Source organism: Rhipicephalus microplus, chromosome X, assembly GCF_043290135.1.
Source record: "Rhipicephalus microplus isolate Deutch F79 chromosome X, USDA_Rmic, whole genome shotgun sequence".
NCBI classification, from domain to species: Eukaryota; Metazoa; Arthropoda; class Arachnida; order Ixodida; family Ixodidae; genus Rhipicephalus; species Rhipicephalus microplus.
This window is the reverse complement of record NC_134710.1, coordinates 347,042,316-347,112,502: the sequence shown is the minus strand read 5'-3', so window position 1 is coordinate 347,112,502 and position 70,187 is coordinate 347,042,316. Positions and strand designations below refer to the sequence as shown.

Here is a 70,187-nt window from a genome sequence, read left to right as displayed (position 1 = left end):
CTATATAATTATTTCAGGCGCCAACTTGGTCAGACCACGTGCCAGTGAATTTAGTTCAAAAGCCAGCATGTTTATTCCGATTGCCAACGGCTTCAGTTTAGGTGTCCGTCACTTCATTCCATGCAAGAGACACCCATGGTTTGCCATTTTTTACAGTCTAAATATAATAATAAGGTAAGCGTGGAACGACAGGGAGAACTTTTCACTTGTTTTACCTGCAAGCTATCACATTAAAAAAGGAGGAGAATGCTATTTCCCCCTAACTTTTTGGTGACATATCTTCAAATTAAAAAAAAACAGTGCGTATAATTGCTTTCACTGATATTAAATGTATTTGCTCATAGAATTCGTGTTAGTCTATGCTTCATAGCTACTGCGTTATTCCTGCTAATCATCTACACCATCGCTATACAGAAATTCATGTCGTCTGCTCAGCAGACATCAATTGGCTGCTTATTCGCTGAGGCGTTCGCCGTCGTCTGCTCAGCTCGGTTAAAGCCTTGGTGACCAACAGATGATACTCTTCCGTTCTTGATATCAGAAATAACCATTTGAAAAACTGAACTTGCACTTATTTGGTTTCATGAGGGATTAAGTTTTTTTTTTATAAAAGCATCAAAGAGATACCCCTGTTTTATGTAACAGATGACGCTAGTGTTTCTGAAGCGTATTTCCTTGAAACACGTGAGTTTCATCGAATACACATATTTTGTATGAGTAAAAAGAAAACAGCTAATATGAATGTAAAATATCACTTCCGTTGTCCACATCAGGACCATGAGTTTACGTGTTAAGTGCACTGCAGGACGAAAACCTCATCGAATTATCTCTCAGTCACTCTTCCCTGTGAGTGCCTCCTAATTTCTTGAGCATGTACCTGTGTTTGACCTATTGCTGCCCACGGCTAGGTTTTACATTTCTTGCATTCCGGAACTTTGATAATCATATTCTGTCCTTTGCAGTACAAGACCTGCCCCGGTCATGTATATTGCTAAATGAATCCAATGAAGAGCGTTATTGAAGAATACAAATTATTCGTTACCATGTTTTTTCTTTTTATTTCGTTGTCTTTAAAATGACTCCTCCCGGGCCAAGCACTCATCTGCAAACTTGTACATAGAAAAGTACAAACACGACTCAAGCGAACAACGGCAGTATTTCTTTTTCACAAATACTAGCAGCGAATAAAAATAATAAGGATTTGTTCTATTTTGCGTCTACTATTTTACATTATGTAGAATCTGTATTTCAATTGTACATCTGTTTTTATGCCCCATATTCCGTTTTTGTGCATGGATCAAACTGACTGACTCCTGAATTCAAGCCATTGGCAATCGGAATAAAAATGGTGGCGCTTGAACTAAATTCACTTGCACGCCACCTAATTGAGTTCGCACTCGGAATAAATATACTAGTGCTTAGAATAAATGTTTGGCACATGGAGTATATAGCTTGGCGCTCAGAATATTTTAAAGGCGTGCAGATTATTTAACCTGTCACTTGTATTGTGCCTGGCACTTGTAATTGAGCAGGAAAACCTGTAAACCACCTCGAGGGGCAAGTGCAACAAATTAAACAAGGTACTCTTAAAGATCAAACTAGCAAATTTTCTGACTGTTGATGGTCTGTGAATAATATTTTCCACTGCCGTGATGCCTTTGTGTTGTAATGACCGACTACTGTGTACTTCATTGCTTAGCTTCACTGCACTAGTCAGAGAGAAAAGTATTAAAAAATGCTGAAACTTTAACGGCAAAAAGTAATCCTAAGTCAACCTTCCACCACTCATTCTCTAAAGCACGCTTCTGATCGAATATTAGATTTTAGTATGAATTGGAAAGTTTGGTACATGTATCTCTCAAGTGGCCTAATGTGTACAGGGGAGTCACGAAGTGCTTAGGAAGTTCTACGCTCTCTTAAAGAGGTTATTTTTATTTTGTGGAGTTCATTTGGCTCAATATACACTTGACATCTCTAAAATTGCCCTGTGCAAGGATGATGTCAATTTCTCATAGTGCTACCAAAACGGCATATATGTCTGGCTTTACCGGGCGCATGCTGGAGACATTTTTCCACAACGCAAGTATTGTTCAAACAAAATGAATCAGGTGCCCTGAAAATGGCTAAGAAATAGTAGAAAGAAATGGTGACAAAAAGAATCAAAATAGGTAATACAAAAATAAGTGCCCAAAGCTATTCCGAAAGGCGCTGTTTAGAACCATAGCAAACAAAATATTTCAACTGCAAAAGACGTTCTTTTACCGCCGTTGGCTTTCGCTTGAGCTAAGCTGTTCTGAATAGATAGTCACCCACTATAGCAAACGACGTTCTCTTGATGCCCTTGGATTCGCTTGAGTTAAGCATTTCTGAATAGAATGTAACCCACTATAGTAGGATTCAACTTTAGAAGCCTGTGGCATTTCCTCCTCAAAGGTGAACGCACACAAGACTACGCCCACAGGTGTGCACTCCTGAATGACGTCATGAAGTAGTGACCAATAGACAACCGGTGAGCGGGGAACATGGCCGATTAGTATGAGCCTGCCATTTCTTCTTCAGTGGAGGTGGTCTGCTGCAGGGCATTGGTCATCTGCCTTGGGTTTCTCCGGACTAGTTAATAGCATACTGACACAAACTTTAGGCTTAGCCAGGTGTCTTTTCGAACTAGTTATAACTCTACGATCAACTACTTTTTGCACACATTTCCTGGGCGAACCACAAAAAGACAAACTGTTGCACCCATCCGTGTCTGTTCGCCCTTCATCCAGAAAATTCGGGCCAGTACTTTTTGACTTTGAAACACCCCAGAAGGGACATTTTACAGCAAATGCGGTTATGAAATCAAAACTCGGTTAACGCGCTGTCGTAGTTGTCCACCGCCACCGCCGCCACTGGTGTCCGTAACCGCAGCACGCGAAATCAGAAAACAACGCTAGAGACACAGTGGGGCTCGAACCTTAGTTCGCTGGGTGACAGCCCAGTATTCTACCACTAAGCCACGCTGGTGCTTCGGAACTTGTTGCCAAACGTGCCTTAGGCAGGCTTGATTTCAGGAAAACAATCGCGTTAATACGGCTTATAAAGCATTTTAAAACAGCAAAAAAACAACCAGTCATCGCACAATGCGAATAGCGTAACGAGTGGGTCATCCAATGCGCCAACTTATTACAAAAGCTCGTTCTCGCTCAGCTATGAACTGTGGCGCATACCCACTTCAGGCACACCGTGACCATCCACTGCATGAGCAATTGGCGTACAATTCCTTACTAGTGTTCAGCGGACACCACGCTTCGCAGAAAAATGGCGAAAATAGCATAGCAAATGCCAGGCTACTACACAAAAACTTGTATTATTTTTGTAGTAGGTTTCAAGCAAGTGTGCGTGCAGCAGTTATCCAATGAGTGTTACACAAATGCTCTGAAAGGCCGCTGTTCTAGCTGTCGCTGTGACTGTGCTGCACCTTCCGCACAGGCCTGGTGTTTTCTTTCTTCCATGCTGCCCGCTATAAACGCTCTCCACCCTTTGAAACCAGAGAACACGTATAAAATATTTCACTTTGATTTTAAAGTTGTGTCTCCCATCATACCCAAGCTAGTCCCGCCGCAATGGATACTTATCAAGATAAGGCGACTCAGTTCACTCTGTGTAATTTGTGTCCTGAATGTAGCCTAAAATGCAGAAATTCTCGTCAAAGTATTTGAACCACCATCCACTCGTCGTTATTTACGAGAACCTCGGCGATACGATCAAAACTCGTACAAAATTTGATGTGATACGAGTTTTTCTGCTGTAGCGCCGCCAAGCCCAGTTAGCCTGAAATCTAAAGAAAGGTGGCTTTGTTTGCGAACTGATTTTCATCACCCAACACCACCCCTGTGTTGGCTAGCTAACTTGAAAGACCCTTCAGTTACCTCACCCGATGGGGCCTAAGACTTGAAAAATTCAACATTGCCATCGTAAACAAGTCTGGAACGAAACACTTCGACGCCGACTGCCTTTCTCGTGCCCCAGTCGATCCACTACCATAGGACGACCAGGATGATGAGTACTTCTTGGGAATCATAGGTGCCGACGACTTCACCAAGTGACAACGAAGTGACCCGAAACTGAGAGGGCTGGTAGAATACCGCGAGGGCCGAACCAGCGTCGTTCCAAAAGTCTTCAGGCGAAGACTGACGTCTTTAAAAAACAACAACGTCCTCGTGAAGAACTTCTTTCCTGCCCGAGCCAGCTACCTTATCGTCGTGCCTTTTCAATGCGACCGGAAATCATACAGGCCCTGCACGATGACCTAATGGCTGGCCGTCTTGGTTTTTCCCGCACACTCGCGAGAATTTGTCCAAAATTCTACTGGCCACACCTTGCCGCCGATGTCACTCATCACATGAAGACATGCCTGGACTGCCAGCGACGGAAGACACCGCCGATAAGGCCAGCAGGACTTCTGCAGCCCATCGAACCACTTCGTCGTCTGTTCACGCAAATTGGTATGGACTTACTTGGGCCGTTCCTGGCTTTGGCTGTGAGAAACAAATTGATCATCGTAGCTACCGCCTACCTTACCCGCTACACCGAGACAAAAGCCCTGCCGAAAGGTAGCACCACTAAGGCAGCCAAATTCTTCGTCGAAAATATTGTCCTGTGTCACGGCGCCCCGGAGGTCCGTATTACCGACAGAGGCACAACATTTACGGCTGAGCTAACCCAAGCGATTTTGGCATGCAGCCAGACAAGTCACCGCTGTACAACAGTGTCCTACCTAAAGACCAATGGTCTCACCGAGCGCCTAAACAATACCATCGCTGACATGCTGGCCATGTACGTTGACGTCAAACACAAGACGTGGGATATCATCCTTCCATACGTAACCTTCGCATACAACACCGCCGTACAAGAAACGACGCAGATGATGCCGTAGAAGTTGTTCTACGGAAGGAACCCGACCGCGACGCTCGAAGCCATGCTGCCAGGCGTCACTGTTAAAGGAAACCTCCACGTCACCATCTACCTTCAGCGCGCAGAAAAAGCTCTTCAACTCCCCCGCCTGCGCACCAAAAATCAGCAGGCGGCCGACAGCCGCCGTTACCATCTTCGACGAACCTCCGTGGAGTACTAGCCTGGTGACCGTGTCTGGGTATAAACACCAATACGCTGACGTGGACTCAGTGAAAAACAACTACGATGGAACTACAAGGTTGTTCCTGACGGCATTACGAACTCTCAACGGCGCCGTGCTCGACCTGAAGTCGTCCTTGTCGTACGCCTCAAGCCATTTCATGCGCGATTCTGAGGACTGTATTTTGTTGTTGTTACTGTTCTTTATTGCTTGTACTTACTGTTTTTTAAGCGGGGGGGCAATGCCAGGATCCTTCCCTCAAGTATTCTTATCATCCCGTTACACTACATTCAGCGCAAACCATGCCAAACGTACTGATGTTTGAAAAGCCTCGAGGCTGTAGTAGATCATTTTGTTGAGATTACGCACACAGACTATTTTGGAACCTACGTCGCCGATAGCGATAAAGCTAGGACATTCGATGGCAAATGTATAAATGACGACGCTCTTCGCAGCTTCTCAGTTGATCGACGGCCGATGCTCTGCTCATCGCTATCAGTACCAGCGTCTTGCTGTAATCTGCCTTTCCTTTTATGTAGCCACAAGTTGGGCCGAAATAAACAGTTTATTATCCGACCTGCAGTCTGCTCTGTTCGATATATATATATATATATATATATATATATATATATATATATATATATATATATATATATATATATATATATATATATATATATATATATATATATATTCATTAACGAGGGTCTCGTACTGACAGACTTAGTGCCTTTAGGTTGCATACGAGGGACTATTGTTCAGCTGCCCACTCGTAACAGGTTCACGTGCTACGTGACCCCAAACAGACTAAAAAGAGTGTGCCACACTCGCCGTCATGGCTACTGGTGGCGCTGACTGACATTCCCACGTTTAATTCACTTATAAACCCTCTAATGTGGCTGGGGGGATGGCTGTCGTGGTAGCTCAGTGGTAGAGCATCGAACGCGTCATTCGAAGGTTCAGGTTCGGATCCCGCCCACAACAAGTTGTCTTTTCACCCCCTTTTTTTCATATTTACAATACAATTTGGTCTACTGTCTTTCCCTATACTTTCCTTGGCATTATTGTCTGTTAGATCTCATTATATTGTGTAAAAACACAGAAAAAACGAGCTCTTAGGCTTTTTTTCTAATATATATATATATATATATATATATATATATATATATATATATATATATATATATCGAAGAAGTTTTTTCAATGGGTAAAACATACTTGGGAAAAGAAAAGACACAACTTGGTGGTTGTCATAATTTGATTTCCAATGGTTTTGAACGGTAGACCGGTCTTCGTGAGAGTTTGCTAACAAGTGCGACGCCATGCGAACATCCCGCATCGACATGGTGGTTCAACAAAGAAGTTAGAGAGAGCGATAAATTAAAGGTGTTTTACAGTGGTGACATACGCTGTGCCGAACTGTTCTCCTCGTCTCGTTCACTGGAGAAAGCAAAAGGGAAGAGAAAGAGATGATGGTGAGAGAGGCGCCATTTAGAGTGGAGCACTGTTCGTACGTTTGGGCAAAACGTAATTAAATGAGAGAGCAGAGTGCAAATAAACGAAAAAAAATTCAAAAAATTAAAAAAGGGGAGGAAGCAGAAAGAAAGAGCGGAATAGGGTGGTTTACGCGATGCGCCTTTGAAGATGATAGTTATAGCGCGAGAACAAAACGACGACACAGAGACAAGAACGACACGCTAGACACGAGCGCTTGTCTCTGTGTCGTCATTTTGTTCTCGCGCTATAACTATTGTCATGCCATACCAACTAGTCCAAGCTGTCACACTTCTAAGCCACACCTTTGAAGGTTGCGGTGGGAGAATGTTGGCGAGCTTGGGTGGCGCGAAACGAGGGACTCCGGAAAAGAGACCCCCCCACTTCGATCCGCCTCCTGCTGTGGTCTTAGAAAAAAGAAAAAGAGAAACAAATGTTTCGTTTCTGCAGAAGCTACACTGACACGTTCTGTATGTTCTATATGTGGGAGGGGGGGCGATTTTGGGGGAAAGATGGTGAAAGCACCCAAGGCCGTTTTAAAAGTACAGGCTAAATCTTGGGCCAGATGACACGTGTTGTCAATATGGCTGCGTGCATTATCCAGCACTTTTCTACCACCCCCCAAAGTGCCTGCGATTAAAACCGGCTGGTGCTGGTTGGGCTCTCCCACTTTCAAATAATAAGGCAAACATACGTTAAACGGAATGGAAAAAAATTCTAAAGGTGAAATGCAGAAATGGAACAAATAATACCAAACATTATGAAATAGGTGATATTGGGCGACAGATATGTGCACATATAAGGAAACTCGCGGAAATGGAAACAGAGAGAAAGTAACACAAAAATAATATATTAACAATAAAAATAAGAATAAACACAATACCAAACAATAAATAGAATTTCATACAACAAATATACATATAAAACCAAAACATGAAAAAATGTTCGGTTGGTCATTTCCCCCAATAAATATGGAGCCCTTTTTTTACGCATGTCGTGGAATAATAAATAATTATGCCAGACTCAATTCATGTCTCATCTCACCTCTGCACGCCCTAAAAAAACGATAGGTTGATAATGCTTTCATTGATGATGTGTGGTAATGTCTGAAATTTGTGGACGAAGTAAGACTAACTTTGTTCCCGTTCACGATTCTCGCGGGAGAATGGTTGGAGGAGGGTGACTCATCTTTTATTCAATGAGTGCTCCGGCAAACACAGATGCTTGGAAAAAGGTAGATTTGCCAGAGTGCATGCGTGGACTTTGTGGTTATTGAAACGTGGTCCGAACGCCGTACCACTCTGACTGATATATTGCTGGCCACAGACATCGCATCCCCCAGTTAGATGGCATTGACGCAACAGTCGCGGCTTTCAAGAAGGTCAGTATGGCGGTGTGTTTGGATAAGGACACGCTGTCGACTTTACTGCGGTTGTTATTCAGCCAAAATAACTTTGAGGTCCGAAATAAGCACTTTCTCCACGTATCCGGCACAGGTATTGGTAAAAAGATGGCTCCTAATTACACAAATATTTTTATGGCATCCAATGAAGAACCTTTGCTTGCAACCATAGAATTGAAGCCTCTCGCTTGCAAAAGATTCTTGGATGATATATTCATTATTTAGCAGCACAGAGAGGAAAGTCTGCTCAAGTTTATAGATAAATCAGTTCAACTCACTTATCAATTTTGTTTACAGACACCTACTCCAAGTCAACTATAAACGTTATTGTTGTTACTAATCAAATAATGGAAAAGACATTTGCACGAACCTATACAGGAAACCAAAGGATCACCATCTCTATTTTCATTTCAAGAGTAGCAATCCGCATCACTGCAAGACAGCCATCCAATAATCGCAAGCACACCGATACCACAGAGTTTGTTCGGACGTGTCAGATTTCGAAGGTCATGCCAAAGATCTTAAAACGGCCCTTATGAAAAAAGAGTACACAGAGAGAATCAACGATGATGCTATAAGCCAGGCGGATAGTTTAGATAGAAACGAAATCTTATGGGCTCAAAACCACTCCATTCAAAACACCAAACTAACCTTGCCGTCACATACTTGTTATACTACCGCACCTCAACAATATCGTTTCAAAACATTTTAACATTATACATCATAGTGCGTATCTATCCTCAAAATCAGAAATTGTAAAGTCAACAGTTAATAGGTACCACGGCATTGTTTATGAGAAAACGCCAATCTTGTACGTCGAAAAAGACCGTGAGGGCGGTCCGGGCTCAGGGCCGCCTTCATCATGCCTAAGCGATGCAGGCCTGGTGGATGGTCCCGTCGATTCAAGACAGCCTGTCGAGCAGTGAGAACGCGTAAAACGAGTGTGGCGATTGTGTGTGCTAGCACCTCTAGCACCCTTCCGTTCATAACATCAATACTGACTGTCCAATCCCTTTTTAGACGCATGGTTGCGGCTGCAGCTTCGTCAAATTAAAGCTAGTGCGGTAACTAGGGTGCATAAATGTTTTAACATGATATAGTCAAAGCCGCGTTCGAACTGTAGTCACTTGTGTAACAAGTATTGTATCACGTAAGTGCTGGAACGCCTGTTTCCATAGCCAGGGATTATATATGTGAACATTGAGCCTTTCGGTAAAATACGTTTTTAGGACACGTGATCCACCACTCTTTAGGTTCGTTGCGTCCTCCTCGGTACGATTGTTGCCCCGTAGCGTTTCGCGTGCTTGGCCATGCCTGGGCTGGCTGTTCTGCCTTCATGCGCGATGGAGTAGTGGCTAACCTACTCGGCTGCTCACATGCAGTTCACAGGACCAAATTCTAGCTGTGCAGGCTTCATTTTCGATAGGACCAAAAATTTTGTAGGCCCGTGTGCTCGAATTTGGGTCACGTTAAAGAACCTCAGGTGGTCGAAATTTCCGGAGCCCTCCACTACGGCATCTCTCATAATCATATGGTGGTTTTGGGGCGTTAAATCCCAAATATCAATCAATCAGTCAGTCCGGCCTTCATGAAGCAACCTAAAACATCGCTGTACCAGTGAACGAAGACACTAAATTGAGCACCAACTAATAATAGGTCTACAAAGGTATTCAACTGTTTTTAGGAACCATGTATGTGCACGCCAGCAGACACTGAATCCCAAATCAATCAGTGATTTGAAGGTCATGCAGGTCATGCGCTGTGGATAATCGCCATCTTCCGAATTCAATCTTCCTGCCGGGCGTCGCCCTGCAACTGCTCGTCGCGGTGCGTTATCAGACACTAGTCTAGGCTTTTGTTGCACTTCTACGAATATTTCATCATTGTATAGCACGGACACGAGCGCATTGATAATGGTTGCTATAGCCATAGGCGCATAAAACAATTAGCGCCGGCTAAACGACTGCACATACACGTTATTGCACGACTTCCACGACACGCATGAAGGCGTGGAATCTGGAGAGGTCGGAAGAACCGTGAGCGCAAAGTGAGCACCGAAACTGCTTCAGCAAAGATCGCATCAGTAGTCGTCGTAAAATTCACGGGCCCCAAGAACATTTACGCTCCAAACGTTACTAACTTTACGCTAAATGCAAAAATGTCTGAACACGCTGATTACGTTGGTTAAATTTATGCTCACAATCTACACCAACAATCTGTACGTAGAACACAGTTTCAGACACACGCAAGTGTTAAAATCGATCATTTTTAGCCGCTTTTTAGCCACCAGTCACAAATGGTAGCGCTACCGGCACCAGCCGCAAGTGGGCACGAGCCTTCATGGTGAAAGCTTCAAAGAAAACATTTCGCGTTCAAAATTAAATAGAAATCGTTTCTTTTTCACTGAGTTATTTAAAAAACTTTGTTTTACCAGGGTTATATTGAACTTGCCGGCCAAAAACGAACGTTGTCAAGTTGAAAAGAACCCTCAACTCTCTAGGTGCTTGCATGAAATGTGGATTTCCTCTAAATCAACAAGTGTGAAAGATATGGTTTTGTTAGGCTGAGCTTTAGGTTTATCTGAAACCTGCAAATAAACTGCAGGTGTTCTTTGTGTGGATGAGTGATATTAATTGATGTATTGAAAAGTTTGTTTGCGTAATCTTTGTATTATCTGGTCAACCAGTACAGCGAGACTAAGTTTATAGGGTACCATCTAGTGTGACACACATCACTGATGGGTCGATTACCAAGGTGCTTCTGCATTTAAAATGAATTACGGAGGTAAATATTTTAATGAAGGGGCAGAAACTACTATTTCCCACAATTTTATGCATGAGTGTTTTCATTCAATTCATTCATTTAACAACCTTGTGTCGATCAGGTCAGCCCTGCATAATCCCAGTAAACATATCATAAACTGATTTTATTTCAGCAAATGGGCCCTTAGAAGCTGTATGTGAAGGTATGAGGCATGAAAATGTCATTTTAGTTACTATTAGGTTGAGAAACAGTTATATTGTATAGTGGTGAAACATGCAAAAGGTGACTCATACGTGATTTTTACAAGCCGAAAAGAATCTCCTACGGAATTGGGCATTCACCTATTGCACAATGTTCTTTCTTTTTTGCATGGCTTTTGCATCATGGGTACAACGCATTCATATATATGGCTCGGCTACATTCACTTACTTGTAGCTTAGTCTTGTACATTGGAGTTGAGACACTCAGTTTCACTCCTTGTGGATCCGGATTCAAGACAGAGGACTGTCACAAACGACTGCGATTTTCTTTTCGCCCGCGCCAAATCGTCCAAGGAAAGGTGCTTTTTTGTTGACAGGATGACATCTGGCGACCACGTCTTCCCTACATCTGTACCGAAAGGAGAGACATGTGTTCGAGGAGAAAAAAATAACCTCGAGAGGGAACGGCATGTCCCGAAAGAGTTTGGACTGCATTAAAATCGGCAGTCGACGTGCAACGAGCGAGAAGCGCGGTCGCCGGTGTAACGAGGCTCGCGTAGGCGACGAGCGTGGAGTGACCCGCGCAACGTATTGATACGGCTGCAGTACCGGGCATTCTCGTCGTCTACTAAGCTGGCGAGATCTTCAGCGGCACCCGTCAAGTCCTCTACGTGTACCAAGAACTGGCCTGGCCCGTATGGAACCTTTTATTGTTTTTTTTTTCAACCGTTATTTCATTATACCCAGCTTTTAATAATTGTGGTGGTGTGCGCTGTGACGCACGTAGACATTCAGAAGCGCGAGAATAGTTCTCGCTTCGTAATTTTTTTCTTTGTATCTCCTTTAGTTGCATCATGTTCGTTTATTAACATTCCGCGTATTTGTCTTTTGTCTGTATCTGTTGTAGTGTTCTTTTAAAACATACGTTTTTATAGCTGTTTTTCTCCATTGCGATATTTTTTGTTGTTTCCTCTTTGTTATCTCTTAGTGATCTCCTTGTCATTGTCCTGTTTTGATTAAATGTTTGCCTGCTTTTATTCCAATGTCCGTGTCAGCTCCATGAGTGTGTTGGTCGGGCCCATACATCACCACACGTGCAACCCCACACGGCTCAACCAACCTACAAATAAATTTGAAATGTGCCACTTCGAGGCCTTTCAGGCGTCACAGGCCAAAGCGTAAAGTGGAAGCCTGCGAGTTTCCCGCACGTCGATGTTAGATCGGCGGGGCCTCACCCGAAGTGCATGGCAAGGGCAATCAAAATAGTTCATTTATTTCGTTATGGCAATGGTCGTCTTTTGTGACAGAGAGGTGGATGGATGAACAACCTCCTACAGTTGAGTCGGTGCTGACCTGCTTATGCATCAAATAAATTGAGTGCAAGTTTTCACCACGTGCGACGCCGCTGTTCAAAACTTACTCCTTCTTTCTATAGCAACACGACAGAGTTGGAGTTTGTTCAGAAACTTCTGAGCAATAGCATTTTACTCGGTTATCATAACCACAAATTTGAGTGGCCTGGACAAGTGGAGGGGGGATGAGCATCTCGTGGTAAAAAGACTAGAGACGAGCACAGACTTTAACAAGTATGCTTCAGTGCTGGAGTGAACTTTCGGATGCGGGTAAATCAGACCACTTTGGCTCTCAAACTTCTTAATCGGATATGAACTGCAGGTGCAACGGTTATTTCGATGTCGACACGTAGCTATTTTAGTCTACAAGACATGTTACAGAATCATCATCATAGTCGTCGTTGTCGTCACCGTGTTAACGAACGCATCGGGCAACTCTCACAGCTAAAATCTTTTCAGGAGTGTGGCACGCAAAAACCGAAAGGTACAACCGTAGCGTAAACAGTACAGTGTTAGGCCTACTGTCGCAGTGAAAACACCCTAATAGGAAGATTTTGAATAGTTCCTTGGGGGTTCAATGTGCATGTGCTTTGGGTAGGTCAATAAGGAGAAACAGTTTTCGAATAAGGTGTCGCACTCATTGGCGCAAAGTTTTATTGCACATGTATAACTACTAGAGACACGCAACATTCCAGTGTTTACGCCTTTCTTGTGCTTGCAGCGGAAGGACGGCCAGTAAGGCGAAGTAAAATGAATAATGTAATTTCGCGAAGAAACGTATCTTTGCACGTGCACCCCTTAAGATACTAACTTCCAAAGTGCACAGATAATGTATTCGCTGGTATTGTCCATTCATTCTGCAAGTCAACATCCTTGGCGCCATTGGAAGGGCCTGAGCCAGCCCCGAATGCCTCAGAGACAAGACCGAAACGCCGAGCTGCACGGCTTAACTAATCTAAGACTCAGTCATGACTAACCGTCAGCGGCCACTGAGCGCTAGCCACGAGCGTGCCCGAGACTATCTTTCGCTTCTACTATTGGCACGCTCGCAGCCGCCACTCCCATAAAGCTCAATTGTTAATTGTTGCTAGTACATTACATCAGATCAGTTGTAAACACAATATATGTTATTAAAGTGGACAGTAAACAATCCTAAGTTGGTTGAATTCTCGGAACGCCCACATGTATTTTTTATGGTTGGCTATAGTTGATTACATAACGTGTTGATCCAATGAATTACGCGCAATAATTGTAGCGATTTTTCAGGGTGGTATTTCAAGGGATGGGTTTCATATTGATTTTAATTTTCTTACGACGATTAGTTAGGCCCACGGGTGAATCTAAGGGCCCACTGATGTTAAAGAAACTGTACCGTACTTCACTGCTTTACTGCTTTGTGTCGCAATAAGAAGCGTATAATGTGAAGTGTCTAACCTTGCTACACTTTTTTCTGGAAAGTGTTTACAATTTTTTCAAAAAATTATTTTATCGGTCTTCAGGCTCCTTCTATCAGTGGTAGAATTCTCACAGCACCGGTTCGTGGAGGTGATGACACTTATAGTGCCGATGAAAGTTGAAAACTGAAAACGCGTGCGCTTTGTCCAGGCTTCATCAAGTTTTGTTTATTTACAAAACAAATACATTAGTGGTCGTTCAGCGCACGCAAAGACTTTTTTCTTCTTATTATGAGCAGCGGCAAAAGCCGTACTCGCGTTTCTCTACCATTTGTGGGCAGGCATAGATTTTCTCTAAAAATATCTAGATGTAACTTTTGCACTACCTTCAATAAGAATATCATGGAAGCGCAGGGAATGACGGTATATGTGTCTGCGAGGCTTGCGTTGGCTGGTGTTGAGCGAGGCTTCTACTCAAAACTGAATACGACTGTGTACATAACGCTTCTTTAAAACAAAATGTTTATGAGCGGGTCTTATATAGGCGTACTCCATTTTAAAAATAAAGTCCACGCTCCTTGAAGGCACAACAAAACGGCGAAAGAAACAGGCGACATAGAGGGGCAGAGAAAACACTCGCTTTGTGGTCTGCCTGCCAAGCTTAGCGGCCATTGGTTACTTTTTATTCTTCGTAAAATCGTACATCGACGCAGAAGTTTTCAGTGTTAAGAAAACATGTTTCAGTGCAATAGACAAACATAAATAGCGCATTGTGTGCTTTTTAGTAAGAAATCGACTGTTTTAACATAAAGTAATACGCGTATTCGAGTTATATAATTCTGAGTCAAGTTCGAAGATCATATATCCCGTCATTTGCTTACATCCAGCAGCTCACTAGCGCCAGATTTCCTTCTAGGTAATGTCGTGAGAAACTCTATGCAGGCAGGTATGCAGGGAGGATAACACACCGCCGTCAGTGCCACCGGGCGCCTATTTTACCGCGTGGGTAAAAGAAAACAATAAAAAGATCTCTGGCGCAACGTAACACTGCCTCAAGTGCACAAAATACAATTTCTTGTTATACATGCCCGGCGAAGAACGCAAAGGCAAAATACCATCTCAGCTTCGAGAATGTCTTGAAGTTTAGCAGATTCCTCGAAACATGCATCCTCAACATCATGGAGCAAGACGGCTCGCCAGGATCAACATGAACCAGAAAAACCATTGCAATGACCTGCAAGCGCAATACATGGACGCTGCCAAGTATCTGGGACGTAACGCCTTCACGATTACCACCAAAGATTACAAGGGTGCAGCACTGGCATCGCCGACTATCTTCGCCAAACGTGTGGAAAAAGCTGGAGAGGCTGCTATAGCACTGGCCACCCAGAGGAGTGAGGATCCCATCATGGTCTTTACCGACTCACTAACAGTGGCTCAGAACTACCTAAAAGGCAGGGTCTCCATGGTGGCGATTAAGCTACTAAAATGCATGAATAATCCTCCCCCCTACACATGCATCGTGTGGATTCCGGGTCACGAAGGTATCGAGCGAAATGAAGCGGCACACACCGCAGCCCGCGAATGCATCAACTGGGCATTCCCGTACAAGAACCGAGGCACCTCCCACTCAACAGCAGAAGCAGAGGCAAGAGAACCCGTACCGCTAATGTATCATTCATTTTCGCAACATTATCGGCTCGAACGCAGGTCATACCCTCCGTCACATCCAAAACTCACAAGAGACGAAGGCACTGACTACAGGCGCCTTCAAAGCAACACGTTTACCCACGGCGTACTAATGCACCATATGAGGCCGACGTTGCGCAGCTACGTCTGTCCTCACTGCCATGTGGCAGACATTTTGGCGCACCTCCTACTGCAGTGCAAATTAAGCGTCCCAAGGCTACAAACAGCAGCACCAGATGCGGGCCAAGACTTCTTCAGTAAAGGTGGGAGGCTGCACTCTCCCAGCTGGACCTGGTCGAGCAACGTCAACTCGTCGCTCGAGCCAGGCCAGGGGGGCTACCACCTTCACTCACAAGCTTAACTTCATAAATGTTTTTTCTCTCGCTCTCTTAAACATGTTTATTTTTAAGCAAAGTAAGTCTATCGCTATTGGGTGACGCTAGCGGTCAGTTTTTATTGACTTTCAATGTCAAGTTAAATGTATATTTTCTTTTTTATGGGACAAAAGCGTGGTCATCGCTGCCGATGTGATGAAAAATCGTATTTGCGCCACAATCGGAAAATTTTTCAAGAGTGGTAGACATTCCTAAAATAATTAAAACAGTACCTATGGAGTTGTGGGGCATGGTCACATTCATGAGCACTACATTTCAGCGGAGGCAATATGTTTTAACCCCTAGTACTTCAGTTTAAGTCAACGTAAAGAATATCAGATGGTCGTAATTTCCGGAGCCCTCCACTTTGGCATCCTCCATAGTCATATCGTGGTTAGAAGACATAAAACTCAAACAGCCATTATTCTAACTAACATTATGATACTTATTATTGGCATTAAAATAAAATTATTATTATTTGCTCTGTAACATTAACATTTTCTACCGGAATATTCGTGGTCTTCGTATCAAGCCAACCAAGTATTTAGCTATTGTTCTTTCGTCTTCTTTTTTTATTATCACTATTTATGGAACCTGACTGGGCCATAAAATTTCCTCATCTGAAATTTTTCCCACGACCTTCACATCCTTCCCAAGTGACCGAGATTTCACTGCAAGCAAGCAGAAAGGCAGTAGCGTCATCATTGCCTTTTAAAGTTCACTGATACCTGTTAGACTTAATGACAATGAATCTTTCGAAGAATCAATCTGTTGAGTGATCAGCCTAGAGCCCCGAAAAAAATTGTTGATTAGATGTTTTTATTTACCGCCTAGCATTTTTCCTGATTTTTTCATGATGTCTTGACATGTATAGAACACGTAGTTTTGTGTTATAGTGGGCACAGAATTATTGATTTTTTGACTTCAATGTACCTGCAATTACCTGGAGCACACTTTACAATTCTCATTATAATCACTTCATTGAGAAAAAGTGCAGCTTCCTCTTGCATATTCTGGTGTTTACTTCTCTACAATACACAGTCGTCATTTGCAGAGACAACATCTGAGACTTCTGTCTGCTCAACGATCAACCCATTGATGTTTCACGCTTCGAAATCTCTCTTGTTCGTCTTAACAAATTCCCCCCACCACCTAACGTAAAATTATGTGTATGAGCCGAAAGTACAAGCTACAGCAGTCATTTTACCCAATCTCAAACATTCGCTTTCAAGAGAGATGTCACCACGAGCTTTCATCATCATCATCATTATTATCAGCTTGACTGCGTCCACCACAGAACAAAAGCCTCCCTCCCAATCCACTGGTCAGCTCAGCTTTGTGCTTGCTGCTGCCACTTTATACCCGCGAATTCCTAATTTCACCTGCCCACCTAACGTTATGCCTCCCCCTAATTCCGCTTTCGTTCTCTAGGAATCGGTTAAGTTATTCTTAATGACCAGCGGTTATCCTGCCTACGCGCTACATGCCCGCCCATGTCACTTTCTTCTTCTTGATTTCAACTATGATTTTTTTTAACCCCGATTAGTACCCTGATCCACTCTGCTCTGTTCTTTTCTCTCAAAGTTACACTTATCTTTTTCGTTTCCATTGCTCACTGCGTCACCCTCAATTTAAGATGAACCTTTTTGAAGCATCAAGATATCTGCTCTGTAGGTAAGTACCAGAAACATGCAGCTTTAATCATTACTTGACAACCGCTGATTGGATACAGGTTACTACCAAACTAAATGTGGATGAACAAAATGAGAAGTTTACGGAGTTTGTATTAAACAGCATTCGTAAGTTCATACCGCAATATGCACCTAAACATAATAAATATATCCACTGGTTCGCCCTGAACTTATAAATGCACTGAAGCATAAATATTGCGCGCATAAGAAGGCTTAATATTCTATATTCAACAAGTGTAAGGAAAGGCTCAGCTTTTTCTGAGCTCTTTCTAAACGCCTATATAAACAGTAGCGCGTATCATATTTTGCATTATCAGAAAAAATCTTTCTGGTAGGCCAGCTGAGTTTTGAAAGTATGTACGCAAATTGCCTAGCAAAAGCGTGGAGTCCTTCAGACTACTGAACTCGAATGATGCCGACGTGCATGCCCTTGCTTATTGTTTTGCCACGCATTTTTTACCTGTTTATAAGACCTCAGACTGTAACACTCAGATAGGACAACAGCGCAAGGCAGTTATCCCATCTAGTGGTCTGTCGCCGGATGAGAAGCTCATCCGTTTATGCATCAGGCACTTAAACCCGTCCTTTTCATGTAACCAACATGACATTGCTTCCACCATACTAAAAGGTTCTGGTGGTATATTTGAGCCAGTACTGACTGCAATATATTAACTCTCTGAACGCTTTCTCACTTTCCAGCAGGTGGAAAACTGCGCGTGCTTTTGCAGTTTTAGATCGGACTGCCTGACTAATGTTTTTAGTTATTGCCCGATTTCTCTGCGTGCCACATCGAAGATACTTGAGCTGGCTCTCTAAAACATATTTTATGTTACCGTGAATAATTTATTGATTCCAAATCATAACACGTTTCTCTCTGGCCGCTGGACTACCGCAAATCTTGCTAATTTCATGACACAAATCTCCCCATCTATTCCTCAGAGAAGACAGGTTGAAGTAGTCTATTGTGACCTGAGTAAGGCTTTCGACGTAGTCAACCACTCACTGTTTTTGGTTAAACTTGCAAATTTCGATGTTATTTAGTCTGTTGTGAATCTCCCGCACAACTATATGCTTATTAGATCATGTTATGTTGCCATAAATGGCCAATCGTCTTTATTGTACAAGTGACCAGTGGGTATTAGGCCCATTCTTATATTTATTTAGCGTTAACGATGATCTTTGCAATCCATTATTCTTATTTTCTCTCGTATGCCCAAGTCATCGAGATATTGAAGGAAATTCATTCAGTTAACGACTATCGCTTCCTATGGTTAGAGTTTTGTTACTTCTCCGAATGGTGTGACAACAATAACTTTTGTCTAAATACCTCAAAGTCCTAATTCATGAGTAAATCTCACAAAACATTCGTTCTGTCATTTCTGTACTCTGTGAGTTCCTATCAAGTTAGTATGTAAGATTTATGAATTCAGTGACCTTGGCGTTCTTTCTCAAAGCATGCTAAATTTTTCTGTTGATGCTATTTCATTATTTAATTTATTGATTTAATACATAGTGCAGTCCAACATGGACTAAGGAAGGAGTGGCGATAACATCATATGTCAAGCGCAGACAAAACAACAGTTTGGAAAGGCAAAAACAGACCCCAGCAAAGCATTTTGATGGTAGCTATATTTGTACAAATCAGTTCTAGGTTTAAGTGGCAAAAGATTAAAATTATGCGAGGTAAGAGTACACATAGGTTGAGCACATGAAAAGTACTGGTTGAAGTGTGCATACCATGCGAACTCAATGAAAGCACTCATGAACTTTGAGGTTTCGTTGTGGTGACGTTTGCCAGAGTGGTCAGACTGAAATTAGAGAGTTAAGAAGAGGGTGAAAAATGCCTATCGTAGTGAAAGTAGATAAATAAATTGCATTTTTTTAACGAACTCGATCCTGTTAATATCATCTTTTTTATGAAATGGACTCCAAAGAATTGATGCATATTCCAGTACTGTGCAGAATAGTGTTTTGTACGCGAGCAGTTTGGTTTCTTAAGGAGCTACTCGAAGGGTGCGCTGGAGGTAACCCAGTTATTTAATGCTTTATTACATAATATTTCACTATGATTGCTTCAATATAGATTATCAAATAAATAGAAGCCCTAGATACTTGTACTCGAGCACAAGAGTGAAGAATTATTGAAAGAGTAAGAAAAATTCGAGGAAGCTAAACCCCTAGTGAAGGTCATTGAAACAGTTTTATAGAAGTTCATACTCATTTGCCCGTCATTTCATAATAAGCAAAAGCGGGAGAATGCGTCATTAGGAATTGTGTGGTCTTCAGTAGAGTTGATATCACGGTAAAGAATGCAGTCATCGGCATATAAAGTCATCTTAGAGGTTATGTGCTGCGGCAAGTCATTAACCTAAAGTAGAAAGATAACAGGGCCAAGGACTGTACCATATGGCACACCTGAGGATACATTAGCAAGAGGGGAGTCAAAAATATTCCCCTGTACATATTGAGAGTGATCTGACAGAAAACTGGCAATCCAATCAACTAGTTCAGGATTATTAAAAATGAGACTTAGCTTCGATAGTAGTTTTTGATGCACGACTGTGTTGAAAGCTATAAGTGCTGGCACGCGAGGTCTTCGTTCTCTCGGCTGTGTTTGCAGAATCTCTCGAGAATTCGGTACCCCTGCAACCTTCCGCAAATTGTATAGCGCAATATTTCTTCCTCAACTTGAATATGTATATGTTATCTGGAATAACATTGCTAAATCTGGCAGTAACGCAATCGTGCGAGTCGAGAAAAAATTTATAGGCATGTACAATCATCGTTCCGCTAGAAATCACTCTTGATCCTTTTTAAACATTGCCAGTATAATAATGTCGCCAGCACTTCCCTGCTGACTAAATGCCGCCTGTCCTGTTATTTATTTACAAACTAATTCAAGGTGGGAAATTCTGTCCTTAAATTCTCACTTGTGTAAATATTCTCACTTTTAAAATAATTTTTAAGTAAGGCGGCCTCACGTGACCGTCAAGGGGGAGGATGGTGGCACTTGGATTGTTAAAGATATAACACTTTCTAGGGCCAACTGAAGCCCAGGAACTGAAAGAACCCCTGACACACAAATTTGGAAACTTAAGATGATTTTGTTGTTTGATAGTCCTGCATGCAGGGCCTCCTCTACCAATTTGTATAGTGGTGAGCGTAGCCTGAATGATATTTTACTTTGGTTTTCAAATGAGGGCGCATGCTCTTCCGAGTAGCGAGGTGCAAGCGACATTTTCTGTTCTGTTACGTAGACCGGGACGCTACTTGTGACGTTGCAGGGTCTGCATTTGCGGGGTGCGCACAATACCCCAACTGCCACCCGGGGAGGACTATTGTTCATCACCCCTCTCGCCCTGTTGTTGGATTCCTCTCAAGGTGGTTTTAGCTGCTTACGCCAAGAGTGCTTTTCTTTTTTTTCTAAGGGGGTCACGCCAAAGAAGCCACATCACTTCATTCTTCACCGCACGCTGGTCCCCCTGTTTGAAAACAGTCTCAGGTGCTGCTCCGGTGTGGGGCGTTAAAGTCCTATGATTTTTAGGCGTGCATTTTAAACTGGTGCAAAATCATTCTGAATTAGCACCATCCTTAATTATACAATCAGTTGAAGCATGCACACTATAATTTTGACTTTACCAGACACAGAACAACAAATTACTGTAGAAAACTCGAAAACGAAGCTTGCGCTGTCAGGGGTCCTTTAAAATTAAAACTAGAAGCAACACACTCTCTACCCTGGCAGCGGCGGCTTTTCACAGGTATATTGGGCAAAGCACGAAAAAAGGCAAAAGAAGTAAATAGTGGCACATCTCACTAATATTTAGCTATACTTTTGTGAGCACAGGTATATGTCTTGTTGTTCTAGACAATAAATAACCACAACGACCTACGATGCAGCAGCAACCTTGTAATATGCCCCTCAGGTGACTCAAAACCTAAGAAGCAATTACGTTCGTAGTTTGCAGCCATGGCCCTTTTATTTGGCGTCATCGTTAGCTTCACAATCAGCCCGCAAAACTGCTTTATGACTTGAACTGCTCCTCTATTGTGAGGACGAAGAATTTCTCCAGGATCAATGACGCTTCGACGGATGATGAAACTTCTTATCAATTGGGGGCGCGTCCCGAAGCTCGCCCCCCATTCAAACATTATAGCGCCCCATTGTATATATAGCTACAACTCTGACTGCGGGTTATCAAGAGACTCCGAGTGCGACCCAGCGCGTCACGGCAGACGCTAATCAAGAGTAGGCAAGACCGGAGGTGTGGCCGAGGCACGCACGTTCTCTGCTCAGCGGGCAACACATCAATGATTGCAACTGTGATCATCGCCTCTCTAATCCTGGCGTTTCCAGGTGGGAAATTCTTGTGAAAATATTTCTCAAGATTTCATTCCAACAGCCGGACCTGAGGTGTCAATCCGTCGCCTCACTGCAGTTTACGTAACGTATGATAATGCGCAACGTTTACACCATCATACCGCAATGTCCGCTTGATTGTGTACTCGTTTTAGTGCAGTGCATGAACCTCGAAGTCATTAGTACATCATAGCGAATGTATATGTTATTTTTCTGTAGCTCTGTTGAAATTTCGGGGCTTCTTTTTCTACAAGGATATTTGTAGTCTTACATATAATACAGAAAGCATTGTGAACATAGAAGCAATAACGTGTCAGGGGTCGAATATTAATAATATTATTAATATTATTATTATCATCCTTATTTCTCTTTCTTTCATTCTATTTTCCGTGCTCTTGCTCATGGTAGGGATTCTATGCCACGCCGAACAAATCGGCGCTCGCGTTTTGGGAGCGATATAAGTGGGTAAGGAAGAACAACGCGGCGCGTGCATGTTCAAGCTGATAATTTTTATGCACAACCAACCAAGTTTTTCTAAGCAGGGTTGCATTTTGTGGCTACTTTGTGCAAAATTCCCAATTTGCAACCCCATCGGGGAACGAAAATCTTGGGTTGGCTCCATGGCTGTTTTCCAGTGCTTTTGAGCTTCTTTTCTGGCTCATTGGGTAGCCATTTTTTCATTATTGGCAGAGGGAAATGCACTCTTTTGAAGGTTTTCTGTTGTGTCTGCCAATGTGCGTGGCGTCTTTTCATTTACTACTCCAGCAGGCGGTGGGGCATCGAGTCACCCCAAAGTAAATAGCGGCTCGCCTGTGTATATACGATGTGACGAGGTATCGTGCACCTTCGAAAACGCGTGGCTGGCATGCTGCTCATGAAACCTGCCGAATATGGCGATTGTAAGCACCAGTTTCTTATTCTGTTGCGCAGCGTGTATTCCAGAGCAAACTTGAAACAAAAAAAAAACAGCGGTCCGGAACAAAATGATGCAGTGCTCTTCAGCTTCAATGAGTTTTCACTGTATTTGAAGCGGCAGTGGCATTATGTAAACTCGGTTACTAAGAGTCGACCCGTGGCTTCACAGAAAAACTGCCCCAAGGTTTGACCTTCCTACTGGCTTGTTGGCAGGAATGTTCCAATAACACTTTGCACCTGACTTGAGATCTATGTTTTCTCTACAAACTATGTACACGTGAACTGATTTCATTATACCCTAACGGTTTATATGCAGCTTATCTTTAGCTCGAAGGCCAAGCTATAGAAAAAAGACTACGGTCTTTTTTCTATGATCTTGATTTGTCGCAATAGCATTACTTATTGTTCAATAAAACTAAACTGCGTGGCGTTTATATAAATTGCGTGGCTGTATATTTTTGGCAGATTTTAGCTTGAATTTACGCCCGTTTTCATATCAACCTAACGGCAAGCCTGGCTATGCGACCGCTTTGTAGGGACCCTCCATTCTGTAAGACGGAAGCTCCGTTCAGGGTCCACTTTTTTTCCTTTTCCTTGGCCTTACCAGCCACGATTTACCCAACGCCGGCGACAATTACTTTCGACTCTTCATAGAGAACGCTTATCGAAGCACCGCGCTGCTGCTTTGTGGCAAGGAAAGCGTTCCTGAATTATAACACCACAGCTACTTCCAGCCCTTGCACTGAGATGTAGAACTGCAGCAGCTGTTCCTTTGCGAAGAAGGGTGAAGCAAGCAGTGATGACAACTTTGAAAAACAGCTCCAGCTGAAAGTCAACGTATAATAATGTATCCCACAAGCCACAATAGGACTCTCAATCTGCGCGTGAGAGTCCAGCCTTGTCTCCACGACGCCAACCGAAGCAGTTCATGGCACAGTGAACAAAAATTGAGTTATTGTGTTATGGCAGTGAACTTTTGAAGGAAAACAACTCAAAAGTAATTCATAAATTTGCTTTATTGCTCAGTTACGTTTTAGGGGTGTAATTGACCCAGTATTCAGTTACATTTTGAAGTATGTAATCCAAATGGCAATGAGCTGCTTATTTTCTGCAACGTGTAGGAATCTTGTCTGAACATTTTGAATATACATCAAACCATGTCACCATGCAAACCCGAGCTGGGAACTGTCACTCTATGAGCCGTAATTCACCTCGTATTATAAGCGGTTCCGATAGATGGTATAGCGTAAAATTAGGTAACACAAATTTATTAATCATGGTGAACTATAGTTTGTGCCTGCATATATATAGCCTCCTTAAGATACGTTATGCGTTTTTTTCTACCTAGTATGTAAGATATACCCCCAAATTACACGTAAACTGGGAAAAAGTGATAATAAAAAGTAATCCTTGGTTCGTATTAACACAGCAACATAAATAATAAAACCGTTTGAGGTAGCAGTTGGACAATAAATTGTCTGAAGTGTATGATTAACTTTCACACCTAAAGAGCAATGCAATCTAAACTCAATGCCTTTTTGAAAAATGTCACGCGAGGGATTCATAACCACTTACAGCAATCCAAGATGTAGCTTCTTCTTTCTATGTTTTTCTTTCAGAGAAGTGAATTTCAGCCACTTTTACTCCAAAGAGCAGCAGGGAGGTAATTGTGAGAGCACAGTTAATCTACTCTTGCTGAATATTTATGAGTGTTGTCACTAGATACTCCTCAATGAGTTTGAAGAGGACTTTCATATCAAGCCGGATCAATTTGGCTTGCTTTGACGTAACCGCCATCTGCTAGGGGGAACTTTCAGGTTTCTGAATGAGAAGCGCGCGTACAAAATTGACGTTTTGCTATAGCGCTTCAAAATAGCTTCATAGACAGTATCAGTATTAGTGGGTGTGCGGAACTGATGTGGTTTATCCGCCAAGAACAATGTCTTTATGAATAAGTTGGTTGGCACTAATAACTGATTACTAAAGACCACACTGGATCAATTCCACTAAATATCTAGTATTATGTCTCACCTTGTATGGTGTTTTGGTTTCCGTTCTGTGCGTAGTGAGTCAAAATCTTATGTTTTACCCGGACGCAACAGTTTTAAATAATGTGTACCACAACATACCATGATGATGTGTAGCACAACATACCCGCCTACAAAATCACACTACCACTGTTGAATCCCGTAAATAACAAAGTAAAATATGCTGGTGCATAATGCAGGGCTGATCCTAAAGAAATTAGCTTGTGATTACAGATCAAATTCAGACTAGGGCTGCGCAGCATATTCACCAACGGCACTATGCATGCAAACGTGGTATGAACACACTCAATTAAGGCCTAATACTGCTCTGGCCTAGTTCAGTTCATTCGCGCTAATCCATTCAGTAGTCTAAAAACTCACGTGGACGCACGCCTTGAGCTTCGTCACAACCTGCACTATAGCCACTTGTACTATATCCAAGGAATACGCACGTTACTTGTGAGAGTGATGCGAACGAAGCTGTACGCCACACGCTCCTCATGCAGTGAAATGCAGGAGATATCCGGTATATACGGTACATGTACAACGGCGCGACTCAGTATTCTTGTCTTGCCCTCCAAATTTTCTTTTTTCTCGCAGGACACTCGGAATCTCAAGAGCTGGACTGCGACAACGTGGTGAAGTGCTACACGAGGCTGAGACAGAATATCGTCTATCACATGTACATGCTCCTAGGTCCACAACCGACAGAAAAGAATCTTCGAGCATACATGCTTTACTACGAGTAGGTGTTCGTTTCAATACTAGATAGCAAGGTGTCATGGGTCAATTAACAGAAGCAGGCCACCATCCTGTGGTCTACATAGCTTAAGCAGCTCGAATTACTAGAAACCAGCACTTTGATCTGGATTAGTATGTGACCTTCTGGTATACACATTGCGTAAGTACGTCTTCCTGTGTTGACCATAAAAAAGATGAAATTAGTACGTTTTGCCTTGTCTTTGTCTAAAACTAACTAAGATAATACCGTATGGCTCTCCTCTCTTCTCCAATTATCGCTGCATTGCAGACATTGTGAAGCCTACTCATCTGCACCTGTGTGCTCAGGTTAGGTGCATGTCACCCAAACCAAGATGAACTTTAAAAGAGTTGTTTGTTGTGTGAGTTGGTGTCTTCACATACACTCTAAGGCAAAAGGGTGTTAAAGTGGGTGTGGTTCCTCTCTTTGGGTACTAACGAGGCTGCCACAACCATTATTCTTTTTAATGACTAACGGCAGCAGATCTAACAGCGAGTGCCCACAGACCAGCTGAAGAGATTAACATTTAGTCCTCACATTTACATCTTAACGGGAAACCGTTAGTCCCACAATTCACCCCAAAGGACTAACGTTTAGTCCTCACAATTACCCCTTATTGGCCAACCATTAGTCGTCACATATACACCTCACCCAGGAACCGTTTGTCCTCATAGTTGCACCTTACCGGACGAATGGTTAGTCCACTCAATTACTCCCATCGAATGAACTTTTTATCCTTAATTCAAATATTGTTTTTCTATTTACTCTCTACCAGGCCTTATACCTTTTCCAGTTTTTCTGCGCAGCGAGAAACAACTGGCGTAGGAAAGAACATGCCAAAAATTATTTAGCCACCTGTGTGTTGCAACGAAAGACAAAAGTGAGACATTCGAATCTTTTATTGTTCAGTATACACATAACGCTTTTTTTTTCATTCTTTACGAGAATTCATATTGAAAAATACAAGTCCAGCATCATTGTACTTCTTGCACAGTCCTTGTGAAGGTCCTCCGACAAAAGCGATAGACGACAGGCATTTCAAACGCCAGCGCACACAGCCTTCTGCATGTTTTGTGCCCACGGCTGGGCAACAAGATAGTAAAAATAGTCACACGTAACAGAAGATGAGGCTGGACGCATATGACAAGTACGCGCAAGTTAATGAAAAAAAAACATGTGAAATATGACACGCAAAAGATTTACCTTCCCATCTTTTACAGTCCTTCTGAAGCTGCTCCGACTAAAGCGATACATGACAGGCATTTGAGACGCCAGCGCACACAACCACAGCTTTCTGCACGGTGTGTGCCCACGGCTGCATATTAGGATTGTAAAAATGGTTACTCACACGTGACAGAGGATGAATATGCCTGGATATGACAAATACTTGCAAAGTGAGATAAAAACATACGAGTAAAATCGGACATGCAAATACCTTAACTGTGATGTCCCATCGTCAAAGACGCATTTCGATCCCCGTAGAGCAACCGCTTAAGTGCGGTAGCCGCTGTCATAACTCCGAGGCACCGCAAACCACCGTGCCGCCAGGGAGGCGGCGAGTTCTAAGCGAGCGCCGACGTTCAGCTTGAGCAAGTAAACGCGAGACTTAACACTTCGTTGCATGAGGAGCGTCTGCCGCCAGCGAACCTCGAACAGGAAAGTGACCGTACGCTGGGACGCCGCCATGAACAGCGCCGAGTTGGTTTGGAGTGAGCGACTAGAAACCGACGGTAATGCGGCCCTTTTCCACAAACTCGAGCGAATACAGCGAGCAAGCGCGAGTCCGCCGCCAACGGCCGGCACCAAGCTGCATGCGACCGATTGACGGGGTAGCCAACTGTAATGGTGACCAATTTTCACAGATTCGGTTCCGACGCTAGCGAAAGCCCCACCATCCCGTGCTGGTGCAGTTACAGCGCGTGAGATAATACAACAAGGCTCGTTACGAACAACCGCAACGTGTTTTGAACGACTCGCAAAACAGCGAAGAGGTCTCCCCTGAATATCGTCAGCCCGGAGCTCATCGCGGCGCCGAAGACAGGCGAGCACTTATTGAGCGAGCGTCTGGCCGGCTGAGGGTTATGGCGGCCAATTGGCGGGCGGTAAAAAAGCACAGAGGAACTATAGACGCCTATGCCGACATTCGCGGCGTTGCATTTCGTTAGTGTGATATTCAAAACGACCAAGCCCGTTGCCGGCATGCGCGATCCGTATCGCACACCCGACAAGTACGGCAGAATAGAGAATGATCACCTACTTGTGAAAAAATGCAGTGCTGATTTCTGCCGTGAGTCAGACTGAAATATTGCATCCGATAGGCCTGCTGTTTTCTCGGTCACCATGTTGGCCTTCAATCCCAACCGGTGGTGTCGTGAGTTGGTCGTGACCATCTTGACTAAGCCAAAGATATACAGAGCGGCGTGGCGGCGTGTCGACACCTTTTCCAGACTTCATGGGTGTGGCGAAGCGGTGAAAGCAGCAGCGCACGCTGATCCACACGTACGCGCAAAGCGCCGCGGCGCTATTCCTAGATTGTCGAGCTCTCCGAGCATGACGGAAAGTCAACCGTCACCAGCAAAGTAAGGGGGAAGACTGAGCCAGGAGAGAGGAGGACGGCTAGTGCCCTTGACAACAGTATGCGCACGGACCGTCCCTCTCGCGTGGTTCATCCCTTTGAAGACAAAGTGTTTTGCACGCGGTACGCATCTCCCTGCGGTTACTCCTCAACGGTCTATCTGTTTATCGCGGGCGCCCATTGCGCTCCGTTACTTCTTTTTTGGGTAATTTTGCGCTAGAGTGTAGAAACAATCGTGAGTGGCGCATCTAAACATGTAGGACACATAAGAAAAACAGCTGAGAAAGGCGTACTACTCAAGTGTATTTTCTCGTGTGTCCTGTTTATTTGCCGAGACGATTTTTAAGGAAATGAAGCACGGTGACCTTGAAAATGACGCTAAGTCCTAGGTAGGCAGGCAGGTGCCAGAAGCGGTTACGTACATACACAGGGTCACATACAGTCAAGAAAAAGTGTCAGGCGCTAGAAGCGGTTACGTACATACACAGGGTCACATACAGTCAAGAAAAAGTGCCTAGTTCATTCAATGGGCCTTTGGTGTTTTGGCCCTGATGAAGCTAGTTCAGCTGAACCGGTGCACCATATGTGGGGAGCATAAGAGAGGCTCCCTAAACAACCATGAAAAACGTTTCATTAAGAGTGCCAACAACCTCGCGTACGATATTTCCCTGTCCTGCGGCAGTCTACATTTGACAGAACGACTCATTAGACACGACAGAAATCTGCATAATACTGAGAGAAGTCACCTCGTTGTTCACTGCATGACCTGTTTACATTGTCAACCACCATTCTGATTTGCTCAAGTCCTAGGCAGAAGTAGCCAAAAAACGTCTTGCGAAATGCTAGAAGCATTTTTTTTATTATGAAAGCAGATGAGGAGTGCGGAAACCACACTTACGTCGCACTGCATAGTGCTGACATTAAATTTATTTGGCATATTGTTTGAATTTCTACTGCTTGCGGTGACCATGCAAATGCGCAGCTTGTTGGTGTATAAAGGTATGGATCGGCCTGAAATAGAATTAGTTCATAAAAAAAGCGTGCCTATGCTCCTCTGTTATTTATCGTGTGTCTTGTTTAGTTTCGAAACTCACGATCGTTCATGTCAAATCAAATTGGTCAACAACAACCCAGAGACCTTTGGTTACGGCATGCATCATAAATGAATCTTTGCTTTAAAGAATAAGATCACGTAATGCATGACTATTTTATTATAACAACGGGAAGAAGTTGACCTGATATATAGTAGAATGCGATATAGCTATAGAATTGAATTTCAATATTTTTAGTAGCTGTCATTCTAATGTTCATTCATTCTAATGTAAAAACTTCAGACAAGACGTCTGAAGTTTTTTTTTCAAAAGTAGAACGTGCTAGTGTAATCGGACGGTGCATATTTTTATCGCCGTCCCCATCGACAGCTAAGCCTTACCGCAACAGAAGCCACAATGCAGACGACCTCAAGCTCCAATATTCATCATAGTTCATCAATGATTCCAGTTATGAAACAGCATTCTGAAACTTGGACGTATAGATGGCGGATCCCGTGGGCGCTTGCAGGTTGTCGCGTCATTTGGGCGCACCAGTGCAAACCACATGCACATCCGACTCCCTCCATGTGTTTCTATGTTTGTTGGCAGTATGCGGCAGCGCTCACAGCTGCGCAACGTTACATATTGTGTTTATTAGTTAGCTGTCTGGTCAACCAATGACGCTACATTTATAAAAACTTTGCGATTTTGGCGACTTCTGGGTTTTAATTATGATACATGAGTCTCTGCCGCACTGAAGGACCTTCGAGATGTGCGTAGCAGCAGCGTTAAATGAACTGAATGGAGTAACTCGACTTTAGTACCTTTCAGAATGGTTTTGAGGAGGCCGAGTGGCTCAAAACGTCGTGGCTGGTGGGAGAGGTTGTTGGTAGAAATCTTGATAATAATAATAATATTAATAATAATATATCTGGAGTTTTACGCCCAAAAACCTCGATAAGATTATGAGAGATGCTGTAGTGGAGGGCTCTGAAAATTTCGACCATCTGGTATTCTTTAACATGGGCTGTCATCGAACAGCACATGGACTTCAACCGTTTGGCCTCCAGTGAAATGCAAGTGCCTCGGCTGGGATGGAACTCGCGACCATTGGGCAAGCAGCCGAGCCCCGTTGCCACTGTTTCTACGCGGCATCTGATTTTACTTTTCTATTGTACTTTTGACGCTTCAACTAAAATCATTGTTAACATACCTTCGTATTGTTGTCTGCGACTCTAAAACGGCGTCGTAAACGTGCCTTGTGCGTATGGATCAACAACTGGAGGTCACAGGTATTGAACCTGAGGTCATGTCTAATGCTATTTTGCGATGCAAAGTGAAGCATTGCCGCGAACACATTGGTAATTATCAAATACTATTCTCTCAAAGGTATAATTATTTTTAATTCTATTGGAAATTTTGGTAAGCAAATAAGACACAGGTTAGCTCTTGGCCAAATGCAGAATTTGTTGTGAAGGCCTGAAAACAGCATATCGCATAGCGCTAACTAGAAAAACTGGCGCGTTAAAAATTATGGAAGGCACATAAAACCTACACGCTTGGTGTCACTAACAATTTCAAATAATCCAGTGAAAGCATGAACTCACGATATTCCCAATTACAATGTCACCCCGAAACCAAATTTTAAAAAGTTGGCCATCTCATTACGTTCATTAATACGGTCTTGCGCATGAGGTCACAGGTTCAACAAGATGTGAAATTGAACAACGTGGAATAGATAGACTTGCTTTGGGATCGCACGCGACCACCTCAAATCAAGGGTTACAGGGTGACATGGGATGAACATAACTCGAGTTCAGAGAAGTTAGAAGCAAGAAAGAATTTGAGGAGGGATTGTGATAAATGGGAGAGGAGCGTTGGGCTAGGAATGTTTTCAGCTACATCTACACGAATAATGTTGATACTAAATGAAGGAAAAGAACTCAAAAATTGTCAATCAAGTTTTAGACATCAGGAGAATACCAAGCCTAAAGAAAACTTCGGTTAAGAAGGTGAAGGAAACAGAGAGGGACACGTGTAAGATTGGAATGCTTACAAATGCATGACTGGAGACTTACCGAACTTACAAGCAGGAAATTAATAGTAAAAGAAAAGATCTACGACAATTCTCGGGGTAGTTCTCTGCTGTTCGAGGCCAGAACAGAAGTATAACTAACCAAGACGTACTGAGCCAAATACAAAGACACAGACACGTTATTTAGTGCGTGTGGAGAAGAAGAAGAAACGGTCGAACATTTGATAATGTTCTGTAAAGGGCTCCACCCAACAGTTCAAGATAATGGCGTGCAATTTTTCAAATCATTGGGGTTTAGGAACAGTGAAAACAAAATAGACTTTAAAAGGGTAAAAACAATCAGGAGAAGGCTCAGTTATTGGTGGCTACAATCAAGGCACGAATGAAAGTCAATCCTTCAACAGATAGTGAGAGTACTTAACTTTGTGGCTATAGGTGGCGTTTATAGCTAGCCCCGGCCCTGCAATGGTACTACACGCATCAGAACTGGGAAACGTGAATGAATGTGTCCTTGAATATTGATTACATCTTCACAGTGATGTTACCTTCTGAGAAATTTGGGGCTGCTCGGTTATTGTGAAATTTTGTGCCGAATGTGTCCTTGAAGTTAGCAATTCAATGTCAACAAACGCATGCAGCTCCCACTGTAAGACTTGTTACCGTTTTAAAAGCTGCTCATTTTTTATTTCTCGAAGCATCTTGTGAAAAATCCTGGACTATCCACTGTTCTTCGAGTACTCCGGCTAATCTTAACTCGTCACGAAAGTGCAGTGGTTGCAGCTCTTGACAGAGCACATACGATCTTTCAGACTATATATTTATTCAGTACTTCTGTCGTAAAGTAGACTAGTATTTTTCAAACCAGCACCCAGTTGTAATGAATCAGTGCTTTAAATTTAGTGGTTGACGAGGATCAAGCAATACTTGCGGCTTTTGCGTCGTTTTCACGTCTGTTCTGTTTTATTTGTCACTACAGTGGCGTAGCACAGTTAGAATTCGGCTGCTCATTCAATGAAGTTTCCAACTCCCTTACTCTGCTGTGTAGCTTATTCACACTGTGTTTTATCTGTTCTTCTTTATTGTTTTTTAAGTTGAGGCGAAAGCCTTTGAAGCCTCATCAAACGTGAAAATTTGCCTACTGCATCCGTCACAGGCGGCGTCAACATATGACGCAAAATATTATGTTTTGATTCTCATGATGCACCGATATCGAAAATTAACTTTTCTCGCTTTTACAGCTTGAGCAACTTTTGTGGAGTTATTTGTTTGTGTATGTGTTTTGCTTGCTTGTCTTTTTTTGTCTTTTTGGTGTATACTTCCGCCATCTCTCTATCAAGCTTCCAGTGTTGAAGTCTCTGTTTCAAGCAACGGATGTGTGCTTTGAATTTTTGAAGCTGTGACAAGCTGCATGTAGGCCCATATGTTTGGCAATTTACCTCTACACTATTGGTGATCTCAGTGCCAGTATAAATAAAAACGGCGAGCATTTCAGTCATCGGGCTTCTTTATTACTGGCATGCAACAAGGCTGAGTTGGCCAGTGTGCTCATCCTTTATAACTGTGTCTTTAGCCATGGCACCTGTGTCAAAGAGGCTAATCAATTGTATCGGTGTCGTCTCCACAGTTTCCAGCTGAGCTTATGGCTCCCTAATGATTGATTGATATGTGAGGTTTAACGTCCCGAAACCACCATATGATTAAGAGAGACGCCGTAACGAAGGGCTTCAGAAATTTCGACAACCTGGGGTTCTTTAACGTGCACCCAAATCTGAGCACGTGGGCCTACAAAATTTCCTCCTCCATCGGAAATGCAGCCGCCGCTCCCAGGATTTGATCCGCAATCTGCGGGTCAGCAGCCGAGTACCTTAGCCACTAGACCACCGCGGCGGGGCTTGACGGTTCCCTACAATGCTCTGTAGGTGGGCGAGCACTGGACCTTTTTGCCCTAGACAAACATGCCAGGAGGCCGCGGAAACTCCTTGGCACAGCGTATGGCAAAACCTTTCGGAACATCACGTGCCATCTTCAAAACAACTCATCCGATCAGCCAATGGTTTACACGAAATATCTCACTGACATTGAATTTTTTTTTTCGCAAACACATCATTGCGGGGTATCAATGTAAAATCACCAGCTTGTTGTCGTGGACCCGCCGTTCGCTGTTGAGGCAGGCAGAACATACACTTTTTTGTGATTTTCTTCTTAACAGGATCGACCCCCCGACACGCAGCATCCACGTGGCATTCTTTTGGATCTTCAGGCATGAACGCCCAACACCAAACTTACGATGAAAAACGCGGGGTGGGGGGGGGGAGGATGCCACGAAATGTGGCTGCCATCAACTCAGTGGCTGGCTGGCTGGCTGGCTGGATGGATGGATGGATGGATGGATGGATGGATGGATGGATGGATGGATGGATGGATGGATGGATGGATGGATGGATGGTTGGATGGATGGATGTATGGATGGATGGATGGATGGATGGATGGATGGATGGATGGATGGATGGATGGATGGATGAATGGATGGATGGATGGATGGATGGATGGATGGATGGATGGATGGATGGATGGATGGATGGATGGATATGGCTGTACCTTTTAGATCGGGCGGTGGCTAACACCACCAAGCCGTAATACGTAGTGAACCAAAAACTAGGTTTATTTTTTTTTCCTTTTAGTAGGGAGGTTAGGGACTCGTACTTTGCCGTGAAGGGTTTAATTTTCACCCGTGCCTCGACTTCAGCCATCAATCAGATAACCTAGTTAATTCTACCAGCTTAAAGTCTATTTTTCCCTCCCTGTCCCTAAACCCCAGTGCTTTGAAAAACTCTGCGCCATCATCCTGAACTATAGGGTGAAGTCCTTTACAGAACATCATCAAGTGTTTGGCAGTTTCCTCTTCCTCTCCCCACGCACTGCATACCGCGTCTACCCCTTCGTAATTGGCCCGATATGTCTTGTTTCTCAATACTCCCGTCCTGGCCTCACACAGTAGAGAACTACCCCGAGTATTATCATAGATCCTTTCCTTGGCAATTTCCTGCTTAAATGTTCGATAGATCTTTAGTACGGACTCCTTAATCATGCCGACTCTCCACATACTATCGATAACTGAGAACAACGGAATATAGTCTCATGTGACCGAAACCTTATCCAGCCACTCAAGGTCACTGAACCATGAAGGCCTGTTTCATTTATATTGGCAAAAAGAAAGCAATTGGAAGTGATAACGTATCAAAGATGTTTCTTAGGAGCTATGTAGAGTCAAAGAATGAATACTTGGGCAATATTTTTGATAAATAATTACTGACGTGCTCACTTCTAGCTGAGTGGAAAATTGCTAAGATTATCCCCGTGCATAAATGTGGTTTCACATCCAAGGCATCTAATTTCAGGCCCACCTCTATAATCTACACAGTATGTAAACTTCTCGATGACGCAGTGCTTGCACACATAAGCATATATCTTGAACAGAAATTCATTCTGTCACCCAATGAACAGGATTCCATAGTGGTCTTTCAACAGTCACACAACAACTAGAACGAGCACATGACAAATCACAAAGTACAGATATTAGAAAACAGACTTTATTGGACTACTTCAAGGCTTTGGATTGTGTGCAACACAAGAAACTAATCCGGAAGCTTGAACGTACTACAGGTGAAAGCTGTATCGTGAAGTGAATAGAAAACTACCTGAGTAACCACTTGGAACTTCTGCAGATCAATAACGAAAATTCCTCTTCAGTATCTGTGAATCGCGAGAGCCCCTGGGCAGTGTATTGGGTCCTGTTTTGTTCTTTATAAACATCAATACTTGCCTTCCAGAATAAATGTATTATCTGGCTATTCCCGGAATTATTGTATATTGTACCGAGAAATTGCTTTCGCTGGTGATCATTATGTAGTAGATAATTCACGGGAATCTGTCTTTTCCTGGTGTGAGGAAGGGCTGATGACATTAAATTCCAAAAAATCTGTAACGCTTACTGTACCTAGAAAGAAAGAAGTATCTGATTTATTTATAACATTAATGACCCACCTCTCACCCGTATGTTTGATCATAACCATTTAGGTATCACTTTAAGACACGATCATCGAGGGGAAACACATATCAACAAATAACCTCAAGTGTTCTAAAGCACCTTTTATTTTTGAGAAGACGCCGTCATCTGGTGCCCCACAATACAAAGCTGCTAGCATACAAGATGCTTGTAAGACCATTGTTGAAGTACGCCCATATTGCTTGTATTTCGTATACAAAGAAAGTTATTCCAAGAATTGAAATGGTGTTGAAGAAGGCAGTGAGATTTGTATATATTAAATACAACTTAAGGGATTCCTCTCCTGAATTACTATATAAAGCTGGTCTACTAACACTATCAAGTAGTGCAAAAATAGCAGGATACAAGTTTTAGTTTGAACTATTTTCAGGAACATAAGAATGGACACGTGAAAGCTAACCTCTTTCAGTAGTTCTAGATTGACAAGTTATACAGGCACTCGCAAACACTTATTGAATACACTTGTAGCTCATATTGTTTTAAATATTCATATTTCTCGCAAACCATAACAGTATGAAACCGACGAAGTCCTACTGTTACTAACGCCTCATATTTACTTGTGTTCTTAGAAATGACAGAAGCAAATGTACATGTTGTGCAGTTTCTGTGAACATAAATATTATTTTTTCCTGTGTTTATGTATTAAGTATGTCCTTGTAATAATATGTATTCCCTCTTTTCATTGGTCTTCTTGTTAGATCGGCAGTATTCCTAAATAAATAGATAAATAAATGAGTAAATACGAAAACATGACTACATGGAACGCTCATGATGCGCTCGCAGCCGTTTTGCAAGCTTCACATATACCAAATTTGTATTATGTGACGTGAATGGATAACAAAGGTGATGGCACGTCCAAACAAGACAATCATAATATGCATGTCATGTAAAACATGACTACGTACTACGTTCATAGCACACTCGTGGTCGTTTTGCTGGCATCACATATAGCGGACTTGGTTTTAAGTGACGTGTATGGACGCTGAACAAGAATGCCAGGCTCAGACGTGATAATCACGGCATGGAAGGTATGTACGGCATAATTTACGTCCCCCTCGTAACGTTGTGCTCATTTGAAAGTGACATATCAAACTTCCTTATTTGTGCTTCGCATGTCATTGATTCTCACTGTACGAGCAATATCCCGTTTTTTGTATTTAGCAGGCATCTGTAGTAGTCAGAAAACAACAAATACCTTACTTGTAAAAAGTTAGAAACTATCTGATAAGACGTATAGCGAACTGGTTTACAACTTTCTCATTGCAATTTTTCAGCCAGTTGCGCTTTAGTAAATATTAGTTTGTTAAGCATGCCAAATATGCAATTAGGAAGCACATGAAAAAGTGTGACGAACTCTACGCAATAATCAGCAACATGCATTTTGTCCAGTCGGCATATTTTTCAAAGCTGGCGTCCCCCCCCCCTTCTGAACAGTTAGTCTAAATCAGCGATCACTTGCGTCATCACATGTTCAATACACTATATAATTTTGAAGCGTCTTCAGTACGAAAGTGGTAAGAAATATGCCAGGAATTTATTTGTTGGAGGCATTTTACTAATCTTTTATTCTAAAACGTGCTTTTTGGCACGTTGAACTGTTGACTACGCTTCATCGCACCACAGCCAAAACACGTGGCCTGTTCTATACAGGAGGCACCCAGCAACTGCTATCGGTAATTATTTTGTGTTAATTGTGCGCAGGCGTGTCGCGTTGAATTTTGTACATACAACTGAGATAAACTGAGCGGTCGAGGCATTGGCTGCCACGCGGCAACTCATTTCTAACTGATCGAATGAAATGCCCAATTTTTGCAGCTGACTTGGGTTATAGATTCCGTTAACCCTTCGCAGGTTTCACGGGCATCCTGTACTCTAGGACGAATGACCCATGCCAAGGCGCTTTGAATGCGACAAAGAGAGTTGTCAATGGCAACTTAAGACAATGTGGGTACGTAACGTATTTTTGTTAATTTATGCGAACTCATTTAGAAATGAATGACGAGAAGCTTGGAGTCCAATTGTTCCTGCTAGTGATTCAGCATTTTATCAATGGGCACTAATAAATGAAAAAGTATGAAAAAATATCGGAAAACCTCTTGTTGTTGTTGCTGTTGTTCTTGTTTGATTTCTAGCTCTTAAGTCATCAGTAAGAAGCTATGACATTGTTATAATATCACAACAACTACTGTATTTGGTGCCGTAGTTGTCCATCACCGCCTGCTTCAACGTGACCGCCGGTTTCCACACCCACTATTACGGGAAGTAAGAAAAAAATAAACTAACTGAATAAGAAATGTTCCGGAGAGGGTTGGAGCCGACCACAGAGATATGCTGGTCTTTGTAAATCTGCAAAAAAAAACATATGCAGGCCTGATGAATAGAAATTATTCACATTAACATGTATAATCGTTCAATTTAGAAGAGCAAAATGACAACCAGGTGTCTATTATTGTGAACTGGGTAACGAGTCTGTCGTGAAATGCTTCCAATAAATTATGAAAAACTCCATTATCATCATTATCGGCCAAAGCTTCAAAAAAGTGGTTATATTATCTTCCACTTGCATAGCGGGTGCCAGGCTTCTCCGAAGAATGAATAATGGCTCTGTGGCTACTTTCCTACTAGAGCTGTGTGCCACTTCCGCTACCTGCTTTTGCTCACGCTGCTCGTGCCACCACCGAAGTCCCGACAGCACCCGCGCGCCACCGCTGCCGCGCAATAATTGCGGCGTGCCGCTGTCTATTCTTTATTTTTGTGATAGCAATTATATAGACACTCTCCGCTAGATTTTGCCGCCAGCGTCACTGTCACCCACCGTATATGTATACGTATCTATATATATGAAAACGCAAGAAAGAGAAAAATCCTTAGAAAGACTCGGGCGCGTGGAGTTGAACGTTTAATCTCTGAGTCGTGAATGCGAAGGATTAGTACAGTGTAGCAGAAGAGGGCAGTGGCATGAACGAGGCGGCTGCGCCGCATCTCGGCTGATTCTCCGGTGGATGACAATAGTAGTGGCGCTCGAGTCACATGGTACTGGACATTTCAGGAGCGTCTGCATTGGAAGCGCATGCGCCGTAGCCTGCAAAAGCATGTAGTTGCTCGTTTTTAGCGCGTTAAATGTGTTTTTGAGTCTTTACGATGCACGAGTGAATATGCAGGCACCCTAAAATCGCGTTGAGACATTAACCATTTCAAGACCTTGCTTACCCACAAAAACAAAAACAAAAAAGAGGTTCATACGGAATTTGCACGGAACCACCTATCTTCTCACACAAGCAGCGCTTTGTACTGCGCTACATCTCAAGTGGCTACTGGCTAACTACAAAAAGAAAATAAGTATCAGAACCACGATGAAATCATGCGCCCATTTTGTCGGCAGTCTCTACAATAACCAGAGCACTGTTTCTCATTAGTCCCCATGCACTCGATTGTTTCATGAGAAACTCCATTATAAGTAACGTTATCACAACATTTATATGTTGTGGCCACTTCCTTTCGCTCTTTGGTTCTGTTATGCTAGCCCCAAGGCTTATAATACGAGGAGACAGAGCCAGACAGCCGAGCTGAAGGAACGCATGTACTTCCGAGTCATGAACTCTACGCGAAAGAAGGTATCTTAAACATCTTAAAAAGCACCAACTGTATATATAGCCCGTCTGTTAATCTGCGTAAATTCCATGTCACCAGCTCTTAGTTTAATTGTATCGACAGCTTCAATTGTGCTGTTTTCCAAACATTCTAATGGGGTAACGCCAATGCAATCCAATTTATGCCGTTGTTTTTTATTTTAAGTGAAGTTCTTTTTTTTAAGTGTCACAAGCGTGGGCAGGCACTGGTGCATATATATATATATATATATATATATATATATATATATATATATATATATATATATATATATATATATATATATATATATATATATATATATATATATATATATATACATATATATATATATATGTATATTTGACGTAGTTCTTTCTCCTTTACGCGCCTTTGTTAGGCCTGGAAAACGTGGGCAAAACGATTATCTCCGAGGCACAGAACCGACTTAAGGGCTATATTCACTAACAATGAAGATGAAAAACGCTAGGTGATTATGGTTTTGTACAGGTGATGAAGAAGCTTGCTTTAAATTCCTACACTAATTCCCCGCGCGTGAGAGCAGTCATCCTGACCGCAACTTATAGATGCGGAGAACGCCTTGCGAAAGGCTTCATACGCGAGACATGCACTATCTCGGTACTGCGACAGTGCCGGTAACTTGGAACAATCACAGGTTCAACGCGATAATTAACGAGCGAGGTCTGCTCTAAGACTGTGTATGGGCCGAGGAACCGAAACTGAAATTTGTCGCACAAGCCAGGAGTGCGAACTAGTGTCCGGAGTAGCACCTCGTCGCCGGGGTGGAAGTTCGCAGTGGTGTGGGATGTGTCATGCAGATTTTTACGGGCTTGTCTCTCCTCAGTGTTGATTCTGGTGAGCTGGTGACAGTGTTGGAGGCGAGACACATATCGTTCACAGGAAGATGCAGATGGTGTAACCGGGGCTGTCAAGAACGAGACGTCCAGAAAGGAAGATGGTGATCGGCCATAGAAAAGGTAAAACGGCGGGTAGCCAGTTGTGCGTTGTACGGCAGTATTGTAAGTGACCGTTACGAACAGCAAAATCGCATCCCAGTTGGTGTGGTATGGCTCAATGTACATGGCTATCATGTCGAACAGAGTGCGATGAAAGCGCTCAGTGAGCCTGTTGGTTTGGGGGTGATAGCTGTAGGTTGTCTTGTGGCTGGTGCCAGAGGCTTTTAGCAATTCTTCCACAATTTCTGAAAGGCAAGCTCTTTTTATGGTCACTCAGGATGACACGAAGAGCACCGTGACGCAAGATGAAGGCTTCAAGCATAAACGTAGCCACGTTTGAAGCGGAGGCCTAGCTCAGGCAGGACGTTTCAGCGTAACGTATCAAGTGGTCAACAGCTGTCACTATCCATCGATGGCCACTTGGAATCGTTAGAAGGCGACCATATAAGTCGATGCCAATGACGTAAAATGGTGCCGATGGACATGGAAGTGGTTGCAGCCGCATTGAGGCTATGACGGAAGCTTTCGTCGCTGACAAAGGTTGCAAGAGGTGCCGTACTTTGCTACGCTGGCTGACATCCCTGGCCACTAGAAATGACATTTAATGCAATCGTACGTTTTCTGGACACCAGAGTGACCAGCAGTCAGGTCATCGTGATAGGCCTTAAGAATATCGGCTCGAAGAGAGCGAGGAAGAACGGGCATCCAGCTTTCACCATCCGGGTGATATATGTGATGATAAAAACACGCGGTTATCGAGCTTAAAATGCCTGAACTCTCACTGAAGGCGAGCATTAGTCAGTCCTGATTTCCCCTTAAGGCGATCTGTGATGCGCGTACAGTAAGCGTCAGCAAGTTGATGTATTATGATGGAGCCATGTTCGTCAAGAGGGAGCTTGTCAGTGGAGGCTAAGGACGAAACAGATCTAAAAGGACTATCTAGGTGTTCATCGCTTAAGTTAGTAGCGGAAGCAGTGGACGGTACCGTAGGAAGTGGGCAGCGAGAAAGCGCACCTGCGTCCTGGTGCTTTTTTACTACCGCACTGGTAGGTATTAGTGAAGTCGTATTCTCGAAAACGTATCATCCATCGACCAAGGCATCCTGGCAAATTCTTGAGTGTGGAAAACCAATACAAAGCATGATGGTCTGTAACTATTGTAAAATGAAGGCCGTGTAGAAAGGTGGAAATTTCTGCAGCAACCCCACGACAGCTAAACACTCCTGTTCAGTAATGGTGTAATTCTTCTCGGCGTAATGATCACTCTGAAGCCGATACGCAATGATCTTTTCACGTGATAATTCATCGCGCTGCAATGAAATACCTCCGATTCTGTGACCACTAGCGTCAGTATGCAGGAGTGTAGGTGCTTTTTCAGCGAAATGGCGAAGTACTGCTTCAGATGTGAGGGCATTTTTCAGATGGCTGAACACTGATTCGCAGGCAAGAGACTACTCAAAGCGAACACCAGAACCATGCAATTTGTGCAAAGGTGCCGCTATCAAGGCAAAGTCTCGTGTGAATTGATGGAAGTATTAAGTCAGGCAAAAAAAACTGCACAAGTCCTTGGTCCTTTCAGGACGAGGAAAATGAATAACGGCCGATATTTTATCGGGATCAGGACAAATTCCATCTTCACTCACAATGTGGCCTAAGACCTTATTTGTCTTGCTGGCAAAACGGCACTTTTTTGTATTTAGCTGAAGGCCAGCCGTACTAAGGCACACGAGCACATCGTCTAAACGGTGTAAGTGTTGAGAGAGGGTTGACAAGAAAACAATAATGTAGTCCAAATAGCACAGGCATGTTTCCCACTTCGGGCCACGTAAAATGGTGCCATAAAGTTTGTCTGGTGACGAAAATGCTGTCTTTCTTTTATCGTCCTCATGCATCAATATCTGCCAGTATCCCGAAGGTAGATTGAGACTCGAGAAGTATTGAGCTCCCCGTAGCGAACCCAAGACGTCATCCATACATGGCATAGGGTATACATTCTTGCGCGTGATCTTGTTTAGCGCCAGGTAATCTACGCATAAGCACACAGAACTGTCTTTTTTCGGACTAAGATGACAAGTGATGACCAAGGGCTAGTAGAGGGGCGTATTTTGTTCCGTCTCAACATGTGGTCAACATTTTCTTCATTATTCTTCCGCTCAGCTAGTGACACGTGATATGGCTGATGATGAACTATTGACGTACCCTCAGTCTCAATACGATGCGTGGTGACGCACGTCTGTCGCAATACGGGTAAATGGACGTCAAACAAAGCTTCGTGCTTAGTCAGCGAGGCAAAAAGTTGTTGGGTCTGCGAAGGGGTCAGGTCAGAGCTGGTGGTAGTTTTGAGGGTGGAGGTGGATGGGGAACGTGCAACAGGGGAACCTTCAGGAGAGCGTCTTGAAAAGTTACCACAGAGAAAAACTCTGGTGTAGCGACGCAAGCTAACGTTGAGCTCTTCGGAACCAGAATTTTTTCGGGCGTTGGGTTTGTTGCGCAAACGAATGCGAAGCCATCGTCGAAACGTATCAGACCTGATGCGAAGGTTATTCCTCTGGTGACACAGTGTACGGAGGGTTGTACGAGCACATCGCCGTAGTCCATGACATCAGAGATAAGTGTAACGATTCCCTGACTGTGTGGAGGTAGCTCAGTGTCTTTTGCAGCATAAAAACGAAGTGGTGCGCCATCTGCGTGAAGCGAATAGGCGGTATCATTCATATGTATGACGCTTTGCGCGCAGCAGATGGACGCGGACGCGGTTGAAAGTCCCATCCTAATATTATCTGTTGAGTGCAAGAACTGAGCATTGCAAACTGTACATAATGGAGAAGTCCATCAATGTAGACACGAACACTGCACATGGTGGCAGGTCGGATCGCGTTCCCTTGAGCAGAGAGCAACGTAGGTCTATCGTAGAGCGTAGTAACTTTGCGGAGACGCGCACACAAATCTACACACAATTCTCTGCATATGACTGAGAAACTAGCACCAGTGTCTACTAATGCTTCCACTTCTATGCCTTCCACCAAAACAGGTATCATATTGTTACGCACAAGGAGGACCAGGACGTATACGGCTGCCTTGACTGTTACGCATGCCTTGGAAGAAAACGAAGATGGGTGAACATGCTGGCTGCCCCAGGCTGGAGGAAGAAAGAAGACGACGACACTGCGATCATCAACCTGTTGGCCGCTCCGGCGCTTCTCTTCGCGACCAAAATAAACGGCCCCCTTCAGCCGTATACCTCCTGGTCCTCCTTTTGCGTAACAATATTATGAGGATGTTCTGGAGGAAGTTTTTCTGCTTCGCTACATGCAGCTCTCTCCTAGAAGCTGCGTGATTTAGTTTTTCGGGCGACGGTCAGCGAACTTATAGGCTTGTCGAAGTGGCGACGTAGAGTGACGGAGAGGGAACAGCGAGCGATGCCTGGCACCACGGTAGCGAGGAGTCAATTCAGGAGTTACTGATGGTGAGGAAGAGCGATTGTGAAGAGTAGTGTGAGGATGGTGCTGGAAAGTGGTTGCTGTGGCATAGTCACCCCGTTCGTAAGTGTCAAACCAACAACGCTCGTCTCGCTGACGCTTGCGACAGACACGTGCGATGTGTCCACGATATCCGCAATAGCAGCATGAAGGTCTCGTCGGGCGCCGTGATTGATTGTAGCGTTGGGTGTTTGGGCTGACGACTCTAAATCGTGGCACTCTAAATTTCTCTATCTTTAAATTATCTCTAAATCTTGGCACTCTAGGCCTCTGAAAACCTCTTGTAAGCACGTGGTAAATAGCATTGGGGAGATTGTAACCCCCTGCCTTATGCCCTTCGTGATTGGTATTTTGTCGCTTTCTTTATGGAGCACTGTGGTGGCAGTTGATCATCTGAAGATTTCTTCCAGGATATTTGTATATGCTTCATCGCCGCCCTGATTCCGCAGTGCCTGCATGACTGCGGCTATTTCTATTCAATCAATCAAACACACACACACACACACACACACACACACACATACACACACACACACACAAACATACACACACACACACACACACACACACACACACACACATATATATATATATATATATATATATATATATATATATATATATATATATATATATATACTAGTGTGAGCAACGTCAACATACATATATACTTTAAACAAGCAAATAGTCCCGAATGACGTCACGGCGAAAACAAATCTCCTCGACGGTTTCCATATTATATTCTGAATAAAAATGGTATCTCTTTAGCAACAGTTGCCCTGCCGTGGTTGTTTAGGGGCTAAGGTACTCGGCTGCTGACCCGTAGGTCGTGGGATGGAATCCAGGCTGCGGCGGCTGCATTTTCGGTGGAGGTGAAAATGCTCTATGCCTATGTGCTCAGATTTGGGTGTACGTTAAAGAACCCCTGGTGCTCAAAATTTTCGGAGCCATCCACTATGACGTCTTTCATAATCATATGGTGGTTTTCGGACCCAGTGGCTTTGAAAAGAGGAAAAAGGAAGAAAAAATCACAGTCCCGTTACTGCTTCTCTTAATCGAGGGCATCGCCACAGTTATGCGCAGGAAAGGGGGGAATGGGAATTAAAGAGACAGAAGAGAAGAGGTAGGAGAAGGGTAGTGAAAAGCATTTGATCACTCGCATCACGCACGCGCGCAAAAGAAAACAAAACGCGGCACACGCAACCGACCGGAAGGCCTCCGAGAAGCCGGAGGCGAAGCAATGCGCCCGAGTAGCGAAAAACACACACACACACACACCACCGGACAGGTAGCAAGAAGCTTGGGCGCTCCGCTACCACGGGGGAAGGGGAGAGAGTGTCTGCTCTGATGGGGCAACGCCCCCGTAGGGGAGGGGGAGGAAAAAAAAGGAAAAGGTCGTCAGGCAGCTCGGAGGAGCCTACGTAGGCAAAGTCACGTGGGACTCCGAGGAGGCGTGGCGCGAGGCGGCATGTAAACAACGACACGTGCATGTGTAACGGGCCTCTTTAGAGGCACGAAAAAAGGTCTGCGTCGCCAAAAAAGTCCAGCAGCGCAAGGAACTCCCGGCGGAGTGTCGCGACGTTCGCCGAGGGGAACAACATGTGTTCTGGACTAACGTGTGGCAGTCCGAGTTGGGTGTCGGTGTTGCAGAGATGGCGAAGAATATCCGCGTATCCCGGGCACTGGCACAGGATATGTTCGACGGTCTCGTCTGCCGGACACTGCACGCACGAAGGGCTGCCGCTGCCACGCTGTTTGAAGAGCAGTTGCGCTGTACGGCTGCATCCCGTACGAAGGCGCAGCAAGAAAGCTCGAGCACGCCGACCGATTCCCGTTGACGGCAGGCGTGCGACAGGTTTGCGGGCTGCTGTGCGGGGGTCCGGGTGAAGAGCGCGGACTTCGCGTGCGATGATCTGCCACGCCACATCGTAGCTGCGAACGAAGTTCGTTGCGGGTGTGGAGGGGTCATGGGCGTCCTTCGCTAGCGCATCGGCTGCCTCGTTGCCGCGCACTCCGACGTGTGAGGGCACCCACTGGAAAGACACATCACACCCACTTCGGACCATCACAGTAAACTTGTGCGTGAGGCAGGGCGCAATCGAAGTGCCATTTTCACCCTTCGTGAGGGTGAGGAGGGCCGCCCGAGAGTCGCAGGAGATGACGGCCGAAGACGGCAGGAGCTCAGCCAGCTGATCGGCCGCTAAGTTCAAAGCCGCGAGCTCAGCGGTCGTCAATGTCGCCGGGAGCGGAAGATGGTACTTCTCGTCTCGGAGCGCCGCAATGACGCTGGCAGCAGCAGCCGTGCCGTCTCCTTTCACCGAGCCATCCGTGTACAGATGGAGGGGGCCGGAATACCGCTTCTCGATCATGGCGCAGGTTTCCTGTAGTAGGGCAGCCCGAGGTGTGTGCCCCTTGCTGCGTATACCTGGAACCCTGATAGAAATGGGCAGCCGGGAGTCCCAATGAGGAGGAATAGGCAGGAGGCTTGCGAAAGGGGCTCCGGAGATAAGGCTGGCGTACTCCAGCACGCTGCGGCCCATACTGGTTGTTGGCAGCGACAGGAGACGATGGACCAGCGCCTTGCCCCCTCACGTCATGTGCATGCACTCCACATGACGCAGAGCACAAGCCTTGGCTCTGAGCGAGAGGGTAATCTCGTTTGTTTCGGCATAAGTCAAGCCCACTGGTGACGTTCGAGGCAATCTAAAGAGGCGGCGGATGATGCCGCGATGTGCCGTCTCGAGTGTCTCCCATTGAGTCGCACGCAGGGTGACTAAGGAGAACGCGTAGAGAGCCCTGGCTCCGTCGACGGCGTTGTACATCCTCAGGGCAATGTCAGGTGAACAGCCTTTGCCCCGCGTGGGGAGAGAGGATGCCGCTCCTGCGACTCTGCGACAGCTTAGCCGGTGGCTGGCAACTGCTGACTTCCATCTCAGGCGGTGATCTAGCGTGATGCCGAGGTACAGGACCGATCGTCGCCACGGCAGAACGCGTCCCCGGAACGTGAGGCGGCCAACTTCGTATCGCCCCCTGAGGGTGGGGTGGACGAGAAGCGCTTCGGTCTTGGAAGTGGATAGCTGAAGCCCAATGCTTTTGATGAAAGCGTCCACGGCCTAGAGAGAGCGCTTGATACTCTGTCGCACCTTCATCCCGCACGAAGTGGGTCCACTCGCAAAGAGGGCGATTGTCGTCCGCATAGATGGCAATGCGCACCGCGTACTGCAAGTCACGCGAGATGTAGTCCACGATGCGCGCGAGGGCGAGGTTGAACAGCATGGGGCCAAAGATGCTGCCCTGCGGCTCACCAGCAGTGGACGGTCGAGGCGCGCCGAGGTCGCCAGCAATGCGGACACGGACGGTTCTGCCCCCGAGGAATTCCTCGACGTACCCGAGAAGCCTGCCACACACACCCATTGCACGTAGAGCGTCCAAAAGGGCCCCATGAGGCAGGCGATCGAAGGCACTCTTGATGTCGAGGAGAACCAGATATCCGGCTTCACCGCAGAGCTTTGCATCCTGCAGCGTGGTGACAACGTCGGAGATGCAATCCGCGGTTGATCGGTAGCAGTGGAAGCCGCTCTGGACGTCTGCCAGGAAGTTGAGGTCCGCAGCTGTTCACTCGAGACGCTTGAGAGCCATGGCCTCCATCACTTTCCCAGCAGCTGACGTAAGCGAAATCGGCCTGTAGGAGGTCAGTTCCGACGCGGGCTTGCCCTTCTTGCATACCGGAACGACGATCGCCTCCTTCCACGTCGCCGGAAACGCACCCGAGCGCCAGACGCTGTTCTATCTCTCGAGCAGGCCAGGAAGTTGGCTTTCGTCGAGGTTTCGCAGCATCTGGTACATGATGTCGTCACTACCAGGTGCAGAATGGTTCCTCCGCGTCACAAGGACGTGACGCAGCTCGCCGATGGTGAAGTCCTCTGTACAGAGGGCCTCTATCTGCCGCACGATCTCCGACGTGGGGAAAAAGCGCTCAGGAGCAATCAGTTCGGGCCGGTGATGCGCTGGCAGCGGGGGCAGCTGCACGGCGTCAGCGACAAAGACAGGGGCGTGGAAGGTGTCCGCGAGTAGTTCCGTCAGCTGGGCCATGGTTAGGTGCAGGGCGATAGCGATGGAGAGAACCGAAGCCTGCGGGTCCCGCGGTCGTAACATCGCCCCGAACACCCGCCAGGCACGCCGGCTGTAGCGCTGCTGTTCGAAGGAGCGGTAGAGGCTGGACCAGCTTTAGGCGCAGCGATGGTGGGCGTGGCGCCTGTGGTTTTCGGACATTAAACCCCACATATCCCCTGACGAAGAGTTATAGAAGATATCTGGACGGGGTCTTGACGGGTACGAAGAAAGCAGACTTGAAGTTCAGATGAGAACTGTTTATTTGGCCGAATGCAAAGAGAAAGTAAGATTGCAGCAACACACTCACACTGATAGCGGTGAACAGAGCGTTAGCCGTCGTGTTCAACTGACAAGCGATGATGCGCGTCGCCATTTATACATGTGCCAACAAACATTCTAGCGCTATTGCTAGCAGTGACGTAAGTTTTCAGAAGGGGCGCTATGCTGAATCAGCCGACTTTAGTGCAACTGGGATCTTCTCGAGCACTGGCGACACACCCTTAAGAACGAGCCAACAGTACGAAAAAGTCCAATCTACCCCTCACTGCGCTGCGTTTTATTGGTTACGATGGAGCCAGTCATCGCGTCAAGGACGGTCGACTAAGTTTGGCGGTGTTTTCAAACCAGAGGCATCTTCGTTCATTTGTTTGTCGTTCTACTGAGTGCAGAAGTGCACCCATGCAATAAAAGTGCCATAAACATTTCGTGATGATAATTTTCAGAGGTACGGGGTGTTTACATTAATTTTTTAGGCTTTTATTGCCTGCACGAAGTCTGTTTTAGAATAATCAGCACGGCGGCCTCTGGGACCAGTACCGGCTGAGTATCTTACAACATTGTGACCACAGCTAAGCCAGAGGTCACGTGTTAATCAGCATGGTCAGCCTGTACAATCTAGCGCGCTGCTCGGCCGGTGCGCGTTGTCTTTGTTCTCATTGCCTGCTAGCACCCGAGCACGTGCGGCCGGTTATTTGCTACTAGAAGCTAAGCTCCTAAAGCCGTCGGTCTTTCCATTTTAGCTCGTGGGACGTGACCGCCTAGTTAATGACTCACTGAGCTGGTGTAGAAGGACGGACAGACAGAGAGATGTACCGACGGACAGACAGAGAGACGACTCACTTTTTATACCGATAAAGCTTCCGAAGCTTCACCCTACTCATCATAAATTGCTCCGTGTATATATGCCGTGACTTTTTCGCTGGATGGTATATTTGGCTAGTTAGTCCAAGACATGCTACGACCAAGCTAATTACGCATAGTAATGGTAAGGCCGAGGTAATTCAGCCACATCTTAAGAAAATCGTGCTAATGAACCATGTAAAACCAGAATTGGGCTAACGAAAGCATGCTAGTTGACTAGCTAACTAAACTTTTCAACTAATGTGACATTAATAGTGAGCAGGCTAAGTAAAACAATGATGATTACCTTTTTCTAATATGATTGCAATTAGTATCGTGCTAATATGGATTACTTTAAATAGCTTGATACTGATAATGGCTTCGGTAATTGGGCCCGAGATAATTACCTTTTATTTAAAGCCTTATCAATGAAGGCAAGATGGCTCAGTATAAGGGTCGTTAGGCCTCAGCTAATGGTACAATCAAAATTAAGACAGAACTGATGCGGTCTTTACTTCGAAGCCAACCATGCACATAAATATACAACGTATTTAAAAACCTGCAAGAAGCTAGGTTACCCCTAACTCATCTATGGTTTCAGACTTTCACAAGTACTACAAGCTCACCAAATTATTTCAAATGCGAAGAAGTGGCCGCTTAGCGTTCACAAACGCTTGACAGTCACATCAGCACCATCACAGTCACGAGTTGTAGTCGAGCCTTCTAAGAATCAACGAGTTTTTATCCGAGTTCGCGCGTCTATCAGCTTGATTGACAGACGCCCGCAGCGAAAATCGGGTACGCCAAACATGTTTGCTCTTGACGAGGAGCAATACTCACGTCGAGCGGCCGGATTAAAATATCAGCTTTATCGTAAAAGACTATGCACCACACACGCCGAAGTAGAAGGGATATCAAAGTGCGGCCACTATGTCTCGCTTTTGATTTCGCCGTGCTTACGATATATCTAATCACAGCCGCGTTGCCACAATGATCCGAGCACCCCTGGTGACCACCTGTCCTTATATTTATCTGCAATACTTGATGAAAGGGAAACGAGCAGCACGATAGTAATGCGTATGCACCCTTGCTGCCTCCTCTTGTGAAAATTTCCATGCTACAGGTGGAACGAAAGTATCTGTGTGAAAGAGGACATACGCCCATGAACACACCTATAGAAGGAGCGTGTTGAGCTACAAAAATACAGCACGACAATCACGCTGACGTCGACGCACTGCTAAAACGTTGAGTGAGGAGCGGCGCTGACGTGCTCCCACGCGGCGTTTGTTTGATAACCACCGCAAAGTCCCACATGTATTTACAACACCACGCACGTTTGTGTAGCCGTTTTCATCAACGCTGCTATCACGCGCTCCGCACTGTCTTCATGTCACGGCCACAGCAAGCGAGCTCGGAGCAAACTCGGCTGCCCGAGAAGCTCCGGCCATTCTGTATTGCACACAAGAATGTTTAAATGTTTTCGTTATGGGCGTATTCGCACCGGTGGAAGGTTCTATGATTATCTCAATGGTTCTTTAGTTAATAGGCATGGTTGCGCAAGTCATCAATTACACGTGCAATGCGGTGATAAAAAAACTTGAGAAAGGAGCGTGGCATTGCCTTCCTCTGAAAAAAGCATCATCCCCTTCCATTGGGAGAAGATAACAAAATATAATAATATTGCGAAGAAAACACAAACAATAAGATCCAATACAGCAACAACAACGACAAAATACACTTTTTAACGCGCGTGAAACGGCTTGAAGCATGCGACATGGACGACTTCAAGTCGTGATTGGCGCCGTTGAGAGTTTGTGATGCCATTGGAGACAACCTTGTAGTCGAGTGGGCCGAGACGACGAACTACCCTGTATTGTCCGAAGTACCATCGCAGAAGTTTTTTTTACCGAGTCAACGTCAACGTATCGGCGTCCACACTCAGACATTAACCAGGCTGGTATTGCACGAAGCTTTGTCACGACGGCTATCGGTTGTCTGTTGGTTCTCGATGCGGATGCGGGTGAGTTGGTGGGATTCATCAGCACGTTGAAGGTACGAGTGCACATGGAGGTTTTCTTCGTCGGCGACAGTCGGTAATATAGCATCGAGCGTTGTTGCCGTGGTCCTCCCGTAGACCAACCTGTATGGCGTCATCCACGTCATTTCTTTTGCGATAGTGTTTTATGCACGCAAGAATGGCATCCCACGTGTTGTGTTCAATGTTGGCATACATCATCAGCAAGTCAGCGATGTTTTTGTTTAGATGTTCAGTGAGGACATTGACCTCTGGGTGGTATGAAGAGCTACGGCAGTAACTAACGAAGGTATTCAAGCTGGCAAGCACCCGTTTGAATGGCTTCGGGACACCGGTGGTCTTGCTCTCGAGGTATTCGATTAGGCCCCTATATTTGGCGTTGACTCGCTGTCGTTCAGCGAATTTGCCAGCAGTTATCGTTTCCAGGAAGCAGTCGTCATAAGGTCATCGGGTGGCGGTGGGTGGACGGGGGCACGAGACATGCAGTCGGCATCGGAGTGTTTTCTGCGGGACCAGTAAACAACGATGATGCTTATTGTTGAAGTCTCAGACAACATCGTGCGAGGCGACTTGAAGGGACTTAAATGTAGCAAGTCAACACATTGCGTAGTGGTCGCTCACAACTTTGAAGGGCCTGCCGTAAAAGTAAGGGTGAAATTTATGCAACCCAGATGACGGCAAGGTTCTCCTTTTCCGTTGTAGAATAGTTAGCCTCTGTCTTTGATAGCGATCGTATAGCACAACTAATAATTATTTCCAGTCCGTCAGTCATCTGAACAAGAAGGGCACCAAATCCTACACTGTTTGCGTCGGTGTGCATTTCTTTCTGGGTGAATTCGTCGAAATGCGCAAGTAACGGAGGTGTTTGCAGGCGTCGTTTAAGTACTTTAAATGCCTTCTCCTGAAGCGTTTCTCCCTTGAACTCGAACCTTTTGAAGTTAGTGAGTGGCTAGGCAATGCGGGCGAAGTTTTTGATGAATCGCCTGTAATAGGCGCGTATGCCAAGAAATTGATGCAAGGCCGTCTTGTTGGTTAGTGGCGGGAAGGCGGCAATGCAAGCCGTCTTTCGCGGGTCGAGGCGAACTCAGAACTTGCTGATTACGTGGCCCAAGAGCTAGAGCTCGTCGTATGCAAAGTGGCACTTTTCTGCTTTTAGGGTGAGTCCGGAGGTATTTATTGCTTGCAGTGCAGCTTCGGGGTGCCGGAGGTGTTCGTCGAAGTTCAATGAAAACACCTCGATGTCTTCCAGGTACACAAGGCAAGTCTGCCACTTAAGACTACCAATACTTTATCCATAACACGTTGGAAGGTAGTGGAGCCGAGCAAAGACTAAAAGGCATGACCTTGAACTTGAACACGCCGTCTGTTCTTATAAAAGCAGACTTTTCATGGTCTCTATTGTAGACTTCTATTTGTGAGTAGCCTGTTTTGAGGTAGAGCAATGAAAAGTGCTTAGGGCTGTGCAATCAATCCAGGGTATCGTGTATCATCAGGGGAGGGAATACATGTCTTTCTTCGTCACTTCGTTTAAGCGACGATATTCGACGCCGAAGTGTAAGGTTCCTACCTCCTTTTTCACAAACGCCATGGGAGATGCCCAGTGGCTCTTCAGTGGCTGAATTATGTCATCGTATCATGTTTCTTCGACTTGTTGCTTTACGGCCTGGCGTCCTCGCCTCGAAACTCGATAATGGCTCTGACGAATTGTTCGGGCACCTTTTTCTGATATGACTTGATGTTTCGCAACTTTTGTCTGTCGAATTCTAGACGACGACGGAAAGAAGTCGTTGAATTGCTGTAGTATCACAGTTTTTAGCTGGTCCCGCTTGTGCTTCTCAAGGATCTGGTTGACGTCGAAATCGGGTTGGAAACGTTGATTCATCGAAACAGCTGCGGAAGTATCGCAAAGGGCGAAAGAACTGCTGGTGTTGACGAGTTCTTTTATGTAGGCAACCGTCGTACTATTGTAGAGGTGCCTGTATTCAAGTCGGAAGCTTGTCATCATTAACTTCACTTTCCCGTGATGGCGATGCGTCTTGCGAGGTGATTCTGTCTGCTAAAGAACAGTTGCTTCTTTCCCTATATGGCGCCTTAAAATTCTGTGGGTGTTTCAGCACCTACAAAAATGATGACGCTTGAGTAAGATGGAATGGTGACTTGGTCTTGCAGCACGTTTTATACGTGATATCTTGGCGTCGGGGGGGGGGGGGAGTTGGCAGCGTATTTTCTAAGATCAGTGTTACTGGCTCAGATATATGGTTGAGGGCAGCACCGTGTTGAATTAGGAAGTATATTTCTACTATCACATCCCTGAAGCAACATTGATGGACTACAATACTCGCAGGATAAGTCTGGTTACTTGTGGTGACTGTTGCTGTGCAGACTTCAGCCGGCATTATTAGATGGCCTCAAGCGGTTGGAATCTCGGGGCCTTCCCAAGCTGTCCAGACTTTTTTATCTTCGCGGCGAACGGTCTTTAGTTCGTCGTCTTGCGTTGCGATTACGTTGCGGTGCCAGATCACGGCTACTACGGCTCGCTCTATTAGTTCCACGTTGTATCGTCAGAGCTTCTTCTGTTCGTAAAGTTTTCACATTAGGGCTCTGTTCAGCATGCGACGTATTCTTCAAGTGTCATCCTAGCACCATCGTCGGCGGTGGAGGATCTTGGTTATTTCGTCGCAAAGCAACCGCACCTCCATTTGTTGCTGCCATTAATTTTCCTGATATGGGCTATGCGACCCCATTCCTCCCCCCCATTTTGGACTAGTGTACTGCTGGTGGTGTGGTTACATATAGCGGCCGAGTGATGGTGAGCGAGGAGATCCCCGAAGTACCCACTGTGCTCCGGCGAGATAGTCGGTGATGTCGCGTGGTCTTTCACGCCTCTGTGGACGCGCCATAACCATAGCGAAACCACACAGTCCCATCTGGTGGTACTGGCAGCGGCGGTATGTGTGCCCGGCTTCACCACAGTGATAGCATAGTGAGCGGTGGTCAGGTGCACGCCAGACGTCTGTTTACCTTGGAGCGTAGCGTTCACAGGCTGGTGGGAGGTATAGAGTCCGTGGTAGTGGTGGTGGCGGAGTCAGGTGGTGGAACTGCGGCGGCGAAGCCTCCTGAAGCAGCCTTGGAAGAGCGTCGCCACAAACCGTATTTGCGTCGCTCATAGCTTCTGCTTAAGGTCGTGCTGCTTAGGGGATTCTCAGCGATTGCTGAACTTCCTCGGGGACATTGTCGGCGATCGAACTAACTTGAGCATGCAGGGAAGGTAAGTGTTTGCGCAGTTCCTCCCGCACAATCGCCCGGATGGTTTCACACCAGTCTTCCGTGCTGAAGGCATGTCCTTCGGCGTAGTTAAATGATTGGCGGAGGTTGCACTGTTTGTCAGTATTTCAAGCGCTTTTTTATCGTCGTTGCCTCGGTGACAAATTATTAACATTCTTGGATGGGTTGTGGAGAGGTTCCGCAAACAGCTCTTGCTTGACTCTTTACAGCAAGAAGCGCAGCTTTTCATCAGTAATGGCGGGGTTGGCGTTACAGAACAGCCGTGTCATTTCTTGGATAAACATAGTCACGTTTTCATTCGGGAGTTGTACCCTTGTCTCCAGCAACGTCGCGGCCCTTTCTTTCAGCGCAATTCTTCCAAACGTGTACAGGAATGTGTCACGGAAGAGATCCCAGGTTTCAAGTCCAGACTTCCGAATCTCAAACCAGGTCCTTGCCGCGTCTTCTAGGTAGAGGCCAACGTGACGTAGATTTTCTTCCTTGCCTCAGTGGTTGAGGGTGGTCCCTTGGTCATTTGGTCTCCAGCCAGGCCTCCGGGTCTTCACTTGGACACGCATGGAGGCTCGGTAGCTCTCCGAGTGGTTGAATGACGATTGTTGCAGGTGGCACGGAGTCTGTGATTTTCACTCTCGCTGAGGTCAGGGTCTTGGTTTGCCGGATGGTGTCCTCAGGTAGAGGCCTGAACTCTGGCTCTAGACCTTGCTGCCTGCGGCTTTTCGCTGCTCGGAGTTTTCGTCGATGTCTTCCCAATTTGTGCTGAGTTCACTGCATTACGGGGGTGTCCGGTACATGAAAAGAGCAGCACCTCCACCACATGTCACGGTAGCTTGACATTGACGAAAGAATCACACTCCATGTTTGGATGAAAACTGTTTATTTGGTCAAACGTGTGGGCCGTAAACGAAAATTCAGATTACAGCCGCACATTGGCACTGATAGCTGAAAACATACTTTGGCGGTCGATCCACTGACAAGCGATGACGCGTGTCAGCATTTATACGTGTGCCTTCGAGTATACTAGTGCTATCGCTAGCGGCCACCTAAGTTCAAGAAGAATCTAATTTTCCCGGCACGGGCTTAATCGCATCGGAAGGTCCTACAACAGCCTGGTTGGTTCTTCAGTCAATGGGCCTGTTTGCGCAAGGCAGCACTTAGACATTTAATGCAGCGATAAGAAAACTTGAGAAATTAGCGTCAAAATAATGCGTGTTTTCATGAAGTTGTCATGTAACTTTACTGTCCTAAGCGAAGATACTTGCGCGGCTAAATATTGACACGCAATCGTTGTTGTACGTAGATGTACGTTGCTTCTTCTCCGCTCATCGCGAAGTTTTGATTTTTTTTTTTTCAGAACGGTGAGGCAGCTGTTAGGCGAATGCCTCTCTCAGAGGAATCTGAACACCGAATTGCTGCAAACGGCTATAGAGCTTCTTGGCTGCCAGCAAGACCAACCCGTCAGTACCAGTAAGAACAAACGTGCTTTGTTACACTCTTTCTTTTACTGATACAACTCCTGTAGTTTAATCTTATGATCACATCTATTTGAAAAATCGACGGCGCAATGCATGATTTTTTTCGTAATTGCACTCATTCGGCTTATTTTGTGCGCACCATGAGGCGTGCCTTAGGTGAAGTGCATTGAAAAGGTGTTCATTTTTGCTGCCGACGTACAAAATAGGAATTCCTAAATATTTAAAACGTGTGATAGCTCCGGTTTTCTGTGTGTGACCGTTTTCATACATTTGGCTAACCTGTATCTTGTTTGATTGATTGATGTGTAGACTCTAACGTCCCAAAACTACCATATAATTGAGAGACGACGTTGTGGAGGTGTAGAATCACCGTAAGAACGGGGTGCATGGCAGTTTTACTTTTGTGTAATTTGTGCGGTAAGCTTAGAGAAATATGCTAGCCACTGGGCTACAACTGCTGCGACTCGCAGCATTGCTTTTACGGCATTCAGTCAAAGCGTACGACCAGATCGGCCCTGACCATCGACAATGCGTTGCCCAATCGGTGCCTCGCGATGTGCTTTGGAGCCAAGGTTACCAAGCTCTTCTGGTTTCTTTTAAACGCAAAACAAAGGAACCAAACCCCGCGTTGGCCACAAAGTAGTATGGATGGAAACGTCATTGTGATGACCCCTGAATGCCTCACGGCACTTTCGTCTTGCGCACGAATCGGCCTCTTCCGGGACCCAGCGCGGTGGTTCGTCTTACAGCGCCACCGTGTGCTGTTCGCGCACGTATAAGTCACTGTTCAGTCAAGGCGGCGTGCTATGCGACACAGTAGAATTGCCAACAACTTTCCGTCTCTCAGGTGTGCTTCAAATAGCTCTTGAAAGTGCGCGGGCTTTCGACACGCGATACTGTGGCCCACGGTGTGGTAAAACGGCCACTCGGTCTGCACCTTTGATGAGTGTCGTTGGACTGGCATGCCTTTTGCTCTTCCCGCGCTGCTCCTCTCAAACTTGTTCGACGGAACCTGACGATAGTTATGGCGCGAGAACAAAACGACGGCACAGAGACAAGAAGGGCACAAAACACATGAAGAAGGGCACGTGTATTTCATGCCCTTCTTGTCTCTGTGCCGTCGTTTTCTTCCCGCGCTATAACTATCGCCATGCCATACCAACTAGCCCAAGCTGCCACTCTTTGAGGGAACCACCGCGGCGGAGGTTAACGGAACGAACTCATAAGTAGAACCGCATGCACAGAGCGAGCGGTTCCACTCACAGCGTGCAGGGGACAGGGGATTACTGTCCCTTCGGTAATCAACTTGACGTGTTACCAGAGACGTCTTTTTTATAGTCACAACTCACAGAACGCGTGGCTTTAAGTTTAGATAGTTGTGCCTCCGCTGAGTCTGCCCTTGCCTCTGCGAGCTTGGTTTACTTTTGTTTTATTTATATTTTGTTGTTGTGTTAATAGGGGCCAGGAGCATGAGACTTCACACGGGCATGAAAGTGGAATCCTCGACATGGGTTCTTGACTAGCTAAGTCCACTGTCCTAATATAGAGCAAACAGGCTACGATTCAACAACAGCGGCTTAAAGGTGGATTATAGAGGGAATGAGAAGCGGCCCCGGTGTTCCTTCAAGTTTTCTGAACCGAGCTTAAGGTGTTAGGCACCATCGGCTCTACCGAATCCCGTAGGGTAGCCCTACCGATGAGTCGTTTCCGAAGTGCTTATTTTTGTAATATTTATGTCCATTACTACGTAAGATATTATTTACAGCCCGTAAATATAGGCTTTGCTCAGCCTTATAAAACTTCTCCAGTGTTTTACTATCTCTTCGAACGACCAGCGAGTCCATCACCGGTATTGGCATCTCGGAAGTACGTTACTTCCTCCCACTGTGCTATACCACCTCGGGTGGTGCGTTTTGGGCGCCGAGTGGGGAGCGTTGTTTTCACAACATCAAAATAACGTGAATTATGTCGTAGAGCTCCTGAAATTTTGACCACTTTGGTTTCTTTAACGTGCCACCTGTATCTTACAGCGACTCTTCCCTATGCACACGTTGGTACCACAACAACCCGGCCAGCAGCGTGTTCCTCCGCAAGTACGCAATGCGATAAAGCCGGTGCCGCTCACTGCCTCTCGGTGTCTGCCAAAGCCCTGGAAACATGAATAGGCTCCCAAAGCAACACATCCCAGGATGGACAGAGTGTATGCACGTAAAACAGAACGAAATGCCTCAATTGTACGTTATGTAGGAACTCACGAAGACTTCCGTTTTTGTGTTTCATTTATTCAACTATCATCTTTAGTTTCACTTTATTTGAATAATCAGTTTGTTCTTTGCAATGCTGAGACCTGCTATTTGTTCATTCACTCGATGAAACATGGTTAAAGTGCCACTTATAAAATCAGGATAAATGAAGAATACCCCCCGAACAAACGCCGTGCAATAGACAAGGAATCGTGCGCGGGTGCCTTGTGCATACAGCCTCTCTCGCGCTTGAAGGAAGTGACAGGAAAGTGCAGACTGCACATGACTGTCTTCCCCATAAAATTTTCTAAAATTAACTAGAGGGGACTCTGGCGCTCAGATTGTTCAGTTACCTTGAGAATGATGGGTAGTATACGAATTTGCCTAGTCTTTATACTGGCGGGCCTCGAACGCATTAGTGTACCAATGCGCCATGGCTTCGTTTCTTCCTGGGTTTTGCATTTGTTTTTAATGAAAAAAAATGGACGGTTATAAACCTCGTATGTCAATATTAAATAGTGAGCCTAAAAGGTTAAAGCAGTGAAGTACAACCACGGGATATTTGCTGACTGTCGTTTTGTGACAAAGCAACTACAAGCCACGCGAAGCCAGCTGGACCGAAAGTGCGAATATTTGACGAATCCGTGTACTACCCATTATTCACATGCTCGCTAAAGAGCTGTGCGTTGCAGCTCCCATAGACACTAGCACCAGGGTTCGCTCCACTGTACTTATACGAATCTCTATGGTCTTCCACAAAAAACTTCCATAATATGTATGTCCCTTCACAGACGTGCTCGAAAAAGCACGCTAAGCGCTTTTTGCTATACAGCGGTTGTCTACCGAAGCCCGCTCTCTGCTGCCGGCTTAACAGCTGAGAAAACGTGATGAGTATATCTTTAGGCTACTTGGTTTTTCATTTTCGTTCAGCCTGCGTTACTGGGGGTTACCTAACTGACTACCGAAAAATGTTTTTGCCATCCAGCTTTCAGTGACGCTTGTATTCATCGAAGTTATAAAGCACAGACAGAGAGAAAATTTTGAGAAGTTTTCCGCATTAGTAACGCTGGTGAAGGTGGCAATAGCACTGCATTGATCACGTTGTGTAACAAAGCGCAAGTCTATTTGCAAAACATCGCGTGACCGAAGGAGAGCGTCTCCTTCGGTAGCAACTCAGTTTCCTTTCCCCGCAAGCCTGCCGTATGAGGCGTCTTCAGCAGTATTTGGCTTCAAAAAGCGTGATTATCAGCCACGAGCTGGGAAAGCACGTCGCATTGGAGAAGGCTATAGCAGCTCAAAATTCCACTCGTCATAACTGCCATCGGGAGGAAGCGGCTATGGATGGAGGTGCGTCAGTACTCCGACGAGGACAATATGAAGCCGAAGGCAACGCAGCTCTTCCAAGAATGCTGAATTGCTGGAAACCCAGCTTCCGCAGTGGTGTATGATGATAAAGTTAAACCAAAATTTTAATAAGAGGATCAAAAAGGCTTTCGTCTTTACAATTTTAAAAAGTTCCAAGCACGCCCAATCTTTTCTTATACAATCCTGCAAGATGTATGATAGGTGTTTCTTGGGAACATTTTATTTCAGATGAATAACAAATGCGGCATATATTTTTATAGACTTCTATGCAACGAAAATTCGCGCTCATCGGCACACAATTTCTGTGGGCCATAAAGTTAGGCTGAGGGCTTCTGGAAGAGTGCGGCCACACATAGGCCTCAGTAAGCATTGAAGTTTCCACTCGCAAGTGGACTGCCTCGTGACAGAGCACGTTACATAGACGGCACAAAGCGAAGGTTGCCCACAGACTCATCGGTTTCGTTCAGCGGAACACGAAAAGTCTGGGTGATTTCATCTCTGCAAAGAAGTTTGCAGGCCAGCCATTTAGCGGCACAGTATTGTGCGTCGCTATATTTTAGCCCACAAATTGCGTGTGAAAAGCCACAACATAAACGAAAACGTGAAAGTTCGCCACTGTGGTATTATCCATTCTCCTCTATATTTTATAATTTTCTTGATTTTACTTCTTACTATTAGCTTTGTATGAATTTGGACGTAGACAGTAGAATAAAAAAGAACATGTATTTCTAGTATTCCACATATTACTGTATTAGCGTACGCCTGCCCACCTTGTACAAATGAAGAGATTTAAACTCACAATAAATGTTTAAGCTGTATTCTGTCAAGATCGCAAAACACCAAGAGTATTGATGACCTCGTTCTTCGCTCTGTGCAGTCCGGTACAATGCCTGGAGAAGCACACGCTTGATGGCTGCTCCCACGATGAAATGAGGCAGTTAGATTCCCTCCAACGTGCTAATGAAGCCGTGCGATCAGTCGCCTGGGCGAAAGGCCAAAGCCATCTAAAAGTGAGCATTTATTTATCTTGTATTTCTTTGTTTGTTTACTTGTTTTTAATTATTTATTTATTCACAATACCACTAGTAATCTCAGCAGGAGTATATTTTGTGAGGGGCGAGTTATACAGTGTTCAGGCGCATAGAACTACAACCGCTAAAACGCGATATTGTGTGTTATATGGTATTTAAAATTGTGAAATAACGTTACATAATTATTAAGAGACGACGTGCCAGACAACTAATAATCAGAATGCAGTCCCACCATGGTGGTCTAGTGACTAAGATACTCGGCTGCTGACTCGCAGTTCGCAGGATCGAATCCCGGTTGCAGCGGCGGCATTTTCAGTAGAGGCGAAAATGATGTAGACCCGTGTGCTGAGATTTGGGTCACGTTAATGGACCCCAGGTGGTTGATTTCCGGGAGCCCTTCGCTACGGCGTCTCTAATATACATATGGTGGTTTGGAGACGTTACGCCTCACATATCAATCATCAATAAACAGAATGCAGAGAAACCAAATCGTAAAGGTACATCACATTATTATAAAATTCTACAATGGTGGGAAGATAGTCTATATAATTTAATGGAAGGTAGAAGCCATGTAACAAATGTCCATTCCTGTGCGGCGGAAAACCAAAACTTCAAACAAAATTGGTGCGACATATAACGGCACTTAGAATTCACGTTAGGCAGTATTGTAATGCTCGGGACACTTTTCTATGTGGGGTATTTTTTAAGCTGCAATAATTTTCGCCTACTGTTAACACGACACTAAGAGAACAGTGTTAGTCAGAAAGACTTTCCAGGTAGAGCTTCTACATACTTAACGATAGTCTTATGAGTAACCTCCTGATAACTCATTTTGTGGTGTTTATTGTAAGATATAAATAAAACCAAATAAAAAAGAAAACCATGGGTGCTTAGCAGAAATCCATAGGCTACCAACACTTCAACATTCGGCTGCAAGGTTCGACATCAATGTTCGGCTAATCTTAAGTTGTGCATTAACAATGAACTTTTCACATGAACTAAAACAACTTGTGTGGGAAAACTGTTCGTCGTCAAAAGAAATCCAGAAATATTTGAATTTTCTACAATGAAGCTTTGCTTAATTTTAAATGGCTTCGCGTTTTAAACATTAACGCCCGCAGTGTCGTTAATAAAGCAGGAAAACCTTGAGACTACATATTTGGTTGCAATTCTCTCGTGGTTGTCAAAACGGAAACTTGGTTGTACGATATTATTAGTAATATATGTTGGGGTTTAACATCCCAAAACCATGATATGAATATCAGAGACGCAGTAGTGGAGGGCTCTGGAAAGCCTGACCACCAGGGGTTTTCAAAGTGCACATAAATCAAAGCACTCGGGCCTCGAGGATTTTCGCCTCCATAATAATGCGGTCGCAGTGGCCGGGATTCCGTCCCGCGACCGGTGGATTCACAGCCGAGTGCTTTAGTCACTAGACTACTGCGTCGGGTCTGCATGATAATATTGAAGAAGCAGTTGTCTTTTCTTCGTAGTATATATAGGGTGTATCGCTATGACAGAGAGGAGTCCTGGTGGCTGTTTTGTTAACAAAAACAGTATAGTAGCTACTTCATTACCACATATTGGTAACTTAGTAGCCATTTCAATAAAGTTTTTGCTGGGATAAATCATTGTTACTTTTTGCCATCTATTGAGCACATGACTCTTCCCTCAATTTTTCTCACGATCTTTTTACGCGCATGGTGGCTTTCGCAAACGAAAAGGCTCTCTTCACTTTTTGTTTAGTGCCGAATGTTGAGAATCGGCGATCTACCAAAAAGCTTAGAACAAGCAAGCCACGAACTTTGTGCATACCTCTAATACCAGCTGTCACGTACTCACTGCGAATGTGGTTTTCGGCATAACATCTAGCACCGTCTCTTTAAGGTATTTCGTGATAAAACCAATCGTTTTGCAGCTTATAGCGGAAATCGCGAAGCGTGTACGTGCAACAGCTTTCAATTTTTCATTCTTTCTAGCATAGGTGACGTAAGTTCCATCTTTATTACTTTAGTTTATTTTCTGTGTACGCACACAGAACTGGCAGACGACATGTTACGTAGATCTGAAGTAAGTTTTTTGTTACAAGATCCATGCCCCTGTGGCATATAGAGAATTGTCGAAGTACACAGAAGTATACCTTAAAATTGCATTTTACGTATCTTAACTGCAGGATCAGTTAAAGGTTAGTATTTAAAGGTAGAAAATAAAATCTATTTTTATTTCTTTAAGCAGTTTCTTAATTAAGGTAACAAAAGGATATAGGTCATTGTAATCTCCCAGATATTCATGGGGAAACTGATTTTTTGCAACGCCAATAATTCACATTTGAAATATTCGAATTACATCATTCTGTTTCTAGATCAGATGGTTAATCAGCCAACGCACACCTGTAGTACGTCAGCATTTATACAATACCTCGTGCTTATTAGTCGTTGAATAGCAAAAGTTCTCAGTGTCAGTTGATCTCAGAATTTCGGATCACAACACAGTATATGTTTCTTGTTCTTTGGAGGTACCTAACACCAGCAAATGCAAAACGATCACTGTTGAAGATTTCACTCGTGCCAGAAATGAAAGTGTCTTAATTATGGTGAACTAGGTCTTGATGAATTTCATGGCACCACTTTGGGATAGGTTGAAACAAATTCTTGCTTATGGCTGTAGCAACTCTCATCCTAACAAAACTAAAAAGGCCTCCAAGACTACTCCTTGGAAAACGAGAGAGATCTTATACCTCAATAGAAAAAGTAAAGTGTCTAAGAGGACGGCGTGTTTTTCGTGCGATTATTTACAAGGGGCAGGATAAAACAAACCTAGAAGTTCGGCCAGCTAAGCGGTGGTATTCCCAGCACACGTTGCTAAACTTGATTCACACGTCATTTCAAAAATGTCGGTGTGTTTTTTTTTTTTTCAAGCACAAAAAAAAACTCAACCAAAGTGTTCATGGGGGGGGGGGGCGGCTTCGTCATCGTCAATAAGCATTGTATCGCAAACCAATTTAACTATTATTTTCAAAGTGAATTTTTAATTTATGACAAAATTCTAAACCCTCATCGCATGTCATGCGACTGAGATTGTATCACAATCAGTTGTGTTATCACTGTTACTGAACATTAGAAATAAATCATCTCCAGGACCAGACAGCATACCGAATGTCTTTCTGCGCACATATGTAAACTAATTAGCCCAATTTAGAGTAATAGTGTATTTTTCTTAGTTGTCGTCAGCCATTCTTCCTGCTAACTAGCTAACTGCGGATGTCGTTCCCATTCCAAAAAAAAGGCGACGTGGCACACGTAACCAATTAGCAACCTACCTCATGAACGTCCACATGCAGTAGCCTCTTTTCGAATCCCGGCTGCGGCGGCTGCATTTCCGATGGAGGCGGAAATGTTGTAGGCCCGTGTGCTCAGATTTGGGTGCACGTTAAAGAACCCCAGGTGGTCTAAATTTCCGGAGCCCTCCACTACGGCGTCTCTCATAATCATATAGTGGTTTTGGGACGTTAAACCCCACATATCAATCAATCAATGCAGTAGCCTCTTTTATAGTAGTAGTGTATTGTTCTAAGTTGTCGTCAGCCAATCTTCCTGCTAACTAGCTAACTGCGCATGTCGTTCCCATTACAAAAAAGGGCGACGCGGCACACGTAACCATTTAGCGGCCCATCTCATGAACGTCCTTATGCCGTAGCCCCTTTTATAGTAGTAGTGTATTGTTCTTAGTTGTCGTCAGCCATTCTTCCTGCTAACTAGCTAACTGCGCATGTCATTCCCATTACAAAAAAGGGCGACGCGGCACACGTAACCAATTAGCAACCTACCTCATGAACTTCCACATGCCATAGCCTCTTTTATAGTAGTAGTGTATTGTTCTTAGTTGTCGTCAGCCATTCCTCGTGCTAATTAGCTAACCGCGCACGTAGTTCACATTCAAAAAAGGGGAACGCGGCACAGGTAACCAATGAGCAACCCATCTCATGAACGTCCACATGCCGTAGCCTCTTTTATAGTAGTAGTGTATTGTTCTTAGTTGTCATCAACCATTTTTCCTGCTATTTAGCTAACTGCGCATGTCGTTCCCATTACAAGAAAGGGCGACGCGGCACACGTAACCAAATAGCTACCCATCTCATGAACGTCCACATGCCGTGGCCCCTTTTATAGTAGTAGTGTATTGTTCTTAGTTGTCGTCAGCCATTCTTTCTGCTAAGTAGCTAACTTCGCATGTCGTTCCCATTCCAAAAAAGGGCGATGCAGCACACGTAACTAATTAGTGACCCATCTCATGAACGTCCACATGCCGTAAGTTAGTAGAATATATTATTGCTACTGAAATAACAAAGATTTTAAATGATACGTGTGTACTTTCTTTTAACCAGTATGGTTTTCGCAAATAGGTATCCACAGTAATGCATTTAACGACAGTTATTCACTACTTTGCTAACCCACCAGGGTAATATAGCGGCTAAGGCACTCGGCTGCTGACCCGCAGGTTGTGGGATCAAATGCCGGCCATGGGGGCCTCATTTTCTATGGAAGCGAAAATGCTTGAGGCCCACATGCTTGGATTTAGGTGCATATTAAAGAAGGCTAAATGATCAAAATTTACGAAACCCTCAACTATGGCGTCTTTCATAATCATATGCTGGTTTTCGAACGTTAAATCCCAACAATCAATAAATAATTCACTATTTTGCTTGTACTCTTGATAAATCAAACGAAACTGATGTGATATTTATGGGCCTTACGAAAGTGTTTAACACGGTTCCTCAAAGTGATCTGATACAAAAAATGCAGTCAATAAACCTTTCGTATACATAGTAAACTGAATAGCAGCCTATTCATATAATTGCAATGATCTTGTATCAGTTGGTAATTATGTTTATTGAACTTTCAGTAATGTCTGGCATTCACCAAGGTAGTGTTTCGGTACCTTTATCACTTATACATATAAATGACGTCGTAAACAAAAATTTTTACCCTTATTCAAGACAGTCTATTCGCACACCATTTTGTATTGCTTCATGAAGCTTGTTCCCTTAATGACCAATCAATACTTCATTGCATCAATCAAAAAATATTGTCGTCGTTAAGGTGATAAGGAATTCAACTGAACAAGGTTGAACAAGAACGAAATTGTCTACATGTCTATCACAATAAAACATATTAAGAATCCATTTCGTTATAACGTATAAGATCTACACTTCTCCTAAAGTAAACCAACATAAATATCTGTCCACAACAATACCCTGTGGCGTAACTTAGATGAAGCACATTTCTAACATATATTTCTTTTCCTACAAGAAACATTGTATTCTCAGCCACTAACTAAAGCACACTTTTCGGGATACTGCAACCGAAATTAGTATATGCACGCGTCATAAGGGATCCCTACACAAAAACTAACATTAATACACTAGAGATGGTTTATCGCAAAGCAGTTAGGGTATATTTTTTAAAGAAATATAAAATAACTGACTCTCGCACTAGCCTAGTGAAGGAATATAATATTCAGCTTCGAAGGAAGGCACACAGTTAAGAATTTTTTTTCCAACGTAAAAACAACTCTTTCTCTCTCAATCTACAGAGCTTTGTGACACCACATGCAGCACGTTGAACACGGCATCGTCGCCATCTTTAGCACCATATAAGACCAAAACTAACCTTCTCAAATTCTCGTCTTTCCGAGCACTATCACTGATTAGAATAACCTGCAGTTATCACATCCAATAAGTGCATATATCATTGAACATATACCTACCTAATGTTATCGCCTTTTTCGTGTTCACTAACTGATGATTTTTTTAGTGTTCGTAATTTTTGTATTTCAAGCGTGTTACGGGATGTAGCAAACGTTCATGTCAATGCTAACTTGTTATTATTACCGTTATTTGCTTCTGACGCTGTTTTTATGCTTATGATTATTCGTCTTTCTTCACTGTATAATTTATTTAATGTCTCTATCTTTTAGTTTTTTTCTTTCTTTTTTCTATTGAGCTATACACGTATATATGCATTGCCCGCCTGCTTTGAATGAAACAAGGTGTGCAGTAATGTATAAATAAAAAATAAAAATTTATCAACAATAAGTGCGCTACATGCATCACACAGGAAAACAATGCTTTTATTTTGATCTCGCTCAAGCATATTACACATTACGTACAATCAAAATGACTTACGAGAATAAAAAATAAAATGCGCATGACGGGACATCAAGTGCACCTCCCCTCTTGGGTTAGAAGCTGATTGTTCATCGTCACTCTCATTGTCGGTGCCACTGAAAAAATTCTCGCCTTCATGTTTTTTTTTTTCTTTTAACATCACTGCCCCAGTGAACGCAATCTGAAGAATTTCCTCCGCTGAATGTCTTAGACCACTCCGCATTCACCATCTTCACACTTCAAAAAACGGCTGCGTGCGAAGAGCATTTTTCTGAAAGGTCAAGAAACAAACCGCTTTCATAGTGCTCCCATCTATAAACGGAGGATGAAAAACAACCGGTACAGCCCTTGCTCTTGTCACCTGGACGTTACGTTCACGAAGGCAGCAGACTGTATGTTGAAGATGAAACTGTTTATTTGGCCGAACTTGTTGCCAGGACACTGAATATCAGATTAAAGCAACACACGAGCACTCATAGCGGTAAAGAGCCGCATTAGCTGTTGATGAAGCTAACAAGCGATGACGCGAGTTGGCATTTTTAAATGTGCCTTCGAATATTACAGCACTACCGCTAGCAGTCACGTGATGTTTCTGTTGTGATGAATCTATGATGCTCCCGTAGTGGGCGTAATTGCATTGGAAGGTTCTACGATTATCTCTAAGAATGGCGTTCATTCGCTCCGCGATATAAAACTCGAACGACAGCCTGGGAGGGAACGCGTCTTCGAATGACTTAAACGTCATTCGAACGATTCGATTGATTTACTGATATGTGGGGTTTAACGTCCCAAAACTACCATATGATTATGAGAGACGCCGTGGGGAGGGCTCCGGAAATTTCGACCACCTGGGGTTCTTTAACGTGCACCTTAATCTGAGCACACGGGCCTACAACTTTTCCGTCTCCATCGGAAATGCAGCCGCCGCAATCTGGATTCGAACTCGCGACCTGCGGGTCAGCAGCCGAGTACCTTAGCCACTAGACCACCGCGGCGAGGCGTTCGAACGATTTATAACAGTGCTTTCCCAACAATGAGCAGAGGTCCAATTTTAAAGTATTACAAATTTGAGATTGCTCTGTTATAGAAAATCACACCATGAGCCTGCGCGATAACCCGAGTACAATGCCATGTGCATGTGAAATAGGATAATTTTCCTCTAAAATGTCTGAATATAGCACTTAAGTAACCTATGTGGCGGCAGAAAACATCGTGAAGCTGATACGTGTACACTACAGACTCATTGAATGTGTGAGGTGCCACGTATTTTCAGAAAAACTTCGTGTCTCATAAAAACAAATGAGAATATGGTGTCACGGAGGGCGCGGTTGGTTTCCTGATGCAAGAAATATGCAAAGTCGCAGTGTTCGCTACTTGCTAATGCGTTGAAAGTAAGGCGTTAAAAGTAATGCTTTAAATGTGAGTAAACAAAGGAGCGACTGGGTTTTGCTTCCGTTGTGTCGTTTATTATCTCCCCTCAAGAAGATGCTCCTAAATTCCACTTGGCGGCAAGGCAGTCTGCGGGCATTGCCAAAAATTTTCGAATACGAATGGCGGATTTCCTGCCACAATTTGCGAGTGCCTGCCGATTGCGCTGGTAAAAGCCAAGTGTTTTTCTTAACATGTTGAAAACTGCCTTTTTCAATATTTTTATGTCAAAGAAAGTGAGCTGATAGGCCCATGGGCCTAATATTCTTCAAGTCTTTTATATTTCATATTACCTCTATCTTATTCTTTATTTATTTGAAATTGGCAGGGTTGTACTAATTTTCTTACATAATTCTGTAATAAGCTATATGTTGGAAGTTATGTCACCTAAAAAGCTAGAAAACCCTATGCTAATGTTGGTTACATTACATAGGTGACCATTGTTTCATTTTTATTCGCAGGCAAAAGCTCCATCATGCCGGAAGCAAACTGTTGCTTGCAGACCTTCAATCAAGGTTCAGCATGGAGTCAACGAAACTTGTTGAAGTGGTTAAGGTCACAAACGAATTCGTAACTCAAGGACAGTGGAAGTTCATGATTTTGGTTTTGATAGAGGAACTTGGCAGATGTGAAGCTGTAATCATAATACAACACTGTACTGTCTAGTCGTACTCCTGTTTTTTTGTTTATTGTAAAGGGCGACAAATTGATCAATGAATGAATCAATGAATGGATAGATAGAAGTGTGGATGGACATTATGAGCGCCTATATTATAAAGGGGCAGTGGCCTACATTAGAAAGGCTCGAGAAAAAAAAAACTTTAGGTTAATCTAATAACTTGTTTGCCTCAATTAGTTCTGTCCTACAGTGGAAAAAAAACATAATTTCACAGCCCCGCATTTTGCCGCTTACGGCCTGATGACGTTATTTCTCCACTATTTATTTTGTCGTTTTTTGTAATTTTCAGCTGCCAATACCCTGCTTGTCTGTTGCTTATTTCTACCCCAGTTGTTTTCAGCTTTCCATTGTTGTCGCTAAAACGCAAAGTTACATATCTACAGCGCCATGTGGTGACTAGACCATAAGCTCGATCTGCCATTCCTACTGGAACGATTCGTATGCGATGCCCAATATTTCCGTATGCTTCCGTAAGAATCTTACGAAAATATATGAAAAATATATGGGAAACACATGCATTTTTACGGATACATACGGAATTATTAGACATCACATACGGAATGTTTCAGTGGGGATGTTTTGTTGGGCGCGAAAACAAAACCAGTCGCGTGTCTCCACCTTTAGGTGCTATAGTTACCGGTTTTTATCTTTCTTCAGATATAGCATTCCAATTCTTTTTTTGTGATTCAAGCAACGAGGAAGCTCTGACAATGCCGGGAACAAGGTAACACTCATTTGCCTGCCACGGTGGTCATGTGGCTAAGGTACTCGGCTGCTGACCCGCAGGTCGCGGAATCAAATCCCGGCTGTGGTGGCTGCATTTCCGGTTGAGAGCGGGAATGTTGTAGGCCCGTGTACTCAGATTTGGGTGCACGTTAAAGGAACCCAGGTGGTCGAAATTTCCGGAGCCCTCCACTACGGCGTCTCTCATAATCATATGGTAGTTTTCGGACGTTAAACCCCACAAATCAAGGTAACACTTACTTTAATGAAACTGGTAAGTTAACAAAAAAAGAAAGTACAGACGTGAATTTGTCTCAACCAGTTCGGTGCTGTGTGAACGAGCTGCGCCCGACAACGCACTGCTCAACTTCAGTTCTCATTTATCCGAGCAATTTAGTTGCTTGGCTGCAACATAAGATAGAGTTACAATGCAAAATTACGATATACGCATTTTAAAACCGGTTCGCAGCGCACGCGCGAGAGAGCATCACTGACCAGCAGTAGCTTGGTTGGCTGGCAGATTGACGAAATCAATTATTTGTGAACGTAAACGTGTAGAAGCAGTGCCACAGACGCTGATGTGTGCGTTAGCACGCCAAAGCACATGGACCACACACCGGATTACTGCATTGGCCCTTCGCTTTACACTTCGTTAGCCTTCTCCTTTTATTTTATTTTGTTTTCTTCCATCAGCATGTTTGGCAAAAACGGAGCTATGCCGTAGGTGGAGCTATTCATTCGGTATATCATCGCCTTCATCATTTCACTGACCCCCAACCCTCGCATCACAGCAATGGAACGCCTCCGTGGGATACAAAATCACAAGGTGCAAAATTTTTAAAAGAAATTTCAATGAACGCGCACGTATAGTATTAAAAAAACCAAGACGAAAACACTAAAACTGTGTGACAGACTACGATCACAAGGAATCAAAAAGAACTCTTACGCAGTAAAATAGCATATATCAGGCCGCTCTTCTTTTGTAAAGTTGAAACATCCAATCAGTATTTTTGTTGCGTTAGCCACGCTTCGTCATGACCTGTTTATTTTTAGAACATCTATGACTCACGCAATTGCAAAGGGTGTAGATCCTGTGGCTAGAAGTTTACTGTACTTTCTGCCTTCAGGTATAGGAGGCACTTACATTAACACTAGCTGTGGCTGAATATTTGAGCGGAAGAAAGGAGCACAGCGTTATACAGGTCAAAAAGAAACAGAGC

The 70,187-nt window shown here is 44.4% G+C and overlaps 1 protein-coding gene across 4 annotated transcripts; it reads left to right on the top strand.

Moving 5' to 3' along the window:
* The first annotated feature begins 21,701 nt into the window (after positions 1-21,701).
* Positions 21,702-68,362, top strand: LOC142777278 (uncharacterized). Of its 4 annotated transcripts, none has more exons than XM_075881594.1 (7): positions 21,702-21,832; positions 25,378-25,522; positions 37,096-37,192; positions 55,212-55,324; positions 57,363-57,532; positions 59,818-59,950; positions 68,027-68,362. In XM_075881594.1, the coding sequence occupies exons 5-7, from the start codon at positions 57,522-57,524 to the stop codon at positions 68,108-68,110; spliced, it is 228 nt and encodes a 75-aa protein (XP_075737709.1). In that variant the 5' UTR covers positions 21,702-21,832; positions 25,378-25,522; positions 37,096-37,192; positions 55,212-55,324; positions 57,363-57,521; the 3' UTR covers positions 68,111-68,362. The 4 variants fall into 4 exon arrangements, with proteins under 4 accessions (XP_075737709.1, XP_075737708.1, XP_075737710.1 ...); XM_075881595.1 differs by having other exon boundaries at positions 21,708-21,832; positions 57,363-57,566; XM_075881593.1 differs by lacking the exon at positions 57,363-57,532.
* Positions 68,363-70,187: the final 1,825 nt, after the last annotated feature.

Excerpts from the sequence above, each read along its gene's own strand:
- LOC142777278 (XM_075881593.1), top strand. The coding sequence starts at position 37,133 with ATGCCAAGGCGCTTTGAATGCGACAAAGAGAGTTGTCAATGGCAACTT. Across the intron at positions 37,193-55,211 it reads GGCAACTTAAGACAATGTGG|AACGGTGAGGCAGCTGTTAG; the intron begins GTACGTAACGTA and ends TTTTTTTTTCAG. Across the intron at positions 55,325-59,817 it reads AGACCAACCCGTCAGTACCA|TCCGGTACAATGCCTGGAGA; the intron begins GTAAGAACAAAC and ends CGCTCTGTGCAG.